This window comes from Saccostrea echinata, unplaced genomic scaffold (genome assembly GCF_033153115.1).
Source record: "Saccostrea echinata isolate AGI-Se365-2 ecotype Australia unplaced genomic scaffold, CSIRO_AGI_Sech_v1 ptg000015l, whole genome shotgun sequence".
NCBI lineage: Eukaryota > Metazoa > Mollusca > Bivalvia > Ostreida > Ostreidae > Saccostrea > Saccostrea echinata.
This window is the reverse complement of record NW_026889764.1, coordinates 16,023,496-16,095,584: the sequence shown is the minus strand read 5'-3', so window position 1 is coordinate 16,095,584 and position 72,089 is coordinate 16,023,496. Positions and strand designations below refer to the sequence as shown.

At 32.6% G+C, this 72,089-nt stretch overlaps 4 protein-coding genes across 5 annotated transcripts; 2 read left to right on the top strand and 2 right to left on the bottom strand.

The window, feature by feature from the left end:
* The first annotated feature begins 20,241 nt into the window (after window positions 1–20,241).
* On the top strand, window positions 20,242–21,417 carry LOC133187671 (putative ankyrin repeat protein RF_0381). The gene has a single exon (XM_061323086.1). The coding sequence runs from the start codon at window positions 20,242–20,244 to the stop codon at window positions 21,415–21,417; it is 1,176 nt and encodes a 391-aa protein (XP_061179070.1).
* Window positions 21,418–30,989: 9,572 nt separating this feature from the next.
* LOC133187576 (ankyrin-3-like) lies at window positions 30,990–45,789 on the top strand. 2 transcript variants are annotated; one of them, XM_061322996.1, is made up of 9 exons: window positions 30,990–31,026; window positions 32,658–32,739; window positions 34,785–34,852; window positions 36,856–37,057; window positions 37,209–37,313; window positions 37,397–37,481; window positions 40,537–40,688; window positions 40,989–41,102; window positions 43,894–45,789. In XM_061322996.1, the coding sequence occupies exons 3-9, from the start codon at window positions 34,799–34,801 to the stop codon at window positions 45,267–45,269; spliced, it is 2,088 nt and encodes a 695-aa protein (XP_061178980.1). In that variant the 5' UTR covers window positions 30,990–31,026; window positions 32,658–32,739; window positions 34,785–34,798; the 3' UTR covers window positions 45,270–45,789. The 2 variants fall into 2 exon arrangements, with proteins under 2 accessions (XP_061178980.1, XP_061178981.1); XM_061322997.1 differs by lacking the exons at window positions 30,990–31,026; window positions 32,658–32,739; window positions 34,785–34,852; ... (1 more) ...; window positions 37,209–37,313; window positions 37,397–37,481 and adding an exon at window positions 39,711–39,803.
* Window positions 45,790–48,356: 2,567 nt separating this feature from the next.
* LOC133187593 (uncharacterized) lies at window positions 48,357–51,403 on the bottom strand. Its single transcript, XM_061323017.1, has 4 exons — window positions 51,312–51,403; window positions 50,549–50,627; window positions 49,282–49,436; window positions 48,357–48,991 (listed from the first exon to the last, which is right to left on the bottom strand). The coding sequence occupies exons 1-4, from the start codon at window positions 51,361–51,363 to the stop codon at window positions 48,771–48,773; spliced, it is 507 nt and encodes a 168-aa protein (XP_061179001.1). The 5' UTR covers window positions 51,364–51,403; the 3' UTR covers window positions 48,357–48,770.
* A 1,626-nt stretch (window positions 51,404–53,029) lies between these two features.
* On the bottom strand, window positions 53,030–60,179 carry LOC133187595 (uncharacterized). The gene is made up of 4 exons (XM_061323019.1): window positions 60,118–60,179; window positions 57,976–58,042; window positions 56,538–56,662; window positions 53,030–53,255 (listed from the first exon to the last, which is right to left on the bottom strand). The coding sequence occupies exons 1-4, from the start codon at window positions 60,167–60,169 to the stop codon at window positions 53,056–53,058; spliced, it is 444 nt and encodes a 147-aa protein (XP_061179003.1). The 5' UTR covers window positions 60,170–60,179; the 3' UTR covers window positions 53,030–53,055.
* Between the last annotated feature and the right edge of the window lie 11,910 nt (window positions 60,180–72,089).

Genomic DNA, 72,089 nt, shown 5'->3' with positions numbered 1-72,089 from the left:
TTGATACATTTTTAAATTCAAAAAAAAGGAGCCTCGAGATGGCTGATTTTAAAGATTATTTTCCTTACGAAAATATTATCTGCAGTTGTCACCCTTTTTAACTTCCCGATATGTTTTGTAAAATGCTTTGAAGAAAAATCACACTTTAAATCTTTATAGGTAATGCATGTGGTCTTTATTGTCTGAAAGAAAATTTCAATGAAAATTGATGCATGTTTTTTCTTTTTAAACAAAAACCTCAGGAAAATGCACATATTCATGACATCAAAATTACATTCAAGAAGGTTATATGTGAGAAAAAAATGTGTACGAGCTTTGCGAAAATTGAATCATTCAGAAAGTTCAAGTTCTCAAAACAATATCTTAGTTTTCAAAAATACAGGATCATATTTTAGATAGCCAGACAAATAATAGCCCATTACATACATGTAGAACTTTTGAAAAAGGTAAACGATCTGTATCTCGTATTCTCTGGAAAGAAAAAAAGAGAGATGGTGCTATTATAAGCCTTCATTTGAAACAATTTGTGCAGTCTCTCTGTACACCATAAATTTTGATTTTTTGGGGTATATTTTTTTTTATATTTTGTTCCCATTACTCTCCGAAAAAAATATTGAAAATTAAAATGATTCCTTGTAAAATTTAATTTTTATTGTTTCAGAGGATGACCCATTACTCAACAAAGATACAACGAGGCCTAGGCATACAGAGGGTTAGTGAAAAAGAGTACACAAACACATTATGTCATAATATTGAAATCATATGTTCATAAAATTTGATACAATAGAATCTTATATATCTTGCAACAAAAATATGCTAAAGCTTGCGACACGAAAAGACTGACATACATGTATAATATATTAAGTTGTAGATGTCTGCTTTGTCGTAAAGATTCCTGTCATATCCTCAAGGGGTTTGTTTTAATACCATCCAAACACTTTTTTTAAAATTAATATATGTATATTGTTAAAGCTCGTAGATGTATTCAGAGAAAATTTAACCCATTGAAAATTATCGATGATAACAAAATATTCATTGTAATGCATTGCATATGGTTGAACTCAAAGACTGGAATTTTTTCACTCTCGCCTGAGGACAAATTACCTCTATAGGTAAGTCGAAGGCTTGGTCTGATCTGAGCGGTCAATCTTAAAATGTTACAAATGGGAGACTAAGCGAGTTATTCACTTGTATAGCAAATTTTGATATGGCCAGCACGATAACTGTTTATTACAATACTTGAGAAAATTTAAAATATCTTCCCGAATTCCATGATACGAAATCAAAAAGATAATGCAAAGTAAACTGTAATTAAAAACATTTTATAGAATCGCCCTGCGTCATAAGCAATTTTAATTTATTTTTTTACATTTTACATTCTGTTTTCTATCAATTATTTCTCGACGTAGTTTTAATTAAGAAATAAGATATCATTTTGCTTTCTATCCGCAAGAAAGTCTGACCACATGACCAACTGCATGTTATTTAAAATTGAATATTCAAAATCATTCAACCGTGAAATGTATTATGACGTCACGTAAAGAAAGTGGTAAAAAGCCAAAAACACGTGCATATTGATGTTAACAAGTTTGTAAACACATTTTGTAGTACGACTTTAGGTTCTGGAGGTAGACGCATAGTTTTTCCATATTTACAGTTAATCTGAATTTCTTGCTATCATGGCACGGCTGACGGAAGTTCCATTGGGTCAAGTAACTAAATTGCATAATTGAAGAAAAAGGTAACAACACGTTGCTGTGCAGTTAATTATTAATTTTCCACAATAGAACATTTTATCCCTTGTCAGAGAGGAACTGGAATGGTTTGCAACCGACCTGACGATGATCTTCTTGCGTAACAAGGCCATTTCAAGACGGGGCTTTTCATCCTGTCACCCGTGTATTCGTTTTGGCATTGCCACTGAAATCGTTACATTTACCCTTAATTGAAAGAAACCGACTGTTCTATTTTGGTCCATGAGCTGGTCAACTTTAGGTTGGTATTACTCTCACTTGCACACGTGTTCGTCGTATGTCTTATTTTTTTTAGCATGTTCATCCCCCGAGAAAATGTACAGCCAGTGTTTGTCAAGACTTTCTTGCAAACATTCACATTTACCAAATCAATTGGCTTCCTTAAATTCTCTTTCGAAAAATCAAAAATCTAAAGGACTAACTCGACTGAAGGCTTTGAAGGCGTCATGATGGCCCAGTTACTCTCGTCCAAATAAAGGGCTGCCCTGTCGGAAGGGTTTATTAATATCCCTATGAGAAAGATAAATGCACTGATGAACTCGATGCATAGGAGAATCAAGTCTTTGAGAGATGCGCAAGGGAGATACAGTCCCTGAAACGTTCTACTTTCCCATTTTTCCGTTCGCTCACCGTTCGTTCACCGTTCGTTCAGCGTGCGTTCACCGTTCGTTCAGCGTGCGTTCACCGTTCGCTCTCCGTTCACAGTTTTGCGTTCACCGTTCACCGTGCGCTCGCGTTCACCGTTCACAAAGCGTTCAGCGTTCGCTCTTCGTTCCGTTCACTTTGCGTTCACCTTGCGTTCAGCGTTCACCTATCGTTCAGTTTTCATTGCCATTCGGAACTCCGAAGTGAAAGGACTTATCTTTTTGTAGTTAAGGAGTTACAGTTTTTTTTTTAATTTATTAACTAACGTATCGTGTTTGAAGAATCATTATTTCATGAGGTAAAATATCTACGCTATATATTTTTATTATTTTAACTTAGCTGTTAGGTTATTTATTAAATTACTCTGGAAAATAAATGTTGTTACAAGCACATTCTGTACCTATGTAGAACGATGCTGAAATATTTAATTTAACTAAGGGCAATGTGCAAATACTTCAAGCACTGCAACATTTTGTTGTTTTGTTAAAAACAACAAATCATTAATGGAGATATAATTATTCAAGTCAAATAATTATGCAGCAAAATTACGAAAATATTTATTTCTAATACGTTTTTTTTCTTCAATTACTACAGAAAATATAATAGAACTAGTACTAGTTCTGAGAGTTATACATAGTACTGCGGATATACTGTTAATTTATTATCTTTAGAACGAATTAAATTGATAGTGTGGTTAAAGGGAATATTTATTTAAAATGTAATTTCTCTACTGTAATATGTAAAGTCTATAGTTATAGAGAAAAAAAAAATTTCTTCATTGTAACTTTTTATGTTTGCTAATCGATATGATTAATACCCCCCCCCTTTCCCCCTAAATCGGTGACTAAGTCAGTACCGTATTTCCAGAATGTTTTATTTAACATTTAAAAAAAAAGTACTGTCTTTTTTAGAACAAAAATTTCAGTCTCAAAACAAACATACATCTAAAAAAAAGTCACAAAACAATAGTAGATCAAAATGTACACGTGTCGGCGGTGGTATTTGAAATTGGCAGAGAGTATGTTTCACATTCAAGTGTTAATGCCTAATGTATTTTACTCATTTATTATTCAAATGTTGGAATCAAATCTAGAAATGATAAAAATAAATGTTATAACTTGTTGGAAATACTCGCACTTCGTCTTCGATGTGACGAAACTTTCACACCTGCACAGTGTCGAATGATTTTGATTGACAGGACAAGCACGTGGAACTTCGTGTGAACTTGAAGCAGGAAAATAAAAAAACGAGTTTGACTGTCAAGCAAATGGATATGATTTGTTGATAAAAAAAAAAAGTTACTTTCACTGTCTGATATATTTAGAAAAAAATTTCAGAGTTTTTGTTTGATATAGGTACAAACATTTGGTGAAGCCTGAAAGGAGGGGGGGGGGGGGGTAAAACTGAATATTTCTCTCTCTCTCTCTCTCTCTCTCTCTCTCTCTCATTTCTCTGTTTAATAAAAACTATAACACCATATTACTTACACATCAAGTTCTGAAAATTGAATTTATAACAAATAATATGAATATGTATTTGTATCATCATGATTTTGTCCGAGTATAATCACGGCCATCTGGAGATGCATGTAGACGTCTGCTCAATAAATCATAATGAAAAAATAGAAATGACACATAATATATTATTGTTTTAAATATTTAAAATACGAGCGTATAAATGTAATTAATTTTTTTTTTCATTACTTTACACGAAATCGCCTTGACACGGAGATATATATATATATGAATATAAGTTACAACCGATTTAATTCATTCTATAAATCATAAGATTTCTCTGATTTGTTATCAACTAAGAATAAACATTTTTATTTTCCAACTAAAAACAATATCTTTTATACTTCAGCGTTCAGCAACAATTGCAATGTTTTAATGCGATAAAAATTGTGTGATTAAAAACTTAATGTGCATGCATCGTCTTTCTGAGGACAATTTTGGAGAATTTATTTTATTGACTTAATTATTCATTCATTTATTTGTTTACTTATTTATTTATTTATTTATTTTTTGGCACCTGACATTATAATACAATAAAATAGTTTCAATGCAAGGAAAAGATCAGAGGCATTCCGAATATATCGTTCATCTTGCGTTCACCGTTCGTTCACCGTTCACTTTGCGTTCGCGTTTGCGCTCCGTTCGCGTTCTGCGTTCGCTCACCGTTCACCGTTCACACATCGTTCACCAAGTTGCGTTCAGCGTTCACACATCGTTCACTCACCGTTCGCTCTGCGTTCGTTCAGCGTTCGTTCACCGTTCGTTCAGCGTTCGCTCACCGTTCAAGTGGGAAAGTAGAACGTTTCAGGAACTGTAACGAGAATTTTTAATTTCACTTCGGGGGGGGGGGGGGGTATCGTCATATGAATTTCAATAACTCATGAATTATCAGTGGAAATCAAATGAGATCTTGGTAACTTGTTAATTAAAGATGAGTTTAAATGTTGGCACCTGATCCCACCTCTGATGTTTTAGAGGGCCGTGTTGCTCGGCTCCAAAATTAGTATTGTTTAATGTAGTCTGGTTCGATTTATAGAAAAAAAAATACTTCTAATGGCAAATAATTATTATTTGGTCCAGCATAAATTTTTAACCTATTTCAAGTATGCTGAATCCGAAAAAATATGCTGGCCTTCATGAATATGGCGTTTAAAAGGTCAAAATGGCGATTCAAAATGGCGGACATGCAATTTTTCTAATTTTCTTTTAATTTCGTTCAAATAGGAGAAAGAATGTGTGAATATCTCACAGAGTGTAATGCAACTATAAAAATGATAAAAGAATGCTAACATTATTACTTTAATTCAGAAAATTTAGTTGTTTCTACACTTAATTCGAATTTTCTCTGCTTTGTTCAGGATTTCACATTTGCAAATATCCATACACTGCAGATTGTTTTTTTTCCCTTTGCATCTCACTATTCTACAACTGAATGATGGTACAGCTGTAAGTTATAATTTGAATTTTAGAAAAATCTCTGTCATGGCCCATTCATAAGTTTGCAGCAAACAACCAAGAACATCCATTCCATCTCATTGGACTTAGTAATGTGAGGTTACCACTACATCTGCCTATCTTTATATCACGTACTGCCTGGCATTGTGCTCGGTTTACATGCATATAAAAAGAATTGGAAGCGTAATTCCTAAATTATTTTTGATGCGCGTTAGTGGACACTGTGTATTTGTTGCGCAACTTAAGGACGATTTGGGGGGGGGGGGGGGTTATCGGTTAATTTTCCTTCTCCTCAACCTTCTAGTGATATGTACTACAATGAGTGAATTGTATTAAACATATTTTTCTGAAGCTCTGGAAAAGACAGATTTATCGCCAAAACAATTTAAAAGGAATAATTGCAGGCTTTCGAAAGGTTCCACTCGCATTCTACAGGTGTCTATTTCTGGAAAGAAGGAGCAATGACACGTCCATATATGATATGCTAGTATGAGAACAGCTAAAGATGCAAGAGGGCACTCAAGAACGGTACTAGAGCACTGCTTGAAGAACTACAGACTGCTTCTTCACTCAGCGCAGAATGCTTTAACCAATATCATTCTCGCATTTCACTCAATCTTCAACCATCCACTCACCCCTTCCCCCTCCCTCCCTCCCACATACATAGCGAGCAGTAACAATGTTTTTCATAATGGGTGGTGGGAGGAGACAGGGTAATATGTTTTTTTCCCAAGGTATAGCAAAGTTAATAGGAAGAGGAATTTCTCTTGGTGTCCCTTTGTTCTGAGTGTTGCTGATTATATTGATTAGTCCATTTAATGATCAAACAAAAAATAATACTAGAAAAGTTTCTTTTTTCTGGAAATAGTTAAAACAAACTCGACTTGTTTTCCTCATATTTGACCGTGTTCCAAAGCTTTGAACCCCTGTCCACCTAAAATCACTGCTGAATCGCTGTCATTATTAACTCGCACTTCCACTTCAACATCCCTCAGCACACCATCAAATATAACTGAAGAAACTCTTGCCCGACTTCATTGAACCCTTTACACTAGCTTTTGAAATAAGCACTTGTCAGAGCTTAGTATTTTCCCCCAACATCCTCTATTCCAGCTTTAAATGCTGTATGTTTAGTCAGTCTTGGAATTTTGGTTTTCTCAACAGCCCAAGGAACAACACATTTATGTTCAAATCTTAAAAGACTATTTTTTTTTACCAAAACCTTATGCAAAATGGAAAAAAAATCTCCGATAAAACATGTAGCTTTCTCTTTTGTGACCATATAGATTTATTGTCTTTTTGGGTAGAAAGGTCATTCTATTAGCAAGAAAATTCTCAAAATCTATCATTTGGAATCACATTGTGTGCATCTTTTGGTGAGAAAAGTTGTATAATTGTGCGATCTAAGAGCACTTGCAGATTCCTTGTGATTTCTATCACGTACAAGCTTTCATACCAACAGGCTGAAGCTATTCTTGACTTTGATTTAGTCAACACTTCTCTTGACAACAAAATTTTCTTGAATACTCCAAGAACTTTACAAGGCAACTTGATCCACACTACTTTGTTAGGATAGTGTATGGTTGTATCAAGAATCGAGGGGGGATTAAACACAAACATTTTCCTCTTTCCGATTTTGTAAATTTCAAAACAATAGGCACCGAATTCCATCAGAGTATGACAAAAAAGTATGTTTGGATTATCGATTTTGATCATATACAATATTCCTTTAAAAAAAGGAATTTTGTAGCCGCTTAAATTTATATCTAACAATACAAGATTATATGTTCACAACATTAAATATTTGTGAATATAGTTGATTTTTGTTGGCTATGAATAACAAAATGCAAATGCAGGGACGCAGAATCAGAGCTAGACAATCAAGAATATTTCTGGTTTACTTATATTATACTGGTTTTGATAATTCTTAATAAATATGTTGATATATAGTATATTACATTCAAATTTATATGATTTAATAATTCTTAGCTCTCTGATTGGTTGTGGTTCATCATTTTAAAAATCATATACTAAGTTATATTGCACTAGACCTTTCACATGAACATAAACATTTATTTTTTTCTACACTGTATGGACTAAAAGTAGATCAAAAATTTCCAACTGGGATAATTTAGCAACCCTCGATCTACAATGTTCACTCGCCTTTGGACTCGGGGAATACTGTTCTTGGGGTAGCTTAATTGTCATATTGTCCTCCAAACAGCAATTATTGTGTGATATTATTAACTTTTTTATATTAAGAAGCATGGTTAGATAGGTAATAGGTAAAAGTTCTTCATAGATGTAGTCAAAAGCTTATCTTAATAGTAGAAGTAATAAAACAAAGATCAGTGTCATAAAAATTATAAGTCATTAACAACAATATCCTCAAAGTTTTATTGAATATTTAAACATTATTTTATTAATTTAAAATGCAAGCTGTTATTAATTTCCTTTTATTTTCTGCAAAACGACTCAGAACTAAGCAGTTTGAGTATTTTGTGTAATTCTATTTTTGAGCACAGCTTTCAAATTTAAACGACTAAATTTTCCGAATTAAAATGATAATATTAGTGTTCTATTATCATTTTCATAATTGCATTACGCTCAATAAGATATTAACACATCCATTCTTCTATTTGAACGACATTAAAAAAATAATTAGAAAAAATGGAAATCCACCATTTTAAATCGCCATTTTGACTTATAAGTTACAGCTGCACCATCATTCAGTTGTAGAATAGTGTGATGCGGAGGAAAAAATACCAATCTGCAGTGTATGGATATTTGCAAATGTAAAATTCTGAACAAAGCAAATTATAGAAACAAAAGACAAATAAATCAGAGAAAATTCAAATTAAGTGTAGAAACGACTAAATTTTCTGAATTAAAGTAATAATGTTAGCATTCTTTTATCATTTTTATAGTTGCATTACACTCTGTGAGATATTCACACATTCTTTCTCCTATTTGAACGACATTAAAAGAAAATTAGAAAAATTGCATGTCCGCCATTTTGAATCGCCATTTTGACCTTTTTAACACCATTTTCATGAAGGCCAGCATATTTTTTCGGATTCAGCATACTCGAAATAGGTAAAAAAAAAAAAAAAAAAAAACTATGCAAAACCAAATAATAATTATTTGCCGTTAAAACTTATTTCTAGCCTTCTTTTTAAAAATCAGGACCAGACTAATGGACTTTTGAGCTTGAATACTGTTCGTTATCTCTATATATTTCATGTTAGATAACAATACTGGAAAATAATTTGGAAAAATCAGCATTAATTCTCTTCAAAAGTTTATCCTGCATTTCTTTTTCCTTTCAGTACATCATAAATTAATTGTTAGAATGGAGATCATTAATTTACGTCGGCCCTGTTTTAAGCAGCATCAAATCAGCCAGTTACGGAAGCGGTCTCTACACTTTATATGTTATAACTTGTGTATGGTCTGATTTGTTATTGTCTTATCAACATATAAAGTTTTGTTAATCCTTATCTATACACAAATTTTGAATTGTATCTAGATGTTTGAACGTAATTTAAGGCACAATCTTTTAATAGATTTATTTTATTCCAATAAGTTATATCAACTTAAAAATATATTGATATGAAAAAAAAATATCACAGCAAGAGATTTAATCAAATTGATATAGTAAAGTCGATATGTACCAATAAATATATAGTAATATCGATATAAATATATATTAATTATTCTTGGAATAAATGAGAAAAATTTGTTATTGATTTAACTTGGCGGGAGCGGGAATTCTAATGAAATGTCACTTCACTCGGGACTCAGAAACAGCACCTGTATCAGGTATTTGCTATCTCATACTATTATAGTGTTTTACATATATTATTTATGAGATTTGAAGAAGGAGGATGGGAAAACATCAGCAATTACACTGTACATGTTGATCGTACGCGTAGTCATAGGTACTTTTCAAGAGGGGGAGGTGCAAAAGTATATGTGCCCCCTCTTCCAGCTCTTTCTTTTATCTGAGTAGTAAATGTATCCCGAAAATAAAAGAGAATACTTTTAGTTGGATTATCATGTTTTTTATCGTTTTTCTTGACTTTTATTTGATTGACACCCCCTCCATTTTTAACTATATGACTAAGCTTATGCAGACTGTCATCCATGAGGCAGAAATGATATTAAATCATTCTAGATATTGAGAAGGTATATCTGATCTGCTGATATTTACATTTTACGTAATATTCTGTAATGATTCACTTTTTTTTGGGGGGGGGGGGAGGGGGTAGTCAAAAGTGTACATGTAGATTCTATGTTTATCACATGGTTACAATTCGCTTCATCTTGGGACAATCTAAATGCTCATGAATCTCCCAACTCCTTTTTTCAAAACCTTTTTTAATCTCTATAATGAAGCAAATATTTGACACCACAAGCATGCGATTATGTACATTTATCAGGCCCATAGGAGGCAATTTCAAATTGGGGGTGGGGTGGGTGGGTACAGCCATATATTTTTAGTTGGGGAGGGGGGCACTATCAACTTTCAAAAATTCCTTGACAAAAAAAAAAGGTTTTGAGACGTTATTACTGAGAGGGCACAAGCATATAGTAGCTATGCTTTCTGTAGTATTCTATATATCGGCAAAATTACTGGGGGAGCACACCACCTCGCCCTCCCGATTCCTACGGCCATGCATTTGCCGTCACGAAATCCTGAGTGACGTGACGTTTCATTAGAGTTTCCTGCAAAGTTAGTTCGAGAACAATTCTTACACACTTTTCCCTAGCTAGAAATACTAGCATATTTATATCGATATACATGTAACTTTTAAGCTTGTATTTTTATTGTTGCATGTCGAGGTTACTACAAAGCATTTTTAAGTCGATATAATTTATTGCAATAAAATCAGTCAAATATATGAAAGTGCCTGAAAGCTATGTAAAAACACCTATTTACAATGCAAAATAAGTGTATAAATACAAAATCATAACAATATATGTTGACAAGATATGTTGACAAAAAAACAAGACAATGTACAAGTTAAGGATACTTAACAAAAACAAAAATTTGATGCATGGATTGACATACGTATATGTATATTTTTTGAGTGATTTTGATTAGAAATGACATAAATAATAAATCCCTAAAATATAAAGATATCATAAGTTTTCTTTGGTGCCTTGATATGTGACTGTGTGGAGCTTTCTAATTAATTCTATACAAAATTTTGAACATATTTTTAATCTTATGACAAAATTTTACAAGATTCTTCCACTTTACCTGGCAAACATTATTCTAATTACCAATTTAAATATAAATCTATGAGAAATATTGATGATTTATGAAAAAAGTCTGTGTTATTTATCCTTAAAACACAACAAGTGTAGAGACCTTTACGCTTCCGTAGTCAGCATATCACAGTAATGCAGATAACACAAACTTTAAATAAATACGAGGGTTGATCTAAAAGTAATATCACAACTGCTCTAAAACATTTAACAATCGAATTTAATGAACAAAATTTAATATACCTCTGTCTATTTTGACTTTCGCCGTAAAATTTTAGATATATGTAGTACTTTTCAAAGTATGATAATAAACATAACGTTGGGTGTCATCTATCGCCGCATAGCAAGAATGAACCGACGCTGTATGACGTTTATCTTCGGTACTCATTTTCAGTTCACCCACAGCTAAGATCTACACAAAAAGGAATGACTTTAGAGATATAATTTGGTCAAAGATCAAATAAGTTTAATACAACAACTCAAAACACAATGCTTTATAGCAGTTTAAAATGGTAGTTAATATTATTGAAAAGAAGCACATGAGAGGTTTAATAAGATATGAGAATGAATTGAAAATGAGTGCCGAAACGTAAAGTCTTAACGACGTTGGTATATCCATGTTGTGCGGAGCGAGACAAAACATAACGTTGTGTTTATCTTAATATTTCAAGAAAGTATTTTACAAACCTGAATGAAATTTTAAGACAAAAGTCAAAATAGATAGGCGTATTAGTATGTTTGTTTGTTGTTAAAGGTCCCTCTCAAGAATTTTTCACTCATATGGAGATGCCACCACTTGCCGGTGGAGAGCTGCAAATTTTGACCTATACTCGGCACTTAGGGCCATTGAGCAGTGAGGGATCTTTTTCGTGCCAGCACCTACTGCGACACGGGACCTCGGTTTATACGGTCTCATCCGAAGGACCGGTCTCCACGTCCCACAGTGGGATTCGAACCCGCGATGTAAGGATTAACGCCTTACTCCGCCACTGTAAAGCGAATGCTCTAACCACTGCACAACGCGGGCGACGGATATTAATATGTAAAATTTGTTAATAGAATTGATTTATTAAAGATTATATGACAGTTGTAAACTAACTTTTGAAACAACCTTTGTTACTTTAAAAAGCTTAAGTTAAGAAGAAAAAAATAAAGCATTAAGATTTCCTTGTTTAATTGTAAACATATTTTAAAGGAATGGTTGGAGAAAATGAAGAAAATCACACTGGTGAGTACAATAACCAACTCAAGTCGACAAAAGACGACAAAGCTGTTTAGATGATGAAACAATATATTGCAAATCTTAACAGAAATGATAAATACCCTTTGATAGAAAATTCGATTAAAATTTCCTTAAGCTTAAATATAATTTAAGTTAAATTGATGTGTAATTGAAATATATGTTTTTTTTAAAATCATTTTACTAAATTATTAAAAACAAGAAAACATTACAAGAAGATAAAACACAAACGAATCCTTGATTTTATCGAAATGTTTTGAATAATAGCTTTCATTAAAAAAAATACCAACAATTTATCAAAAAACAAACCGATATCTCCATGCAGTAAGCACGCTTATCAGCGCCAGGGAAGGATGCTTCATTATATTCGTAATTCGTTACGTCCGTTAGGTTAACAATATACAAGTCAAACCTCGTTATCTCGAACATCATGGAATCAAGAAAAAAAGTGTTAGATATATAATCGAGATATCAAGTGAAAATTCTGAAGGAAATGTGGTTGGGACTTTCAAATCACTTCGACATATCCATGGTATTCGAGATATGGGTGATCGAGATACCGAAGTTCAACTGTATCTTAAAGTCACAGGGAATTAAAATCACATCACTGTAATCGTCAATTCATTATACGCGTGTTCGCTATGCGTGTTTAAGGTATATTATCTTCAGCTTACACTAGCACCAATTTCATATAGCAAATTCACTAAAATGTCACTAAAATAAAACTAAGTTCCAGAAACTTTTAAAACGTTCTAGAAAAAAATGTGATTTGAAAAACTTGAAAATTTATTTTATTTTATTTTAAAATCGATTTTTTAAGTAGAGGAATAAACTTGAGAAATATTGAGAAAAATAATACAGGAATGAAAAAAACACAAATTATTTAATTTAGTGGATAATAAGCCCTAATTTTACATGTATCAAGAATATGATATTGCTAGCCCTCATTGATTGATTGTATGTTATTCTACGTTCAATTCGAAAAATTTTCATTCATATGTTGACGAAATAATATATAAAAAATCCTTATCTCTTTAAAATAACTGTAAATTAACAAATACACATAAATCAAAATATATAGAAATGGTTTGAAACTAATAAATTAAAAGTTGATTTTTAAAACAATGAATTGAAAAAAAACAATCTCTGTTATTCGCGTAGAATGTGAAAGAAGTGATATGTGTATAATAATAATTAACTGTAAAGTGTTTTAATGTAAATATTGCATTAGATAGTAGCTTTTTTCTTTTAAAAATTCGGTTTTGAAAAACAATTTAGCTCTCAAATTCAAAATGTACAATATCGCTTTTTTTTAAATTAAGATTTTTCCATGAAAAAATAAGAACAAGCAGGGAGCATTTTTGATATATTTACTCAGGAGAAGGATAATACAAATGAAATTCTTTAGTAATATTCACTCAGAGAATCAACGTAATACTATATATGTCAAAATTCGAGGGTTGTCCATAAGGTTCGTAAACAAATGCTATAATTTTCATAATAATGACCACTCTGCCAAATGTTGACGACATTGTTTTGATATAGACAATGATTAAGTAAATGTATAAAATTAAAAAAAATTCACTCAATTTTACGAAAGTTATAGATGTAAATAGATTGTATATGCAAGCTGCACGGCCCAGTCTGACGTTAAGGTAGTTTCATGATACCGTCAGAAATATGGATTTTGAGTTTTTCGCACATATTCGTGGACACACGCCATTTTTCTTCTTTTTTATGCCACACTGCTACATGTAAGTGTGTGGGATAAAATTTACATTTAGACCGTAATTGAGCATTTTTTTTTAAATTCAAAACAATACATGATCATTATATTAACGAGCTTCATCGGTATAAACACTTCACATACACAGGCTTCAGATCCCAGTCCGACGTTGTGTTGCTCTATCACAACGTTATGAATTTATGAATAGAAATATCCTATTTTCATCAAATAACAGTAGTTTTCCACTTCTTGTAGTGTCTCTCACATTGTACACACTGTTGAAGCATCGTAGAGATAATCCTTAATTTTGAAATAAATTTCAAATTTTACCACGGCAATTAAATATATATCCGTAGTTTCAAGCTCGTACCGAAGTACTTAGATGTAGCTACTGGGCTGTAGCATCTTCGCTAGCCAAGGGTTTCTAATACGCTACTCTCCTTTACGGTGCTGACAAAAGACGGGATTGTTTTTGTTACGTGATCACGATTCTAGGTACGCACAGATTGCGTTATCGACAGAAATAAAAAGCGTATTTTAAAAAATAATTTTTCTAAGAATAATTAACAAGAAGGTATTGAGTTATGTCAATTTTTTATTTAAACATGTTTAAATGCAAATCTACATCTTCAGTATAGATTCTTAATCACATATTTTGCACGTAGCTTAAGATATTGGATGACACCATACAGCTATTCATAGAATGGCATGTTATCTTATGGATCGTTGTTTACTTGCGTTTTTCATTCCCGATATTAAAGAGTCAAGATATATCCCGAACGCAAATATCGTCATTTACAAAAAACAATTGCTGATTGGTCGAACGATGTCGATCAACTCCCATCACAACTTGAGAAAACAAGAGGCCCATGGGCCACATCGCTCACCTGAGCACATTGGCTAGGAGAAAAAAGCAAAAATCAGTTCAGTATTGAAAAGTTTACAGGGAGGATTTTAAACTACCTGATGATGTTTTCATATCAATAAAACAAATAGCTTTGCTGTTCTTGAGCAGAAGATTTTTTCCCATACATTCATTTGTAAAAATTTGATCCTCCATTGTGGCCCTACCCGACCCCCGGGGGCCCTGATTTGAACAAACTTGAATCTACACTACCTGATAATGCTTCCATATAAATATGATCAGTCATGGCTTTGCTGATCATGAGAGGAAGATTTTTTAAAGTTTTTTCTATATACTCTTATGGAAAACTTTGATCCCCCATTGTGGCCCCATACTATCCCCAGTGCGGGGGGGGGGGGGGGTCATGACTTGAACAAACTTGAATCTACACTACCTGAGGATGCTTCCATATAAATATGACCAATCATGGCTTTGCTGTTCTTAAGAAGAAGATTTTTAAGGATATTTTCCTATATATTTCTATGTAAAATTATTATCCCCATTGTGGCCCCACCCTACCCCTGGGGGTCATGATTTGAACAAATTTGAATCTACACTACCTTAGGATGCTTCCATATAAATATGACTAGTCATGGCTTTGCTGATCTTGAGAGGAAGATTTTTAAAGATATTTTCCTATATATTTCTATGTCAAACTTTGTTCCCCAATGTGGCCCCACCCTACCCCCGGGGGTCATGATTTGAAAAAATTTGAATCTACACCACCTGAGGATGCTTCCATATAAATATGACCAATCATGGCTTTGCTGTTCTTAAGAAGAAGACTTTTAAAGATATTTTCCTATATATATATCTATGTAGAAATTTGATCCCCCATTGTGGCCCCACCCTACCCCCGGGAATCATGATTTGAACAAACTTGAATCTACACCACCTGAGGATGTTTCCACATAAGTTTCATCTTTCCTGGCCCAGTGGTTCTTGAAAAGAAGATTTTTAAATAATGTCATTGTTTTTTCACTAATTCCTAATTATCTCCCCTTGAAAGAGGGCGTGACCCTTCATTTGAACAAACTTGAATCCCCTTTACCCAAGGATACTTTGTGGCAAGTTTGGTTGAATTTGGCCCGGTGGTTCTTGAGAAGAAGTCGGAAATGTGAAAAGTTTACAGACAGACAGACAGAAAGACGGACGACGGACAAAAAGTGATCAGAAAAGCTCACTTGAGCCTTCGGCTCAGGTGAGCTAAAAATCCCAACTTTTTTAACACCGTATGCCAAGGGCTTATGAGGAGAGTAGCGTATCAGAAACCCTTGGCTAGCGAAGATGGGGCTGTAGAGACTTTCGGATGATACAAGTGATTTCGGCACCTGGTGAATTCGGCAACTAACGAAAAAGGTAATTAGGCACTCAGTGAATCTGGCACCTGGTGAATTCGGCACCTATTTGTGTTAATTCGGTAACGGTTTAATTTTTGTGAGTGTTTTGGTAATATTTTTCGTGTGATTAATTGGTTGATTGCTCTTACAGGGAAAAAGGTGTTTCGATTGTTTTTCTCAGAAAAATACTCTTTGTAAAGTATAGATCTAATAAGTTAAAGTTCATATGTGGAAAACTCAATTAGGATTACTGTAAGTTTAAGACCTTTTCTTTAAAGAAAATTTCGAATAATTCTATAATTCGTACCGAAACGTACAGCATTTAATTATCAGTGCATAAATATAAATTTTTGCGGGTATAGAAAAGTTAAAACTAAAGAACGAAGCACATAATAATTATCTTAAGTAGAGAATTTTATAATTCTAGTTGTTGTCTTTATATTTGATCGTTTTGTATTAAATAATATGCATCTGAATAAACACCGATCTTAATTTTTGTAGCATATTTTAGTGGAAAATAGAAGAAAATTTAATGGAAGTTTATTTTCAGAATTACCCGTTGTCCTTTGCTTTACCAAACAATGTACGCATATAACCAAGATTTGAAAAAAAAGCTTGTCCACAATAATTGTACTGTTCAAAATTGTAATTTTTTTATGCCAGCGTGTTGAAATGCATAAAGCGAAAAATTGGATTTTTAGGCAACGAATTTTTTACCAGGGAAGGCAAAATATTGTTTTTCAAGTAGATAATTTTAGCAAATGTCCTTTTAATATAGAATCACAGCCCATAATTCACAGTTTATTTACGGACACCATACCAACAAAATTGTCTCACTCAAAAAAATAACTCTCCTTACTATAATCTGGGAATGTATTTGCATTAAAGAAATATTTTGAACTTTGGGACAACGTTAATAAACATTTATATTAATCCTTAGACGAGAATTACAAATTTTATATTGTTGAAAATTTAGAACTGTTCCAAAATTTAAACTAAATACCAAATTCCTGCCATACCAAAAATCATAGTATAATTATTTTACTTCATAAACTTAAAATGTACTAATTTATTTCTTTAAATTACCACTGCAACAATTAGTTGGCGTAAAAGAGTTTTATTTTATTACAATGTTCAACATTCAGTAATAAAATATCGATGGTTATTTAACACGTGTGTTGCATCATATTTACAACCTTAATTACACGACCTCCTGTAGATTCCTAACAAGCCTGCTGCTTTGAAAAGAATGTTTTATTGTACTGGAGACGTTATATCAATTTCTATTCATATAGACCTATCAAGTAAAATTATAGAGCATGATGCTGTACAAACAAATCATTAAAAAATAAATAAATAAATAAAAATCAATGGTAACTTTTTCATCTCCGTAGCAGTCATTTCCGTAACATGTACACAAATTTATTTTGTACGTTTATAACATTTCAGACAAACATAACAAAATTTAAGACAAAAACATATTTTCAGTATTGCGACTTAGAATGTTTTAGCCATGTACAGCTTTAAGATCTAAAACAAAAACGCTCAGAGAATATCACGAAAACGGAAATTTACTCGGAGCTATGTATATATTTGCTGTAATTAGATCCTCATTTGAACGATTTAACTTTTTCCTTAATATTGAATTAAATTCAATAAAGATCGAATAAAACAATTTTTTTTAATTATGGACTACAAATTTACTACTCTATACCTATTAATACTGATTTACCGTTACGTTGTCATTTCCGTGCACAAAATTTGAAAATTTGAAAATAAGTTGAGATTAATTTAAATATCTGTAATATTTTAGTGAATTATCTTTAAGCAGCTTTTCTTTCATGAACAATTCAAAATAGCACTAAAAAATCTAGATAAAAAAATCTAAATTGAAATACATGTACTTGCATTAAGGGAGAAAGGGGTAAGGTTTTGCCGTACGACATTGATTCAAAAAATAATACGCGCATTGTTAGATTGTTCGTTCAAACTTGCTATGTTTATTTAAAACTGTCCTGCTTCAAATATATTCATAGAGCATGTAAAAAAAAAAAGGGGGAGGGGCTGCTCTCTCCCGGCCTTCCCATTTCTTCAAAGAAGAGTCTATTGCTGTAAATTTTGATTGATTTTTTTTAAATTCAATTTTTGATGTACAGTATGGTCAAACACTCCTAATGTCCAAATAATATACATGTATTGAAAATTAGAACGAAAGTGAAATTGATCATAATTACACCCCCCCCCCCTTTTTTCTATTTCGGAAAAGATTACATATTATGTATCTCAAGAACAGCAAAGCCATGATTGATCATATTTATAAGGAAGCTTCCTCAAGTAGTGTAGATTCAAGTTTGTTCAAATCATGATTCCCCGGGGGTAGGGTGGGGCCATAACGGGTAATCAGAGTTTTACATATGAATATATAGGGAACATTTTTAAAAATCTTCTCAAGAACAGCAAAGCCATGATAAGTCATATTTTAATGGAGGCATCATCAGGTAATGTAGATTCAAATTTGTACAAATCATGATCCCCAGGAGAATAGAGGGGCCATAACAGGGGATCATACAAAGGAATACAACGGATATACATGTATCAATCAGAATTTTCTTCTTAAGAACAGCAAAGCCATTATTTGTCATATTAATTCAAAAGCATCCCTATGAAGTTTAGATTCAAGTTAGTTCAAAGCCCCCCCCCCCCCGAACCAGTTTTGTATTTAAGCTTTTAAAGAATGAACTCATTTCTGCTTTTTCCCAGCCAGAGTGCTCAGTTGAGCGATTGTGGCCCCTGGGACTCTTGCCGGTGAATACATACCAACTCTGATAGCAACCGAAACTTAAGAAGATCTGGTTTCGTTCAGAAATCTCTTTCAATATACATTTTTTAAAATATTTTTTATCATATTTACGTATATTACAGACTTACACATCTTCACATACCGAAATAAGCACGATCTAACTTGTAAATAATTAGAAGAATCCTGAAAACTTGCAATTTGATTAAAATCAGATCTTTGTTACGCTCCAAAATTCTTATGGCCGTAACACCGCGTCCGTCAGAATTTCGGAGCGTAACAAAGATCTGATTTTAACTAGATTGGAAAACTTGGAGTACCGATATACTGACTTGACAACGCGTACAGTCTTCGGAAATTTTTACTTCATCTAATTTCTAAAAGATTATTCCGCAAAAAACATGTAGCATGAAATCACATAAATTACTTGTTCCGTGCATGCACAAGGATTAATCAGAGACTTAAACGAATTGGGGTCACTTTTTGACAGTTTTACAACTTGTTTCAAGTGTCTCCAATATATTTATTTCAGCTAGCAGCCGTTCCTTTTTCGAATAGAAACATTGATCGCATTTTTGTTTAAATAGCAACCATTAGGAATGAAAGAAAACTGTTTGATGACGATGATTATCTAAAACATCTTCAAAGAATTATAGTATTTATTATATTCTTAATAATTCAAAAAACGGGTGCCGAATTAACTAGATGCCGAGTGCACCAGGTGCCGAATTAACTAGGTACCGAATATACTAGGTGCCGAATTCACTTTACTTGGTGCCGAATTAACTAGGTGCCGAGTTTACCAGGTGCCGAATTGACTAGAATTTCTTTCGGGGACTAACAATCCACCAGCAGAGGCCTCGACCCAGGGGTCATGATATAAATCTTATACGGTACCAATTTTGAGACACCAGATGCGCATTTCAACAAATTTGTCTCTTCGGTGATGCTCATGCCGAAAGGTTGGAAATTTCTAGCGCTTTTTTCTTAATATTTTCACTATTTGTCCAATAAGCGATACTAAAGGTATCAGAAAATGATGACAACCCCTTTATTTGAGACACATTTAATGTTTATTAAATTTTTGGGTTTTTTAAAAGAAAATAATCATTTAAATCCGAAAATTTTATTTCAAAGCATAAGGCATTTTAACCTTTTGTCGTGCGCACGTTCTGCGACTTTTAAAGACCGCGATTTTTACACAAAAATATTTAGTTCAAACAACCAAAATAAACCATTCTGGCTTTGATAATCATAACACATATTTTGGTATACAATTAGTATGACCAATCAGGTTGACAAAAACGCCATTGTCTACGAACTTTATGGACAACCCTCGTGTTTGATTTTCTTTCCTTGTTTGATCTCAAAGTAAAATCTTTGAATTTTTAGTCGAGATAACGAGTGAAATATTATCTGACTACTCCATTGAAAACGCTCAATTATTCAGCCTTCTAAAACGACAATGCATAATTGGAGCATACAATGGGTTTCATCACTTACTCTATTCACGGGTTATAAAAGAGACTTACAGAAAGGACATTTTACATCAAAAAGACAAGGATGGCCTAGCACTACTCCATTATGCTGCAATGGGTGGGTCAATACAAATATTTGATGACATTTTGAAAGCTGATCAAAACCTGAAGGTTGATGTTAAATGCAATAGAGGCCAAACGGCTCTGCACTACGCAATAAGAGAACGTAAAGTGGATATGAGTATTTATCTAATTTCACATTTTGCGGAACTGCTGAGTAGCATCAAAATTGATACAGGACAGAGACCTGAAATTCACAGAGATACTAAAAAGCAAATTACTCCAAGGTTTGAACCAATCCATTGGATTGCGTGGATAGGAAATTTACAAATTCTGGAAACTTTGAAAAGGAAAAATGGGAAGACAAGTTTTGATATGGCAAAAACAACAATAAATGAGCTGAATATTTTACATATAGCTTGTTTGGCAAATGAAAATGATTTTTGTAAACATGTGATGAAAAATGAAACTCAAATTGACATTGATATAACAGATAACTGTGGATGGAATGTGGCTCATTATGCTGCAAGAGCAAATAACTCAGCTTTCTTCAAAATACTAAAACAATTTAAAAAAGAAAACCTTATTGAAATCCGAACCAAATGTAAAAAAACAACTTTACATATTGCTTGTGAATATGCAAGTGAAAAAGTCGTTGATTATTTGCTGGAAAATCATAAAACACTCTTAGATAAAACAGATGAACTGAAATGGAATGCCTTGCATTATGCCACAAAAGGGGGAAATCTAAGTATTTTGAAAAAAATAATCCATAACGGACTGAATGTTGGCTCTCTCACTAATGAAGAGAAAACTTTACTACATGTCGCATGTATTCATAAACAAGTGGACATTTGTCGATATGTTGCTGAAAAATTTGTTAAAACAAATCAAAGTGCTCTAATTAATAAAAAGACAACAAATTATGGGTGGCTGGCTGCTCACTATCTTGGTGTTGAAAGAAAAGGGAATGGCAGAGAAGAAGCTATTCTTGATATTCTATATGATTATAAAATGGATTTAAAGGATGAGACGGATGATGGACACAGCATACTTGACATTGCTTTGGAGCATTTTAATGAAGGACTTGTTAACTATATTCTTTCAGCAAAATACATAGAAGCTATGGATATTAGCAAGCAAAAGCTACAAAAGGCAGAAAGAGATGCACGAAATGAAGAAATTAAAGCGTCTCTTAGGAGAGCTCTGGAAACCTTCAAATGGCATTGACAAATTAAATTATTATAGAGCATGACAAATCCGACTTCTGCAGTAACGTATATTAAAGACAAACAAGAAAGCCGCTCGTTATAGCGTGTATTATCTTGATGAAGAGAATATTTTGTTTTTGGATGTAATATCTTAGTCTGAGCTTGAAAAATTGTATGAAATTCTTTGTTACAAATGTACCAGCTATATTTCTCATTTTAAGATTTTACTTTAATTCTATTGACTTTAATTCATTAATAGTCGATTCAATTGTATATATTTCATATTGTAAAACTTTTATACCATATTGTTGCCTACTTTGCCACCTCGGCAATGACATGACTAAAACTAGGACATTCAATGTATGAAAATTACTGTTGTTGGCACTGGAGATCTTATGATTATGATTCTCCTTCATGGCACCTGATCCCACCTCAGATGTTTTGGAGGTCCGTGTTTGCTCTGCTCCTATTTTGCATTGTTTAATGGACTTTCGAGCTTGAATACTGTTCGTTATCTCCATATATTTCATCTTTTGATATATTTTTATGGATTAATGTGATGCAAAAATCATCTATTTATATTTTTTCTTAAAAAATTAGACATCTTTTTACAGTTAAAGTAAATTCTTATTTCTTGAGTATCTAAAGATTTAAAGATTATATACATGTATCTTAGATTATGCTATGCAATTGCATCAGTGGCCAATAAAGGCTAAATACATTTTGCGCAGAAACAATGTAGCGCAAACGGTTTAACTCGGTTTTATGTCTAAATGTTAAACAAATGCAAGTAGTTATTGTGGCATATACATATATATCATATGAAAACAAATAACAGTTAATAAATATTGAGCGAAAACCTGCACAAAATTGCAATTTTTAAATTCTAATTCAAATCATTGTTCTATGAAAACATAAAAATTTACAGATGGTTTAAATCTTTGTTTAATTATTTAAAAACAAAAATTAGAGATCAATTTCTACTCAATTATTATTTTAATAGAGTCTTAAGAGAAAATTAGGCAGAATTCACTCTCGATGATATTGTATAGTCTACTTATATTGCTTGAAGTGATTTTACAGAGGTCATGTAACACGTAGCTACTCCATTTAGACTACAGTGTGTAAGGACACACATAACATAGGAAACGGTGTGGTTATCAGCCGAGTACTTACATATGACCTGTCTTCATTTCAATGATATCTTTGCGTTTGAAAAAAAATATGTATATAAAAATATTTATTATATATATATAATATATATATATATATATATATATATATATATATATATATATATATATATATATATATATATATATGACCATACAAATACAACTTGTCAACTTTTCATTTGATAATAGAATTTATACACAATACTGATATTTATTCTTTAATTTGTACATAAGATGGAATAGTCAGACTGAAGAAGTATATGCTTTGTGTGATAAAGGTAAAGATAATCTTGTGTTATATTTATATTGTTTGATTATGCATGAAGGAAATCTACACATGTGCATCTTTTTTTTTTCTTTTACACAGAAATTACAATTATTTCCACATTCCATGAGCATTCCACCACATGAATGAACTTGAATACTTCAATGCTTTTTGACAAAAATGGATGTCTCTCCAATTCACATATTTCAAAAAACTGGCAATAAATTACAATAAGACAGTGGTTTATAAGATTGAGATATATGACTTTCAATTATGGTCTTAATACCTTTTTTTTAAAATCATCAGCAAAAATATACTCTAGTTCGAATTGATTCCAATCCCGGGTTTACTGGTAATTGGTACTGACATTTTCTAAAAAAAAAAAAAAAAAAAAAACACATACACTACACAGTGATCTTGACTTTTAACATATAAACAGAGCTCAAGATCATAACATAATTATGGGTCAAGATCAGGACATAGGTGTTTGACAACAACATACTAAAATATCAAGGGAGTCAAGAGATATATGTCCAAAGATATGATTTCATGAAAGACGAACAGAAAATAATAACGCCCAAATCTCTATGCTTAATAACGAGATAAGAAAATCATACTCACGTAGAAAGGTCTAAATTTCTAATTGTCATTCAGTTGGTATTTCAATAAACTTGATCGAGTTGTGATCATAAAAACGCAGTTTAGAGTGCATGTAAAACAAAACTTTGTATTTTATATAACTAGGGCTGTGAAGTTGTTTTCCTGGCTTACTTTTTTAGCTCACCTGAGCTGAATACTCAAGTGAGCTTAACTGATCAAAATTTGTGCATTGTTTGTCGTTGTTGTCGTAAATATTTTACAATTTCATCTTCTTCTCCAGAACTACTGGGCCAGTTTCAACAAACTTGACACAGAGTATCCTTGGGTAAAAAGGATTCAAGATTGTTCAAGTGTGGAGCCACACTCTCTTCTAAGGGAGATAATTAAGAAAAAGTATAAATTGGACGGGGTCATTTTAAACTCTTCTTCTCAAGAACCACTGGGCCAGAAAAGATGAAACTTATATAAAAGCTTTCTGACAAAGTGTAGATTCAAGATTGTTCAAATCATTACCTCTGGGGGTACAGTAAAGAACAGTAAAGCCATGATTGGTGATATTTTTATGAAAGCATCCTTAGGTAGTGTAGATTCAAGTTTGTACAAATCATGACACCCGGGGCTAGTTTTACATTGGTATACATAGAAAAAACATTTAAAAATCTTCTTATCAAAAAGAGCAAAGTCATGATTGGTCATACTTTTATGGAAGCATCCTCAGGTACAGTAATGTAAATTCAAGGTTTCTTTTTAATTATGAACCCTGGGCGTTGTGAGGGGCCACAAAGGGTGATCAATGTTTTACAGATAGATATGCATAGGAAAAAACTTTAAAAATCTTCTCAAGAACAGCAAAGCCTTGATTAGATGTATTTATATGGACGCATCTCGGGTGGTTAACATTGAAGTTTGTTCAAATCATGATCCCAATGGTGGAGGGAGGAGCCACAATTGATGATCAAAGTTTTACATGGAAATACACAGGATAAATCGTTAAAAATCTTCTTCCCAAGAATAGCAAATCCCTGATTAGTCAAATTAATGTAGAAGCATTCTCGTGTAGCGAGATTCAAGTTTGTTGAAATCGTGTTCCTACCGGGTGCAGGGCGGGGCCATAATAGAAGATTAAACATATAGAAAAAATTCTTCTAAAGCCATGATTAGTCAAATAAATATGGGAGCATCCTCAGTTAGTGTAGAATTAAGTGTGAATAAATCAAGCTCCCCCTTTCCCCTGATAGGGGAGGTTATTTGCGATCAATTACTACTAGTATATATCTAATTAATCTTTTCAATACTAAATTTATTTCTGCTTTTTCCTAGCTAATGTGCTCCGGTGAACAATGTGGTCTATGGACCTCTTGTTCTGATTTTTATCTCATGTCTGTTAAAAAAAAACATTGTAATATTCTTAATGTGAGAAACTTTCACTCAAAAGTAGCTTATAAGATGTACACTTGTGAATTAATAATTCTTTTTGACGAGGCATTGCTGATTCAAGCATCACATATGGTGATCATTAGGTTTTATTGCATGATAATTGTCCAATCAAATCTATGATAAAGTCTTCAACCGAAAGTAAAAAATACAGTGTTTTTTCTCATTTAAAAGAATTCTTTTGAAAAGTACACTTCAACTTCTTATATTGCGATTTTTATTCAGAATTTTGGAAAATAAAGAATGATAATGGAAATAGCTAACTTTGATAACACTTTCATAAATTTCTGGTCGCCTGCTTGGTGCAGTGCTTGGGACGATGCCCTCTATAGTCGCGGAGTAAGGAGTTCTTTACTCCACGACTTCGAAACCCACTGGAGGACGTGAAGACCAGTCCTTTGGATGAGACGATATAAATCAAGGTCTCAAATTGAAATTTGTATATGATCTCCATGCAGTACAGAGTATATATGCATTTATCACGTGAATGTCAAGTCAGTTGACCAAATTAAATTCTATACAGAATGGCATATAGTATGTTATTTCAATTAAAATTAGATTCATGTGATAATGTAACAGCTTTACAAAAATAAATGTATTTGTGCGCACCTATATTCCGTTCCAAACGGTTCCTTTTCAGCTGTCAAAATTCAATCGAGTTCAGCTCTCAATACCACAATAAAAGTTGTGTTTGTGAAGCACGAGTGCTCTGGAATCTTGGGAATTGTCCATGGGTCAAAGTGAATTCACTATTTATTGACTAAACAGATGGATCACATGTACTACAATCCAATGAACAAGAAACCTAATTTGTGTTTCATCTCATCTTTTCCATTGCATCATTAAGACCCTTCCAGAAATTGTTTAGTTCTTTTTATCATCTTATCCTTTGGTCAACTACAAACTACCCTTTTGAAGACTAAAATTTCTTTCGCTTGTTCTTGGCCTTACTTGAATGCTTCTTTGATCCTATTTGCAACTTTTGATGCAGTCAGATTAAACACAATTTGAATTTTATATAAACCGACATTAAATTCGGCTTCTTTCAGAACTTTCAACACTTTGCATACAGAGCTTTAGATGATGAATGAATAGATATGAGCGGGTTCTATTCCTGCAGATAGAGCGACAGTTATAGATACAACTTTGCCAGGCATCGGTCTGTCTGCCTGTCTGCCCGTCACACCTTACATCTTGAGAAGTATTAGAGATATGGATTTGATATTTTGCTCATGTATTGCTTGCAGCTTTCGTAAAATACCATGGTTACCAATTCCGTTACCTTCGAACTTATCCTTTGACATACTATTCATATACACCATAATGTTGATATACAAGTGTATATATTTTTTTTTACCTTTGAGAAGCAGATGCACAAGGGAGTCTTATTTTCAGCATGTGCACTGCTTGTCTTTAGAAACTTTGAAAACCAGCACCGTTACATTCCACCAGATCACAGTTGAAAGGGAGAGGACAGACGCTGGATGGTGATCATGGAATTCAGCAAGAACAACAGTGGCCAATATAAATGAGTGGAGAGGCTCTGTGTATGCCGTATTTGCTAAAAGGCACAAGGGGGTATGAATAAAAAAAATTATCGTTCTCATTTATTTACTATATGAATAAATTTAAGATTTTATAAGTGGGTTTTACAAGAAATACTCCCCAGCATAGGAATATGTAAGATATGTTCACATTCGTTTCCAGAGTCTGGGTAATAATTAATTATATTAAATAAAAATTAGACCATTGAAATTTCTTTTGAATATGTTACAGCTGTGAATGACACAACAGTATTTTTGTCAACACTTCACATTTATTGTGGTGCAAACCACAGGATATGGGCATCATCATGTGACAAAGATCTAGGAAATAAGCACCTGAAGAGTTTGTCAGAGACCATTAGTATATATAAGTTTTGGGTTTAAGGATATAACATTTGACTTCTTCGTTTGATGATAAAGCATTATCCTTTATCTCTGATTTTTATATACATGAAATGTAAAGATAACGAAGAGTGGTCAATCTCAAAAGTCCATTAAAGTAATACAATATATGAACGGAGCCAACACGGACCTTTGAAAAACAGAGGTGGGATCATGTGTCATGGAGAAGTAATCATCCCCTGCCGACCGGTCACACCCGCCATGTGCTCCTTTTCATGATCGGGTAGACGGAAAATCCGTAAAAATTTCAGTGTGAAAATAATGGCCTAACAATTAGTATGAAAAACGTCGGTCGACATTCGACATAACGACAGATTGTACTTGCAAACAAGGTCATTGTATCGACAATAGAATTTGCGAAATGTTGACGTTAAATGAGATTATTGATATACTTATATCATCAATTTATTTGTCAATAGCCTGTTTCGTTTTAGAAATTGTTCGAACGAAGAACATGCTTTTGCGTATCGAATACTGGGACTGTCTGGGAGACATAAACTCCATATGCTGGTAATAATGGTAAATTGCTACATTTACGATATAAAAGTTGAAGTTATCACATCTATCATAAAGTTTAGTGATCATGATCAGTTTGCCATTAATATATCTTTCTCTAGTAAAAGATTCAAATATGACATAGATCTGTCAAAAGACTGTGTGATGTCTTTTATTTCGTGTTCGAAAACAGCCCGAGAATTTGAAATTAAAGAATTTGACATTTTTTGCTATTAACATGGGAAGAAATTCTCTTGATTTTCTCCGGTGTAGCTTTAGACTGAATTCCATCAAAGCGCAATTACCCATGAGAGTGACAAATGATGTCAGCACTGTTGAGGGGAGGATCCAACATTTTTTCAGATTTAAAATTAAAGCTTTAAAACTTTATTTCCAGAGAACAATATATTAAGGCTTTTTATTGCGGGGGGGGGGGGGGGGTAATCAATAAACAAATTAAAATAAAAAGGAAATTAAAATAAATATTTGAATTTGTAACCCTCATTTTGATGTTAGAAAGTATAAGTATATCATAGGTTACTAATTTTACCCCATTTCATTGACCACACAAGTAGTGCCATAAAAAAACACAGTTTTTTTTTCATAAATATGTCTTCGGATGTATACAGGGTGGAATGGGCTGATTTTAGGGCATAGATAAGAAGGAGAGTGTCTGGGGAAAAGAATTAAAATTTCAAATATTGAGAAATGTTGCCTTTGAATGCGTAGTAGGAAGGGTAAATAAGCCTATGTTTACCTTCTTCTCAAGAGGTAAGTTAAAAATGCAGGGTATGGGGTAACTCGTGGTGTCTTAGAGGGACTTGTACACTATGGATTCTCCTTAGATTTAAAAATATATTAAGACTATAAGAAAAAAGAAATCGCTAAATTTCAAGACTAATTTAATTAATTCTAAATAAAATTGAAATAAATTCCACATGCAAAAAAGAAGAAGAACGCGTGGAAGCAAAATAATTGAGCATATTAAAGGAAATAAATGCTATAATTATCAATGACACCCGAAGAAAATATTTGTAAAAGTAACTTTTTTTCTTAGATCCACCTCTCCAAGACTCTGCCATAAATTGTCTCGAATCACTCTTAGGGGAATATCGGTGATAAGCGGTAATAGCACTTGTATTGAGTTCAGCTCAAAGCTAAATCGGACGGGATTTCTTGGGATGATTTTGCTACTGACAAACAAGTTGATGAAACAAGAATATCAGCAGTCTCGTTTAAAGTCATCATTTCATATTCTACGGTCGATACAATGACCTTGTCAGCAAATACAATTTATCATCGAGTCAAAATGCTGAATGACGCTTTTCATACTTATTGTTAGTCCATTATTTACACACTAAATTGTCGACGGATTTTTCCGTTATTCCTGACAAGGAGCACACGGCGGGTGTGATCGGTCGGCAGGGAATGCTCACTCCTCCATGGCACTTGATCCCACCTCTGATGTTTTGGAGGTCCGTGTTTGCTCTGCACCTATTTTGTAATGTTTAATGGACTTTTGAGCTTGAATACTGTTCGTTATCTCCATATCTTTCATTTAAGTAATTAAATATAACTAAGAATTGTTGTTAAGTCGAAAATATTTTCACTTGTCTGCATTGGCTTTATGGTGATCGAAATTCATGTAATCTGATTCAGCACGAATAGTTAATTTGTGTCACCTTTCAGAAGTTACCAATGAACTCGTACATTGACAGTCGTTTGTTTGTTTGCTTGTTTAACATATCGTCGAGAATTTTTTTCACTCATACTGAGACGCCACCACTTGTCGGCAGAGAACTGCAAATTTAGACCTGTAGTCGGCACTTACGGCCTTTGAGCAGTGAGGAATCCTTTTCGTGCCAGCACCTACTGCGACACAGGACCTCGGATTATACGGTCCCATCCGAAGGACCTGTCTCCACCTCACACAGTGGATTCAACCCCGCAGTTTCACTTTTCCCGACTCGACACAGCTTTTCCGCGACGAATCATACTACTATTCCAAGATTATATTTTTTGCATTTCCTCGACTTCTTTTAATATGTACCTCCTTTATTAGCAAGGTACATGTAAATATCTTACCTCAGCATATTAATCCTTTTGTATCAGATGTAATATTTTTCAATGCATGCTGCATCGCCATCATTTAAGAAAATTCAGTTTTCTATATGTATATTCACAATATACACTGCATAATATACTTTGGTTACCTCGATTTGTTTCGGTATGAACAATTCCTGTGACTTCTGAAACCTATCACTGACTAGTATGAACTGCAAAATTCTTCTATAATTATTTTTTTTTTTATCGCTCTGCTATACTTATAATGACTGACTAGAATTCTATGATGAAATACAGGTACATGTACCTGTATATATCGACAACAGTTTGATGCCAAGCACTATACCCATGGACATTAAAAAATCGCAGATAAGGAGGTATCAAATAAAGGAGGTAACGCACAACTTACACAAATTATAGTATAACCAATCACGGAAAAGCTATGTGAAAAAAATGAAAAACAGACAGGGGACTGAAATAAAACCGCGGAAAAACAGGACGGCCAAACCCGCGATGTAAGGATCAACTCCTTTCTTCGCGACTGTAGAGCAAACGCTCTAACCCACTGCACCAAGCGGGCGACATTGGCGGTCGTGGGAAAACTTTCCTGAAATTCCTCGCCCAAATTCAGTTAAGTTTTTAAAAATTTCCACCACATTTCATACCTAATAAAGAAGAGAAAATTTTCAGTAGTTTACTGTATGTCAATTTTTGATGGAAAAAATATCTGGATGAAAGATACTAAACATTAACCGCTAACAGAAAAATTAGGCCCTAAATATATATCACGAACAAATGTAAATTAGACTACTTGAACGTATTTCACAAGACAAATGATTATTTGACCCTTTTAAAAAAAATACAGCATTCTGAAATTGTTTTGATAAATTAAATTTATGGCATTTTTGATAGTTTCAAATGAATAATTTGAATTCCATACAGATAATGTAGGTGCTGTATTAAAACTAGACAGATTTTGATTTCTATAGACTGGACTGGAATTTTCCATGTTTTTGCATTGGATGTCCTTAAAAATCGAAAAGCGCGAAATCTCTGAACAGATACCGTTGCGGAGTATCATTCATTATTCCTCAGTCGTAAAATATATTCCAGCTATTTTAAAACACTCAATATCTTTGAATGTACAGACATTTTGAATGTAAGCAGCGTTTTTTTCTCTGGATATATGTTTTTATTTACCTAATCAATATAGTTTCGAGTATTTAAATCAAGTAAATCCACAGGCGCCTGAAATGTGGATCGATAGCCCCTCTTTCCCAACCCCACTTTAATTTAAAAATAAATTGTAAGAGGTTATAATTTGTATTTTTATTATACCGGACAAGACCATTCTCTAAATGTAAGAAATTAAAGATACGATCTGCTTTCATGATATGACATGGATGTGATTAACGGGGAAATTTTATATAAGCTCTTTCATTTTTTTAATTAAGGGGGATGGGGCTATCGATCCACACTTCAGGCGCCTGTGGTAAATCGCTGATCTAGCGTCGTTTTAGATCTAGAATACTTGTATATAACGTTCGGGTGTGGTATACAATATACTACCAAGCCTTAAAATAAAAAAAAAAGAAAAAAAAATCATAATGAAATGCTGTCGATTTCGTCTGACTGTGTTGATGGTAAGGGTAAGTATGAGCTATAAATTTTATGTTTCTAACATACTAATGAATTTCCTTAATTATCTAACCCTCGTATTTGTTATTCAATCTTTTCATTCGGTTATTTCGCTAATTGGTGGTTATTTCGCTAATTCGGTACGCTTGCAATCCTTTGACAGTTTGAATCTTGTACTAGACCTAGGCTTAAGTTGTTGTGCTGCAAGAATCGTGAATGGTGTTGACATAAGCCTTTTTAAGCGCTTGTTATCACAGGTTCCCTTCTTTGCTTTTAACAGTTTAATTGATCTCTCTGAGTGAGGGCGCCTTATTATTTGTGCAGAACAAGGCCTACACTGCATAAGCATCATCATTAGTACACATAGTTTTACTCTAGAGTACGCGAGAATGTATTCGTTATTTGGGGCATTCAAATTATTTAATTTATATTCATACTAGGGCCTACTTAGACAAAAATATTGCAATTTGCCTCAGGTATTTATGGCATTTGACTGCTTCGTGACCTCTCGACCGGAAAGTTGTTATGAATTGATGGTATCTTGATCCCGATTAATAGACGATGCCTACATATGCTGTACTGCTCTCTTGCAGGGCGAGTTTATAATTTTTGGTGAAGTTTTTCTTTTACAGAAAATAAAATGACGTTTATTTAACAATTATTGTTATATTTCACCAAACTATACCATTTAGCCTGCAAAATAACAGTACTGCAATTGTCCTGAATCAGTTAATAACCTCAGTGTAATAATTTATTTATACTTAGTTACTGTCTACACATGATCAAAAACTTAATAAATAAATAAAAGGTTATTTTCAAGGCAGATAATTGGATTGATACATATTGAACCAAATTTCACTATGAAAACTGAAAACATCTATTAAATGAATTTAAAGTTAACCCAAATATACATCTACTTCAATTTATGTGTGTATTTGATGTATAATAAATCTGTTATATTCAGCAAAGAATAGTCTTTATATAGAGAAACAGTAAACATAATTGATATTAGCTCCTCGAAAAAATATTGCCGGTCACTTAATTTTTACTATTGCGTGGCAAAAGAGCGACGTTTTACATTGTTGTTGAATTTAATTCTTATTAGTTAGATTGATTTATTGTAACGTAATGATACCATCGTGAATTCCAATAGAATGTCAGACTCCTCAGCCCAACGATACTTCAGCCCATTGACATTTTAGCCCAATGACATCTCGGCTCAGACGGGTCGGCCCAAGATTTAAGACAGGTCGGCCCTTAATTACATAAGACACCTCGGTCCAACTTAACGTCACAAAAAAAAAACCAAGTAACACAATCATGCAACTTGAAGATTCACTATAACAAAACAATTATTGACTGTGTTATTGGTCAACATTAATTATGTTAACCCCCTCAGCTCTGCTTCGGGCAATTCCAGATATTTCATCCCTTGGGGGCTAATATAATGTTTCCCTGAGCCCCATGCAGTCAATATTTGTGTAATATAAAATTTTAATAATTGTTGACATGGGACTTTAAAGTTTAAGTTCTATATACCATCAAATGAAGACAAATGTTTTTTGTTTAGGATGCATGCAAATAAACTCAACATTGAATATAATAAAGATTTCTTTTTTTTCATTTTGTCGATCATCAATAGGAAGACTATTCCTTTCATTTTGGAGTTCTGAATATCTGTAAGAGTGAATGATGAGTGAATTCTGAATGGATGGTGAACTGAGGTGAGTATAAACACTGAAAGCTTTTGACTGTGAAGTCAGAGGATGATGGAAACAAGTTATTTTTTAATTTTTAGGTTACTTCACTTATTGATGACTAAACAAAGAATATTCATGATCATTAAGTTAATTCTTAAAATTAACAAGAATTCCTATATTAAATTTTGTCAGAAAACATCAATATTTTGAGTTTGCTGCAGAATTAAGATATTTAGGCTGAGGAAGTTGCAAACATGTGTATTTCAGTTGATAGACTACAGACTTGATTATCCTGAGCAGATAGGATGAAATTTGTATAAATATTGTGGGTTTTTTTTTTTTTTAGGGAAAATATTTATTCTTCAAGATTATTAATTATTACAGTGGTCAGTTGCACAACTTCTGCCAATTTTGCCAACACTTTAAAAAATTTTCCTTAAATCTTTGAATTAAATAATTAATGAACAATTTCTGTGTCAGAAGTTTACTTTACATGTATTTGTGCAAAGCTGTAGATTTTTGTACAAGATTTTAAAAGTGAAGTAGGGTTGAGGATGAAAAACGTAAAATAATTTAAGTTATAAATAATTTTGTTGAATTTCAACTTGTCAAATTTTAAAGATAGATTAATTATTGTACTATTATGAACCTTTTCTATTTAATAGCAAAGGTATAGCATGAAAAAAGCTTTCAGATACCAGAATGTTTTAAAAAATGATTAAGAATAGTAAAGTAGAAATAACCTGAATAAATTACTGAAGAAAAACAAAATCAAGGAGAGATAACCCAATGCATGTATAACCAATAAACAATACAATGCATCTGGATTATCAAATAATATGCTTTCAATATATATAATATTATGTACTGTGACTTTATTTATAAATTGAATATATTGGCACTGTGCACAGGCATTTGGGTTTTAATCTATATAATATATAGATATACGAATATGTACTGGGTATCATATTATACATGTATAAATTAATGCACATATCTACAGTAAAACACCTTATAGTGAACACTCTTATAATGAATTTATGCTTTTATACAGCAAAGTGATTTTCATCCCCTGTGGTTTTTAAAAAGTATTTTGAACTTAACGAACATAATGAATTATATATGTTTATAACAACATCACGTTTTTTTACAACAAGGAACGAAATTTGTGGCCCCAGTGTGAGGGGTTTTGGTGAGGTGGGGGGAGGGGGGTTTCTTAATTATATACCGAAAAATGCATTTTTTCTTTTGAAAATTTTCTCTTCACCTTGGTGTGCCTCTTCCAAACTTTTGAAATTCATGGCCCATGAATCAGGGGTTCTAGCATTAGGATGGAGCTCTGTAGATTAAATAGTGAAATGCATTTATTTTTTGAACATCTTCTCCATTCTGGGTATTAAGCAAACAAAATAAATACCAAAGACCAAGAGAGGCCATTTAATGTGTGAGGGAATGAGATGGGTTTACTGATAGTGTTAAAGCACTATTGTTTTGTTTCGTTTGCATGGTGACTTTGAACTTTGACAAATTAGCCCAGAGGCAACTGTACAGGCAAATAAATAGATCTACCTTAAGATTTGTAACTGAGTTCTAGACTAATTATTTTGATTATTTTGTTGATCCCTGATTATCCTTTGCATAACATACATGTAGCTTCATCTATCAGTCCATTTTAATTTACTTCTGTAGATCGTTTACAGAGACTTAGAATCAAAAATTATGATTATAAGCAGATTTGAAATTGCAATCACTTGCTAGTCCAACACACACATTAACAAAGCATCATTCTATAATAATTATTGTATATACACATGTAGTATCTATCAACTAAATACTGTAATGATATACAATGCATATATATCTCAACTGAAGTGACAGGAAAATACTGATTTGATAAAAATGACTTTTGCTCACAATACAAAAAAAAAAATGATATTTGTATATATACATGTTTTTACTTAGATATCCACATGAACATATATAAATATTAAAATTTATGATTTGTGCATGACAGTTTTTAAACTAACCAATTTAATTAAGTTCACCACATTGTAAGTATTATTTTTCAGAAATATTTAACAGTATGGCTCTGGTTCTGGTACTTCTGGGCCTTGTTGGTCGAGTTTTTGCTGCAAAGGTAAATATTCAGTTTAACATTAAGTTCATTTATACAATATAATATAATATAGCCTTTACTTTTTTGTTTTTAATATTTATATAGCTCATCTGAGCTGAAAGCTCAAGTGAGCTTTACTGATTACATTTTGTCCAACTGTCTTTTTATCCATCTATCTGTAAACTTTTCACATGCATTTTCCATTAACTTGAACATTTTCAGCTTTTTCTGTGGCAAACAGCCAAACAATCTCAACTTATTTTAGTACATAGCATCTAATAAGGGAAAATGAAAACAGAAATGGCCTTTTATAATTTACTTCATGATTACAATAAATCCTTTTAAAAATATGAAATTAATGACCATTGAGTCCATGGTTTAGATTCTAGTGTGGGGCTAAGTTGGTCCTATATTGAAAATGTATTACACCTTTGAAAATCTTCCTAATTTACTCATTGAAATCTAGCAGGCAAACTGTTGAAATGGTTATGATAAGCAATGTGTTTTGGTGAGGTGGGGGGAGGGGGCACTAGTACTCATGGTTCAGTGTAATAAAGGATAATGGCTTACCGGTAATTGACCCTTTTTGGTAATGGGTCCTGTGGCCTTTCAGTTAAGAATTTTAAATTGAAATAAGTACCAAAATTTGGAAATATTGATGACATATGGTGTCTTACTGTAGCATGAGGACAGAATGTCGGCTTATCCTCTATGCAGTCGTTATATAATCTCAAATTTTAAGGTTATTGATGAAAAGCACTAAAAAATTCAAACTGCTTGTCCTTTGGGAATGTTTACCTTTAGTTAATTTTGGGGGAAAAGCCAATTTTTCAGTTACCTGGAACACAGTCCTTTATCTGGAAAAGATGTTAAGTCCTGAGGATAAGGTTTAGTTAGTCATACTTTGAAAATATATGTACATTACATCTTTCAAAACAGCTTCTTTACTCATGGACATCTAGCTTTCAAATTGTTTGCAAGCTGATTACAATATGTGTGCACATACTGTAAACCAACGTTTATTCCCGTGCGAAGAAATGTCTGCAAGTTTTGCGACCTACTTTAACTCGCAAATATTAATCGCCGTGAACCATTTATTTTCCTTTGTATTTGTAGAGAATGTTTCCTTAGTCGCGAAAATTAATCGTCGCAGAATGATTTCAAACTGACGAATCACGAATAAAAGATGATGCGAATAAAAGTTGGTTTACAGTATTATAGCTTTACCAACTGAAAATTGTAAAAGTCATGGGTCCTGCTATAAAAACAAATGGAAACCCAAATATCTGTTAAACTGAAATGTAAAAAAGAGGTGCACAATGGCACTTTGTAAAAAAAAAAAATTGTGTGATTTTACTTCACAATTAAATTTAATTCAGTGGTATAGGAGGAGTGAGTTGCAGATAAGAGAAGGGTACACCCAATATCGTAGAGAGAATGGCAGTGTCCATGCTTTGCTATCGGGAACCCAAAATATTTGTCTGATCTATATGTAAAATATAGATGCACAATGGCATTTTGTAATTAAGATTCATGTGTTTGAAAGTCTTATTGTACATTATTCAGTGGTATAGGATGAGTTGCAGATAAAATATAGGTACCCCCTGTGGATAGAAAGAATCGCAGTGTTTTGCTGTGGAAAACCCCAAAATATTTTGTCTGATCTGAATGTAAACTAGGAGTTTTCATGATGGCACTATGTAAAAAAGATTCTTTGAAAGTATATCTCATTAAATTTTATTTGATGGTGTAGGAGGAGTTGTGGATAAGATATGGGTACCCCCAGGTGTTAGGGAAGGAAAAATCAGGTCTTGATGCTTGAAAAGCTATAATAGTGTGTATATTTGCACATGCTAATCTGAGTACTAATAATGCATAGAGTCGTGTTGTGGATATGAGGACACATGTTTTGACTTAGTTCAGTGAGACGTGAATTGTTTAAGTATATGACATAATGTAATTCAAATTGTAAAATGTAATTCACTGCATTTTTTTTGGTTGATCTTATCCATTTTGGGATGAAGGAAATAGATCAGATGTCCAGAAATGTAGACTTCCCCATACATCCTGTAGAAAGGTGTCCAATGAATGCCCAAGAATGGGATTCTGCCTCACAGAGATTGCACTGCAATGATACCTATGGATATAATTGTCTCCCAGAAGAAACTTTATCATTCTTTGTAGAATTTTGTTATCCACTGGGAAATTGGATTCTTATTCCAAAAGGTAAATGACAAAATTTATTGAATAATCAATTCTGTAAATGACATTTGATACTACATGTACTAATTTGAATACTTCTGCATGACATATTATTCAAAACTTAATATGGAAGCTGTAAATAAACATGTTTCGTATGTTTAATATTGTTTTGCAGGAAATTGTCCTCGACTTTCTTCTAATAGATTGAAACATTACACTTGCCATGATTTTAAATGTGGGTGTCCTGAACAAGACTATTACAACAATGAAATTTACAAATGTAAGAAAATAAGTATATTGTGTATTTGATTTCAAAACTGTATTTTGAATTCTGCTTCAAATTAAATAGTGCTATGTTTACAGATCCAGCTTGCCTAAAAATATTTAAAGACTGCTTCACATCAGATAGTAGCTGCATGCATATGAAAGATGGCAATGCAAACTCGGAGTAAGTATTTCTAGATTCTCTTTTGAGAAGGTACATGTACATTATACATCACTGTAACTGTGTTTTCATTAGCTTATTACCTAAAGACTGTTGTGAATTTTCTGATCAAAGAGTGTTCAATGTCCATCCCTCTGTCATCTGCCTTGTGTCATATGTATACTTTTAAGATATGTTCCTTCTCAAGAACCACTACAGTTTTCAACAATTTCTAACAAAACTTTTCATGATGCATGCTTGGGTGTTGGGGATAAATGTTTTTTTTTTCTAATAAGGATCCACACTTTCTTCCAAGGAGAGTTTGAAATATTTGTGGCATCATGAAAACCTTAAAACCCTTGGGCCAGGAAAAAACATGTTGTGAAAGTTAAAGAGGTATACACCAGAGAGTATTGTAATGTCAGTTTTTCATGAAGTATATTTCTTATATATCTACTATCATAATGATAAAGAATTAATTAAAATAGAAGAGAGAAACAAGGGTGACACATGCCTTGTTCTTAATGAAGTCATTTAAGCTTGACCTTTTTGCACTTAAGAAAGATTTAAATTATTGATTTAAACTAGCTGTAAAAATATTATAAATATGATTATATGTTTTAAAGGTGCTTAGACACAGATTTGAACTAAATATTTTCTCAAATTTTCTGTATAATATCACGACTTACATGTATATATTGCAATAGCATTTCACACGAAAATATAATTAAAAATTTATTTTATCTGGAAATTATTGGAACTACGAATTCCGGGACGCGTTTGATTAACACATCTTTGCATTTACACAAATTTTAACTTTATCCTTAATATTTAAGAAAAGAAGCAATTTTGTTATGTATCAATGAAAAATATTACATCTATAATCCAGAAAATTCAGAGTAGAAATGTTCGAAAGAAAAACCAACACACCCGTATTGTCAGTCCGTGCTCTGTGATGTATACAGAGTTTAACAAATTGAACACACCCTTGAAAAGTAAACTGTGTTTGTAAACAGGGCACGAGCTCTGTTATTGTTAATGTTTACGATTCACCGGGTGTGTTCAATTGTTAAACTCTGCACACACCACTGAGCACGGACTTACAATACTGTGAGTGGGTTTTGCTTTCAAACTTTTCAACTCTGAATTTTCTGGGTTATAGTTTTAATATTTTTTCATTAATACACAACAAGATTGCCACTTTTCTTAAGTATTAAAAATAAAATTAAAATATGTGAAAGCGCAAGGATGTGTCAATCCAACGCGTCCAGAAATTCGAAGTTTTAATAACTTTGAGATGAAATAAGATTTTTATTATATTTTAGTATGAAATGCTATAGCAACATATAATTCATGAAATTAAAGAGAACGTTTGAGAAAATGTTAACTTCAAATCTGTGTCCAAGCACCTTTAAGTAAATAAATTCTCAAGGATAGTATTATAAATTTTGGTCTGAAAAAATATAATCCTTGAAGTCTAAAATATGAAACTGACCTTGGGGTAATATTGGGCCTTATTAGGTTATCAAAGTTTTACATGGGAATATGCAGAAAAAGGTTTATTATTTTTTTAAAAAAAAATAATAACCAGGGTAGGGTGGCACACATCTTTAAAATTTTCTTCTCAAAGACAGCAAAGCCATGATTAGTCTTATAAATATGGAAGCATCCTAAGATAGTTTAGATTCAGATTTTTTCAAAACATGACACCTGGGGGTATGATGGGGCTAGAACAGGCGATCAAAGTTTAATATATATATGGGGGAAATAATCTGCTGACAAAAGGCAGGGCCATATTGACTCAGGTGAGCAGTGTGGCCCGTGGGCCTCTTGTTGAATTATATCATTATTTGTTGTCAAAATCCGTTTAACTTAGATACTTAAAGACCTGGGGTCATCAAACTTCGTCAGTTGATGCATATAGGGACCAAAAAGTGTATCAATGAAATAGAAGGTCACAGTGACTTACTACTAAAAGGCTTGGAATAAAATCCTGTCAGTTGATATGCCTTTGGGCCTCAGAATATGTTTACTCTAAAGTAGATCACAGAAATAATGTTGTGCCATTAATAGAGGAGCAATTCCAGACATTTGGCCTTTTTTTTTCTTTTGTTTGTGTGTTCTGAATTATTTTATATATATACAGTATTTACAATGTAGATGTAGTATATAGAATAGTTTATATACTAATTTTTTAAAGAAATTATGACTAATTCATGTACTTATTTTTCAAGAAAATACATTTTGTGGCTATTGCATGGATTGATGCATCTTCTTTGGAAGTTGAATCTGACCAATATTTTTGGGGATGATTTATCGAAGTTTTTGGAGCAGTTCCATTCTGAAGTAAATACTTAACAGGGAACTAATTTTGTTACAGCACCAGTGCTTTTTTTAATCCTTTGCTTGATGCTTTGAATGCTTCCTTTGCTTATAGCTACATATATTTCATGCTCACCGTGTTAGTTATCCTTATCCTGTTTCTGTATTTGCTGTATCAAAAGTTGTCAGTGCTACCAGAAGTAGGATCATTCTAGTAAAGTAAATTTAGTAAAACATTACAGCAAACACCTTTATAAGCAACACACTTATAATGATGTGATTTTCATTACCTGCAGTTATGACAAGTTATATGTATGATCTTAACTGATGACAAATTACATTTATAATGAATCAGAGTTGTCTGTTCCTGGCACTTCACTATAAGTATGTTTCACTGCACATTTAATTAAAGAGCATATATCAATAAGGATGTTTAAAAAAAAGTTGTTGCTATTGTACAGATCTCTAGTGATATGAATAAGAAGAGTACAATTCTTGTTTGTACATAACTGTGAATCCAAGAGACCTTAGAAGCTCAAACTTGATAAAATCAAACAACGCTAGCATGCCACCAGAGCTCTTGTTGAGCATGTACTAAGGTCATTGGGTACAAAAATATTACTTTATTTAATCCACACCTTGAAATGGGGAAACAAAAAAGCTTATTTTGGGAAGATTTGTTCATGATTTGAGCATATATCCTACCTGAACCTTCACCCAATGTAAACTTGTATTCTTTGAATTTGAACATTAATAGGCAAAGATTGATAACAACATCAGATACAGAGAAGAGAAAAGATGAGGAGTGTAACTGTACCGTTTATATTGGAGTTATTATTGCTACAGTTGTACTGTTATTGGCCTCAGTGGTAGTCAATATTTGGTATTGCTATAACCATCAACTGCAAAGTGAGTACAACTTAATTATGTAATCTGTTACACCTATTCATAGCTTCCATTGTCTGTCATTTAACAGATTTTTCAAATTGATGAGTAATGTCACATATTTTTGAGAAACTCTTAAAATGTAAAAACGGCTGTTAAGTAAGAATTAACAAATTTAAAACAAATTAAAAAGTTATGCTCTTTATAAAATTTTTATGTATTGTGTGCCCTGTCAATGAAATCTATAATATGATTTGTTTATTGTAAGACTTTAAAATAAGACATATCGAATTGCATTTGTGACAGTTTAAATTATCATCATAGGATGTATTCCAAATAGCACATACACAAAAGTACAGACAGATGAAGTTGCTATGGTAGAAGTGGGAGAGAATAAAAATATCCCCTTACATAGAGTTACAGATTGTCCTTTTGTAGGTAAGACATGAGTTAATTGCATGGACATAGACGAGGTAGAGAATGAGCACACAAAATGTTTTTGTTTTCAATGTACACAATTCCGTCAGCATACTTGGAGTCTGTTTTGAGACCAAACAGACATAGGGATGTGACTTAAAGTTCAATAAAATTTACATGCACTACCCCATACCCCAATATCCTCCCCCTTTCCATCTTCCGACAAACTGCTGAAAACAAAACATACCTTTATTACGAGTAATATTTTCATGTAGGATGATTATTTCTAAACATATATGTATATAACAGTAATATAAAAGTAATGATAAAGTGAAGCTTTCTTCTGATATTTGATCTTAAACACTATGTCGCGTCAGTCTTGTTCTGATCCTTGGAGTTGTGTTTAGGTGTTTGATAAAACTGGAAAGTGTACAGTGGATTCATTGATAACCATATACTCTTTAGATAATGCTTTTTTCCGTAGGCATATGCTTTCCGGTGAAATATATCCATAAATTGAGAAATTTGACAAAGACATACCTTGATCGCCTTTCTATTGCTTTGAAATCATACACCCATGCACAACATAGTCCACCCCGCATGTTGGGATATATACGGTGATATAGAATTGTATCAGCAGCGTCAAAGATTTAAGTTGTGATTGTGTGGCTTGTGGAAAATTGTCCATATCTCAAGAACTTCTTGGCCAGCACATGTATTTGTTATATTTTACAAAGTAACATTTGGCAGAGGTTTTTTTATGCAACATAAAAAAGGGAATGCAACCCTTTAGCAACAGGAAGATACTCTGAAAAAAACCCAATAAAACAGCTTGCTGAGAAATAAATCAGATTTCCACAGAACTTGAAATACTGAAAACAGGGTTATTTTCATCACATTTTATTTTCGCCCTTTTTCCTTTGCAATTATTTTTGCCCCATTTTAAAGTGTCACAGACACAGTTTTGTCAATGAGATAATGCTGTCTTCTTTTGAATTCACCCCGTTTCAAATTCAACCACTAGCCTCAAGGGCAAAAGGAGCAAAAATGAAATGGGGACAAAAAAATCATATGTATACAGTATATTGAAGATATTTTCTCTAGGCATCTCCCTAATTTTACTGATGTTGCCTTAAAATCACATCATTTTGTTTCCTGTGTTTGTTAAACGTCCCTTCGAGGCTCACTTCTACTGAGACGCCACTGCTTGTCGGTGGAGGGTTGCAAATGGTGACCTAAATTATAAGTAATCGGCACCTACTGCTTTTGAGCAGTGAGGGACCTTTTACTGTCTCATTTGAAGATCCCCATGTTCAACAGTTTGATTCGAACCCCCGACGTAAGGATCAACCTCTTACTTTGCGACTCTAAAGCAAACGCTCTAACCACTGCGTCAGGCGGCGACCATTATGTTTTGATATAACTCTTTATTCCTACTAAATCTATAATCAGCATACTGTGTCAGTTAGGCGTATTGCTTTTCCGCAATTTTTTTAATTAATCATTTTTATGTTTCCCCAAAAAGTTAAGTACGATATGTAAAAATCAGGTTTACCTATAGGTAATGTGCTTTCCACAATTTACATGTATATGTCGTCCATGAGAGCACCAGCAACTATACGCAATAGTGACAGATACAAACGTGATTTCCTGTATGAAGAATAATATGCAAATATATCAGAAACACCACTTTTCCAGGATTGAAAGGACTGACAGTTACATATTTGATGTCTGGCCAGACAACTACAAGATGTTCTGGCAGAAGCTTTCATACAAGAATAATAGAAGATTTAATGTAATGCTTACTGCTACACTGTAGAGCTATAATCAAAAAGTTAAAAATAAAGATAACTAAGTAACTACATGTACACTGTAGGACCAACATGTGCTTTCAGAATTGTTGAGTTATTTATAGACAAAGCCTACTTATCCTAAATATTAAAAAAATATTATCCGAAACACTCTATGGCTTATAATAATCAAACATTTTTGGTTCATGCATCTGGAGGCCACCAATGTCAAAACTCAAAATGAAATATTTGGAGATAACGAACAGTATTCAAGCTCAAAAGTCCATTAAACATTAAATAAATAGGTGTAGCGCAAACACGGACCTCTAAAACATCAGAGGTGGGATCAGGTACCATGGAGGAGTGAGCATCCCCTGCCAACCGGTCACACCCGCCGTGTGCTCCTTGTCATGATCGGGAAATAACGGAAAAATCCGTCGACAATTCAGTGTGTTAATAATGGCCTAACAATTAGTATGAAAAACGTCAGTCAGCATCTGACTCAATGATAAATTGTATTTGCTGACAAGGTCGTAAGATTTTCTACAGTCGTCATAGTGATTTCATAAGCAGATCACATTCACTACTTTGGAAATGTAGGACTGTTCATTTGCAGATTGAGTTTAAATATGTTAAATACGTAATTAATGACAAGTAGTCTCATACGTTTGTAAGTGGTCTCTGATCTATGGTTTATTCCTTATTTATGCATTTGTTTTTATTTATTTACACGTGTTTATATATTTCAATTCTTTAAAGAATACATATTTTTGATTTCATAACTATTGAATTCTTTGCATTTTTCAATGAAAGAAAAATTTTAAAGACATTTAAGGTCGAACAATCCCCTTTCTTTAAATTAACAACTGAGTACATTAACTAAGATAAAATCTTAAGTAAACAATTGTTTATTTCATATTTATTTAATAGCTTAATTTTGGTACATTTACTTACATGTGAAATTAATATTGAGGTTTAATATTTAAAAATTTTATGTTTTTGTTTTTTTTTTTGAATTTCAGATGACATTGACAAATATATCTTAGTCGACTACACAATTGAGAATGCAGAAATATTTAAACTCTTGAAGATTCAATGTCTGAATGGCGTACATATTGGGTTCCATTATGTTAACAAATCAAGAGTTACACAACTTAACAAAAATGCTATTTTCCATCAACGTGACGAAAACGGTTGTACTTTACTTCATTATGCTGCCCAAGGTGGATCGATAACAATATTCAAAGAAATTCTGAAGACTGACCCAGAGATAAACATCGGAATTAAATGTTTTCGTGGTCAAACTGCTTTGCATTTCGCGGTAAGATACAAACAAAATAAGATGAGTGAATACCTCATCACAGAGCATAGAGAGTGTTTTATGTCAGGAGACAAAGATTTGCTCAGTGTGTCAAGAATTGCAGAAAGGGATGAAACTGCTATCATTCCCAACGTGATTGGCCAATTTGAACCATTCCACTGGATAGCATGGAATGGAGATACATGGCTGCATCATTTATGGAAAGAAGCACATTTTACTGTGACAGGTTTAACGAAAAACGGTTTAAATATTTTAGATATTGCCTGTATGAATAATCAGTATGAGTTTTGTAGGCACATAATAGATAATGAGAAAGAAATCAACATTGAAAAAGTGGACGCCAGTGGGTGGAATATTGCCCATTACGCAACAATGTGGAATAATGTAAAATTACTGGAGCTTTTGGCTGAAAAAACAGAAAGCCAAATGATTTTGGCTGTGACAAAATTAGATAAAACAACTCTGCATATTGCATGTGAACTTGGGCATTTTGAGGTAGCCAAACATTTAGCAAAAGAATACAAGGATCTTCTGTGGTGCACGGATAACCTCGGGTGGAATGCTTTACACTTTGCTGTCAAGGGTGGAAATAAGCAAATTTTTGAATTATTATTAAAGAAGGGTTTAAAAATAGATTCTCTGACAAAGGACAAAAAGACACTCCTACACATTGCGAGTATCTATAAACAAATAGAGATATGCAAGTATGTAGCCAAAACTTTCTCAGAACATCACAAAGAACTTATGAATCAGAAGACGACAAACCAAGGCTGGTCAGCTGCTCACTATGTTGGTGTTGAGAAAAGGGATTTACGGAAACAAAAGGAAGTCATTGATATTTTACGTCAATATGGAATGAATCTAAAAGAGAGAACCAGTCAAGGAGTTTCTGTTCTTGATGTTGCGATTGTTTACCTTGACAAAGAACTAATAAAACTCATCTTATCTCGAGAATACAGAGAAATTCTGGATATGAATAAAGAAGTCATTCTAAAAGGCAAGACACATACTGATGATAAACTGATTTTAAAGATTCTGGATGATGCTGCAGAGAAAATTGAAGCCGAATGTCGATAAAATCTTTTTTTTTCCAGGCCTGTGAATACTCTGTATACATTTTCTAGATCTGAACATTACCTGATGTCAAAATTTTTCAGCGACAATTATCTTTTTGAACTGGACAATAGTTTAGAATGAAAAAAAAATTCGACGAATCTTTTTCAGGGATTGCCTTATTTCGTACAGACAATTAAAAATGAGAATTTCTATCTAAAAATTAGGAATGCATAAATGAATTGCATCTAATGTATCTACAATTTTGCCATTTATAAGGTGCGTTGCACTCATTGCATTCATTCATCTAAGCCTATTCTTAATAAACATCATGGGCAGAGAACCTAACAAATTTTATTCCATTTAAAATAGTGCAATACTTTGCTGAGATAAATACTTGGCTTAGCCAGTGATCTTCAGCTGTTTATTGTTTCATGTCTTCATCGTCGTTCTTTATTTTTTACTTATATGATGTTTTTAATAACTACATTTGTAGTGCTGTTTTAAGATTTATTATTCTTAATTATATTGTTAATGAAATACTCTTATGACTTGTAGTACTTTATAATCTGGTTTCAAGAAATAAAGATGCCAAGTTTAAATTCTTTCTTTTCAGATTCAGACAGTGTGTGTGAATTTCACATTGGCCTCAAAGTATTTATTTAACCAGCAGATTCCAAAAACAATGAACACCTATAATTTTCTGATCGATGTTTCTCCATCGTCTTTAACTTGGAAAGGACTACGTTTTTATGCCCCGCGTTGAATATGTTAATTTGTTATATCTGTCTTCAAATATCCAAATCTGAAACATATGTGTCAGACTCTTTGGTCTTTTATCTCAAGTTTACTGGGATATATTGAATCACCATGCGAATGGAAATACCTATTGCAAGCGTTTTTTTCTTCTCTTGTAGAAGTTTGTGAATACATTATGCTTCATATGAATACAAAAATAGGCCAGTTTATAAAAGTGTACAAGAATTTTTAATACATATAAAACATACAGTACTTTTGTATTTTTAATGGTCAGATATACTTATAAACAAAAAATATTAGACAAAAATACCATATATTTGTACATTGCAAGACCAGGAGAAGCCAACGATATGAAGATCCTTCTGGGTTTACTATGTTAATGCATTGTTTCAAATTAAAGTACTATTGTTAGGTTTTGTGTAGTTATCACTGGCACATACACGCAAGTAAATAGATCTACTTTCTGAGTTGTTGCTGTTTACCAGACTGACTCTTTTGTTTTAAAATCCCTGATTATTCTATTTCCCTTCTTTTGAGCAACATATCTTCATCAGTCAGTTGTTTTATTATTTATTTAATTGCAATCAATTATCCTTTACAGGGTTGTATTATATATATACTCAGGTGATCATTAAGGTCCCTTGTTTAAATCCATACAGGATTACGTCTTACAACTTCATACACTTAAACTCTCTATGAAAACACTATGCTATTATATGGGATGAATCAGCACAACACACTTGTACTATGCTAAAATATAGAATTTCCCATGGTATATGGTTGGATATGATTTTTATTAGCTCACCTGAGCCAAAGGCTCAAGTGAGCTTTTCTGATCAAAATTTGTCCGTTGTCTGTCGTCAGCGTCGTTGTTGTCGTAAACTTTTCACATTTTCATCTTCTTCTCCAGAACTACTGGGCCGATTTCAATCAAACTTGGCACAAAGTATCCTTGGGTGAAGGGGTTTCAAGTTTGTTCAAATGAAGGGCCACGCCCTCCTCCAAGGGGAGATAATTACAAAATAGCAAAAAATTAATGGCATTATTGAAAAATCCTCTTCTCAAGAACCAGTGGGCCAAGAAAGATGAAACTCACGTGGAATTACTGTCAGGTAGTGTAGATTCAAGTTTGTTCAAATCATGACCCCCGGGGATAGGGTGGGGCCACAATGGACGATCAAAGTTTTACATAGGAATATATAGGAAAAATCTTCAAAAATCTTCTTCTCAAGAACAGCAAAGCTATGATTGGTCATATTTATATGGAAGCATCCTCAGGTGGTGTAGATTCAAGTTTGTTCAAATCATGAGTTTTACATAGGAATATATAGAAAAAAATCTCCTTCTAACATGCAAAAATACAAACAACGACAACAAAGACACGTAACACAATTTACCCCGCAATTCCTCAAACCACGGCCTCTACGATTGTTCCAGTGGATTGACAACATTTATGTTCTAGGAAAGTAGGCGTTGTGCATAATTGCATGGAATACTTCGACTTAAAAAGTACATTGTACAAAGTTACAACAAAAACAGTTAACCTGTACTGTCTTAAAATCGCTTAACAAAGAATCACTCGGCAATTTTATTATAAAAATCATTTTAAATATAAAGATGAGATAAGGAATGACATTTGTACTGAGTTATACATAAAATGACACCTATAAAATACATGTAGATCATATAAAGTATTATTTTTTTTAATAGCATATACTTTAAAAGATTTAACAAGTACTACAACTTTACATTTGCATAGGGTATTCGAACAACTTAACGAATCATCAGACTTTGCCATTCTGCAGTAAAATCTCATTTTTTTTAGAATTTCAAATTTTTGACAAGTATTTTGCCGTAAAATAGTGGAAATTAAAAAAACAGATCATTATTAAGATTATGATAATGGACCTGTGTATACGTTAAAGCACGCTATCTTATCGGGAATGTTAGTGATGTAAGTAAAGGTGATCTTTTACCGACGAAACAGATTGATGCTACAATGTGATTTCTCTCAAATGTAATCCACAAAGAGTGTATTTTTGCAATAATTACAAATTAAACTTGTATCAGATTATACAGACAATCTTTATAAGGAAGATTACTATCCGTTGAAGAACATATAATATGGAGATAACGAACAGTATTCAAGCTCAAAGTCATATATTTGCAAGAGAACTTTGTCCTGTATAACCATTAAGCCGAAACGATTGGTTTAAATCCACAACGCGGACTTTTGCTATCGCGATGTTTTTCATATATGTGCATTGGTAAGCTTAAGGCATGAGCACAACATATTAATCGTATTTCAGAGCTTCAGTATTAATCAAAATTATTCCAAAATTATTGCTTTTATTATTCTTTTTTCATAAAATTTTATGATTTAAAAAAAAAATGTTCAAATGATTTCAAAATTTGTCTATCCTTGAACATTGATTAAGACAACATGTTACATATGAAGTAATATTACGAGTCAGTAGATTTATGCACCATTAACAACAATATAAACGTTTATCCTAATTGATTAAAGCGACTTCAGTCAGATCGTCTTATAAGCAGAACTATAGCTGAGGAAAGGATAATTTTTGATAAATTAATCGTGATGATTACATGGTTCTTGTAAATGGCTTTTTCATTTAAAATGAAATGCATACACACTGTCTTCCATGAAATCACAGACACTTCATGTTGAAATGCAACAGAATTACAGTAGAATCAAAAGAACTGACTGTATTTTCTTGTGAAATTTAAGGGCAATTAGCACATAAATTAATTGGTATTTTGTGGTGGTTGTCCCTGAATCACATTTTCAGCATAGGTGGGTGGGGGCATTGGCTGGGATACCGGGTCTGGAGGAGGATGTTGTCCATGCCCAGGATAGGCGGGACCACTAACATGTACACCCCATACTTGTGGCTGTGCTCCCCATACGTGTTGCTGTACACCCCATCCATGTTGTTGAGGATAGCTGGGATATGAGTTGTATGTTGCTAAAATATCAAAATCGAAAGAAAGTAATCAAGAATTTATTCTAAAATGTAGTGATGAAATTATAAAGAAGTAGCTAATTGATGTTCTTAAGGTGAAATGACTGAAAAGTTATCTATGATTATATCGTGATACTGTATACAGGGAAATTTTCGCCCCCGTTTTATTTTCGCCCCTTTTGACCTCGTCGCAATGGGGCGAATTCAAAACGGGGCAAAATCGTCTGCAGATATAAACGGGCGAAAATAACCTTGTATACAGTACTATTTTGCATTAAAGAAAATTAGTGAACCTGTTGTACTTATGGCTGAGACATTTGAGGGTTGAATAACCCGTCCTGTTGTTTTCTTCTTGCAGACAACAACACAGATAATAGCAACGATGACACACAAGATGATTAATCCAATAATTCCTCCAATAACGGCTCCGATGATTGTTCCAACAGGTCTGTAATATTTATGTTTTAAAATGAAATGCATAGATAACTTGGAGGATTATAAAGAGGGGCTTTTATCTAACTTAGGTATGTTAAGTATTGATTATTATACATAAATTTGAAGAAAACACTGCACTACTATATGTGTTTAATCAAGACAATATAGAAAAGCGATGCAATCTGTAGTTCTTCCTACAATATATGTTCAAAAGATGATAGCTTTAACAAGCATTCATGATCGAATGAATGAGTAAATTAGTTTAAATTGATTCTAAATTGCATATTTACTTATATTTACATTTGCAATTGTTTTTACTTAATATATAACACTATCTCAAAAAACGCGTTTTTAATCCAGTATAAAAACAGTTTTGTCACATGTCCTTAAAAATTCATTGTTCAGTTAAATTCATAGTGATCGATGTCTTATGTGCTAGACGTGTTCAACACATTCAGTTCATAACCATGAGGTTTGAAAAAATCAAATCATTTGATGAGTTTAAAACTTTAGTACACAAATATTTGTTGTAAATCAGTCTCAAATCTAAATATGTAATAACTAAAGGTATTATTTTAAAACTTTTATCAGGATGTAAATACGGGTTGGTACTGATCAAATCTACCATAAAGCCTGGATTGTATGGGATTTGATCACATGATCAACCCAAATCCCGATAAAACTTAAAAAATGAAACATTATTTCTGAAGAGAAGCAAATTAGGTTTGCTTCTGTCTGCCAATTCTGTTATCTCTAACCTCTAACAATTTCTTTTAAAAAAAACTCCCGACTACTACTGTATTATATTTGACAAGACTGTTGGTAACTTTTTTATCAGTAAAGCTCAAATAAAAATAGGCAGTCGTTTATCTGAAAGAAAGTGTACTACCAGCATGAAAAAGTTTATTTATTTAGCTTCAGCTTTTGTGTCAAGAAAGCCAAATATTCCACATAATTTACACTTATTTCAATTATGAAAACCTTGATTAAGACCATAGCTCTGATGAGCTGATTATTGGAATGGGTATAATATTTGGATTTATTAATTGGGAATATTACACATGTATATTCTGTCACTATTTCTTAAGCAACTTTGCTCTTAAACATCAAGTTGAAAATACTTACACTTCATAATAACAGTGGTAGTAGGAGGAATAGATAGAGTTGTAGTAGTTATAGTAAATACATTCACTCCCCACTGACGCTGAAAAAAAACCCATATCCTTATATACGAAACGAAAAAATATACAATATTTTCAGAGAAAAGGCTTAGTTTGTGCTCTTGTTAGTAAACAAGTGCTCAAAGCATCTCAATAAAAACATATTACCTTCAACAAAATAATTTCTTGCCAAACATTATAAAATAATTATAGGATGGAATGCAGGATCAGATATATGCTAATCATGATTCTTGAATCTAGAAAACTTATTTTTCCTCGATCCTCAATTAACAAAATCTTCATCATTACACTCATTGAAAAGCAAATACAATGTAAGAGCATTATTCCTCCACAGTCATTGGTATATCATCCAAGTTTGTCAAATTCCTGAAAATTCTATCAAAAAGTGATCATAATATACAATTCCATTCTTTGAAAATAAACATGGGAATTTGACATGTTTTGATAAACAATATTGCTGCATTCTGCTTCCTAAATCATTGATTAAATTATTCAAATATATACATGTATTACGAAACACAATTGTTGCCAAATCTGAGATGAATTCTGTACTTCATACTACTACTAATGGGTTATTTCAAAGTTATTGAAAAAATAAATTGCAAAACTCTCTCCAACCGATCAATATACGTTCTAGCAAAAATATTGAATGGGAAAGAAATCTGTTTTATACTGAAGTGCAGAAAACTTTAATTACTTTTTCTTACCTATTAGTACGGAAGGTAAAATGAGGCACATCAAAAGTATTGAAACGGTCATGTTGATTTCCGAATCAAATCACTACTTCTGTTTCGTTTTTATTGAGTAACGTCTTATCTATTTAAACTGTACTGTTCTGTGGTTATTTATTTGCATAGACTTTTGATAAAATTGAAAACCGTTAATCGATATGTAGAGAAACTAGGTCTAATTTTGAAGCAGACGGATATTTCCGGATTGGACGGGGAAATGAATGATGAATATGCAGTGTAGCAGAAAATAATAATTTTTTGTTTTAAAATAATTTAAAAATGACAAATAGATCGATGTAAAAATCTGTAACGTGTTTACTTTTATTAAACTTCAATACCCATAGAAAGAAAGTTTTGTAAGGAAGAGTAAAACAAAAGCTATTGAGGGTAAGTAGATAGTTATATGCATGTACTTGCAACCCTTGGACAATGAATACAACTGGGTTTTTTTTAATCATTGAAAGGGTCAAGTGTACTAAAGGTTAAAGTATCGTATAGTCGATCAAAATATGGATCCTCGCCTCAGTTTATGAGATCGTTTTGCTCTTGCAATGAGACAATATGTTAATTTTTTTTTCTTAGTGAAAGAGTTTTTTTTTCAATTCAGTATATGCTAATTTAAACTGAAACAAGGCTTAAAATCTAGGGAAAAAATGTTAAGGTGGATGACCTCAAACTTATAGGTTGCAAGAATATAGTGTGAGTAATTAACATACAAAATATTGCATTCTTATAAGTTGGTAGGAAAGGATGGGAATTGAAATGAGCATAATTGCGATTATTTCTGGAATTTTTTTTTTCAGAAAATGACTACTTTAGGTTATTTTTTTCGCATTATATATTGTTTGTAACTTGAAAATAAAAAAAAAAATCTCTCGCATTAGAAGCATAACCGCTTTTCTTAGGGTTAAGATATTTATACTTAGGCTCATATATACTGTTAATCATGCTAACACTTGTACTTAAAGAATGAGTGGTCTCTTTGCATTTATCTACAAAGCAGTTTATACATATACATGAAAATATGAAGTACAGTAGAACATTTCTACAATAGCAATGTCTTGTTGTCATGTGTCATGAATCAAAATTGGAGCAAAGATACGTTATTGTCGCCATTTGAATTTTGGCATCAAACTTGAGTGAATTTTAGATTACATAATCAATATTAATAGTAGGCGGGGCTATCGATCAGGTCCTCTCGATCGATCGATCGATCGGTCGGTCGATTGAAAGTCGAATAGGCTAAAACAATTACAGTGTTGTCAATACGAAATTAAAAGATTTCCTTAGTAAATATTGTAAGGACAAACACAATTTTAACAATTTGCTCAATTCTGCCAATGGCAAACCAACCAAACACGCTATCAGGATCACGTTTTAGAATAATTGTGTTCACAATTTCTCTTGCAGTTAGTATCATTGATTTATATTATGGAAAGAAATTAACATTTTATGTAACTCGATTTACGACTTTCTTTTCAGAAGTCTTAAGTCCACTCATTCTTTACAGTCATATCTAAAATAAAACAAGTCAAAGATAACTATTTTATACAAATACAAATTCATTAATTACCTGCATCTACAAAAACAGTTCATAAGAAACAACAGAGAGGTTGAGATAACAAAATTTTATCAATAATATAACGTATTTACAGATAAAACACAGAATTTCTTTTTTAAATTTATGCTCTAAATTCACAAAATTTAACTGAAGATGTTCTTAATATTTTGGACTACTATAGGAAAACTGATTTTCAACTGGTTGTCCGAAACCGTTTTGTTGTCCGTACTGCGTTGTTTGTCCGTACTGAGTTGCTTGTCCGTACTGAGTCGCTTGTCCGTACGTCGGTGGCAATCCGCTCTGAGGTTGGCCATACATAGATGCTCCTGGCTGTCCAAATTGCTGCCCAGGTGGGACCACTAAAATATGAGAATTTCTTTTCATTATTTTCATATATCCCCCATTTTATTCTGATACTATTAATACTGGTTTCTATATTTTTTTCCAGTTTAAGTTACCATATGATAAATGTTATATATATATATATATATATATATATATATATATATATATATATATATATATATATATATATATATATATATATATATATATATATATATATATATATATATAAGAATATATAAGAAAGGAAATTTTTATGACCAGAAATTGGTACTTAACTAGGAAATATAAATCAACATGGGTGGAAAGTGTTAAAATTCTAAGAGAGTTTATAATAATAGTACGGAATATTTTTGAAAGTTTTCTTTGGCTTCAATCATGTAAATAAAGAAAAGACAGTCATACCAACTAAATCTGATGGTGTATAAATAAAAAAATACGCTCATGAAAACGCCCGAGCTACATGTAATTATATTTATCATCGTAAAAATATGGTTTATTGTTTCAAATGACTTTCATTATGCCCCTTATCTGATAAATTTATATAGACATTTTAACATCATAAATAGAAGAAAAGTAGTTTATAAAAATTTTCCTAAATCATTATTCTTAGGCCAAGTACAAAATACAGTATTAAAATCTCTTTAACTTTTTTTTATATGTCAATGATTTCAAAGGAGTCCTTTTAAACAAAACATATATATATATATATATATATATATATATATATATATATATATATATATATATATATATATATATATATATATATATATATATATATATATAATTAGCTGCACTTATTTTCTATTCTGAAGAAAAAGCAAAGATCGTTATTTTATGCTCAGTCAGTGTTGAGAACCAACTTTTTTTTATGGAAATTATCGTTATCGCTACGAAAGCGTATTGCAGTCGATTGAAATTATATTTTTCTATTTTTTTATGTCCTATGTACAAGATACTAAGTCGTACGAACGAGATATTAAGTCGTGAGTACGAGATAATATTGTACATATACGATAATTAGTCGTACGAGCGGCATAAGTCGTAAATACGAAAATATGCCGTACGAACAACATATACTAATAATGAATAAGTGAGTACGACATAATAACTTGTATTATTACGTCATAATAAGTAGTGCATATGAGAACTGCTAAGTTGTAATAAGGAGATACATGTACTAAGTCGCTGGTACGAAATAACAAGTTGTAATTATTAGAAAATAACTTGTAATAACGAAATGGTAGGTCGCACTTACGAGATACTAAGGCAGCCTACTGACAGATAAGTTGACGTAACAGAGATTTCAACAATCTCGTTTAACGTCAGCATTTCGTGTGGTTGTTATAATGACCTTGTTAGCATATATAAATTTCATTTGGTCGTGACGTGTTTCATACCAATTGTTATGACTTTGTTTTTAATAAAATTCGGAATATTTTGTCTACCTGATCAATACGTAGGGTTCACGGCGGAACTGACCGATCGCCATGAGATGGTAACTCCTCCTAGGCACCAGATCTACCTCTGGAATTTTCGATGGTCCGTGTTTTATGCCCTGTTTACAGTTTTGTATTGTTTGTAGATTTTATTTTAGATCGATCACTGTTCGTTATCTTCTTATCTTCACTTTTTAAATTGTAATTTTGAGATGATAAGTCTTAATAACAAGATACTAAGTCGAAGATACAAGATACAAAGTCGTAATTATATAATATGCCGTAGGTACTAAGTCCTGATACAGAGAATACCCTTGCAAAAATTTACTATAGTTAACTATAGTTCACTATAGTTAACTATAGTAAAAACTATATAGTTAACTATAGTGAAAACTTTCATACTTTGATTTACTATGAAACTTTACTCTGGAACTTTTTTTGAGATTTCCAAGCTTAGCTTGGAAATAATATGTGAATATAAAATTAATATTTCAATTTAATATAAAAAAAATGTGCATAGTAAAAATACTTTGATTTACTATAGTGAAAAAAACTTTGATACTATAGTAAACTATAGTGTTACTTATAATAGTACTTTTCTGTTAGGGTAGTCGTAATTACGAAATATTTAGTCGTACTATCGAGATATTAAGTCGTAATTACGAGAACATAGGTCGTACGAACGACATATTTCAAGTCGAGTATTCGAAGGCCTAGTAAGTTGTAATTACGAGACATTAGGTAATACGAGCCGCAGAAAGCGATGTTTTGAGAAGTGCTAATATTCCAATCATGTTTTTTTTCCACAGGATTCAGTTCTGTGGGTGAATGTTTAATCCCCTTCAGTTGTCCATGTTTCTCTTTGATTCCGTGCCGCGCTCTACTGAGGATCAATAAAAAATAAAGTACACAATGTATTTCAATTTTTTCACTCATTTAAGCATTGTTTCATTTCAGATTAAAAATAATTTAATTTTTTTTTCTTTCAACTCATCATACCAGCAAACCTTATCGAACGGCGAGTTGTCAATAAATAATAGTATTCACAGGATATAATTGGCACGCTATTCAAGAAATTATCAAATAGAACTTTTACTAAAGATACTTGTTACCTGGTTATCCGATTGAAGAAAAGTTATTCTAAAAAATCAGTATTTAAACCTTCAAAATATATATTTATAATATTTATTGATTTAACAATGTTTAAATATGGACTTACCTTGTTATTTTGACATATTATGTCGTACCTAGCTTATGTCGTTCGTACAACTTAAAATCTCGTAATATCAACTTATGTCGCTCGTACTACGGAGTATTTTGTAGGTACTAATTTTGATTCGTAATACTGTTAAAATAACTCAATTTATCAATTTTCTTGATAAAATATACAATTGTCTTTTAATTTACGTTGTTAGGTATTATTACTAAGTACTATTATGTGCATAGGCCGAGTCTGCAATGGGCCGACCTAGTAATAGTCCGACATTGTTATAGTCCGACTCTGTTCTAGTACCCGGTACTACATGTACAGTGTACATATCTCGTAATCACAGCTTATTATCTCGTACGTACGACATAGTATCTCGTTCGTGCGACCTTGTACAGTGTATCTAGTATATACATAGAAAAATATAATTTCAAGTAGCACTTATAAGCTTCTGTATCAACACAGCTACTTGAACATATATAAATATAAATTGGATTGTGATATGTTTAACCGGAATATGAGGGATTATTGATACAGCAGAAAATGACAAATTACCACAGCCTGGGTTGGAAAAAATGTTCTGAGGAATTATTTTGTTTAATGTTACATAAAAATGAGATGTAATTATGTATCCGACTTTTACTTACTTTGACCAGGATATGTTCTTTGTTTTACTTTACAACATCCACATTTTATACAGATTATTATTACCACTGGAACGGCTAGCATTGACAAGCAAGAGACAACAATTATAACAATCGTCAATGCATCTCTGTAAACGAAGAAAAAAAAACTTCAAATGCTTATATGGGACTCGGTGCATACTTTTTTGAATTAGAGGTAATTTTAATTTTCTACTATAATGGCATTTGTTTTTACATCAATGATATACATGTAGCAACAATTTCGAAAAGATCCATCAAATTAATGGAGTATTTGAACAGAAAAGTGTATGAATGAACACCAAAAGTTGGTGCCGTTGCACTTGATAAAAAAAGTGTAAAAGAGTGTACACAATATATACTCTTACAGAAAGCAAATTTTTCTGGCGTCTTGATTGTGGAATCTTTAGACTGACAGATAAGTTGATGTTACTGGGATTTCAACAACCTTGTTTAGAATCAGTATTTCGTAAATTCTATAGTCGATATAATGACCTTGTTCGCAAATTGAACCTTTCATTTTGGTCGTATTTTTGCTGATGTTTTTCATACCAATTGTTATACTTTTGTTTTTATACTAAATTTGACTATGGAATAAAGCGTCTACCTGATCAATACATTGGGCTCAAGGCGGATTTTTACTCCTCCTAGCCACCTGATTCCATCTCTGGAATTTCCAGGGGTCCGTGTTTTATGCCCTCTTCACCGATTTGTGTTCTTTGTGGAACATTTTTATTTAGATCGATCACTGTTCGTTATCTTCTCCTTTTTCATATGTTACACAAAGGGTAGGGCATTGCTTTTTATATATATAAAGAATGTTCTGATATGCAGTTATTCATAATGACGGAGATCAAATCCGTCGCGTGATCGGGAGGCCCGGGTTCGATTCTCGTTCGTAAACCCGCGTCAAATCTAAGACAGAAACATAGGTAATGACTGTTCCTTCGCCAAACGCCAGGCACTAGAAGTGAAAGTCACGAGTCTTTCGGACGAGACCTTAAACACTGAGGTCCCGTGTCACGGTAGGCGTTTGGCACGATAAGGAACCCTCATGGTCAATGAGTGCCGAGTGTAGGTCTAAATTTGAAGCCCTTCACCGGCAAACAGTGACGTCTGGGTATGGGACGTTAAATTACATACAATCAACCAATCACATCCGTCATCTTACATATCTGAACCCCGTTTTACAAAAGAACTTAAGACTAAGACCAAAATTTAATTTTCGAATAATTTTCTGTCTCACAATAATTTTTAAATAGTTTTAATCTTTCTCAAGAAGTAGAAAGGTGTTTCTATGCAAGATTTTTAAATCAATTAAAGTTTTTTGGTCTTGGTCGTTAGTTCTTTTGTAAAAAGGTCCCCAGGGTAATAAAATAAAGAATGATATTAATTAATAATGAAACGTAAAACACTCTCTCACAGCCCTGTGGAGACGTAGGATCTTCGAGATCTGTAGGCTCCTGACGCAAAATCCACCACCTCTGTAACTGTTAAAAATAAAATTGAAAAGAACACATCAGTCAGAATGTAAAATTATTATTTTTAATTCTAATTAATAATCTGTATATATCTTTTAAAGTGCGACATTACATATAGAACGGTCTGTGTTTGGGATAAATTACACACAGTGAACTTCTTTAGTCGAATATGTGAAGTATGCAAAACGCGTTCAAATAAAAACAAAACAAACTGAAATGTCAAGTTGTGCAAATCATTATTGCATGCTGGAGATTTGTTTTCCGTACCTTGCTGTGAATCCCTTTAACTCTTTTGAAACATCTATTTAACAAAAGGCCTATGGGCCACATCGCTCACCTGAGCACTTTGGCTAGGAAAAAGCAGAAATCAGTTCAGTATTGAAAAGTTTAAAGGGGGATGATTTGAACAAACTTGAATCTACACTCCCTGAGGATGCTTCATAATTAATATGACTAATAATGGCTTTGCTGTTCTTAAGAAGAATTTTTTTATTGATATATCCTTAAAGTGACACCGTGACGGAAAAACGCGAAAATCGGCAAAAGTAGAATTTATGCATGACATGCAAATTTTGTTCAGTTCTTGAAAGCATTAGGATTCAGAAAATTACAGTTTCAGAACCTAAAAATCTACTTTAATGGAGAAAAATAAAAGTAAAAAAATCTTTGTATAACCCAACACAAAAATATTGCTTCACTTCCCCCTCTTTATTGTACGCATGCGCTTCAAGTTGAAGAATATACTATGTTTTTAATTCCATAAATATATATGTCGGATGACCGAGAATTTTTATACAATCTTCAAAAAAGATGATCAGAACTTATTTCTCAATTTAATGTTGTTTACAAGTTTCACGCTAAAAATAAAGGACGCGTGACCTTGACATGGTGGACATTTACGATAAAAACCAAACGATAGATACAACATTTGTTTTTCCGGCACTTACATTTTGCAGCTTTTTTCTTGCTTTACAGTGCAGTTGATTTGCCAAAACTTTGCTATATTCATATTTCACATAAATCTTTTGTTTTCTGATACAACTTTCTTAAAAGAAACACATGATTTTGACATTTATATAATTATGTTCCCCTGGTATGGCCCCTTGATACTCCTTGGGGGGGGGGGGTGTCATGATTTGAACAAATTTGAATCTACATTACCTGAGGATGCTTTATATTCTTAAGACCAATCATGGCTTCACTGTTCTTGAGAATAAGATTTTTAAAGATTTTTCCTATGTAAAACTTTGATCATCCAATGTGGCTTCACCCTACCCCCGGGGGTCATGATTTGAACAAACTTGAATCTACACTACCTGAGGATGTTTCCATATAAATACGACCAAACATGGCTTTGATGTTCTTGGAAAGAAGATTTTTGAAGATTTTTAAAGATTTTTCCTTTGTATTCCTATCTAAAACTTTGATCGCCCACTGTGGCCCCACCCTACCCTCGGGGTCATGATTTGAATAAATTTGAATCTACACTACCTCACAATGATTCCACATAAGTTTCATATTTTCTAGCACAGTGGATTTGAGAAGAAGATTTTTAAATGATGCCATTAATTTTTCACGAATTCCTAATTACTAGTATCTCCCCATGGAAGTAGCATGGCCCTTCATTGGAACAAACTTGAATCCCCTTTATCCAAGAATACTCTCTGCCAACAGTGATTGAAATTGGCCCAGTGGATCTTGAGAAGAAGATAGAAATGTGAAAAGTTTACAACGACAACGACGATCACAGACAACGGACAAATTTCGATCAGAAAAGCTCACGTGAGCCTTGGGCTTAGGTGAGCTATATATAAAAGAGATTTGGACATCGTGTTGTAAAATACTAGTAGGTATTATTGAATACTCTCTCTATGGTTTTCTAAAAAAACTCTTAAAATGTCAAAAAAAGGTAAAAAGGTATGAACTGGAACTCTTTAAAAGGAGGTTACATTTTTTATGTTATCCATCATTAAACTGAGTGTAATATAGCTGTGTGTACACACAACCAACACTCCTTATTTAAGAAATTTTCTGGACATTATATAGTAAAAAAACGAATTAGAAATGTAAAGTAACATACTTACATATAAAGATTATTAGAATAAGGATCCGTAAAATCATTTTTCCGCTTGTCATGTTGATACCTTTATTAAACCCTTCGTACCGAACTCGCAGGTTTCGAAATACTTATGACCTAAAAAATAAATTCCTCGTGGGAATATCATGTTACTATTGTATTAAGTTATGATTTTATCTGTGCAGTTGAATATAAATGCAAGACCATTGTTGCATTTATTATGGTATCGAATTTTTTTCATTTCTAGATAGGACTAAAATCAATAGGTAGATATTGTTTACGTTTGCTGTCTTTATATTTCATCTGCCTAGCTGACTGCATCATTTCTAACACGGTAAAGAAATAACAATTGTTATTGAAGATATCTCCATTCTATGGTTTTTCGTTTTTGTAAATAGATTAAAAAAAACCTTATCTATTGATAATATTTACAAAATGTTGAAATTTCTTTGTACCAAATGGATTAACTTAACCTGAAAATTGTAAACACATTCTCAGTACTATGTAAATCCTTGATTCATATGTGAAAGGGATCTTCCTATATAGAACCTTGTTTATTTTATAGATATGAGGAACTTTCAATAATGAATCAAGGTACATGAATATTTTATTATGCAATATCTGTTCTTGACAATCAGTAATAAGACTAAAGAGATTGTTTTCCTGGTGATTCTGAGATTATTGATTTCCTGAGTCAATATCGAATAAAAATCATCAACATGAAAAATCATGAAAACAGGAAAAGTTTAAATGTTGGGTTAAACTAATAAATACATTTCAGCTGTCCTTACATGTACCCTACTCTGTTTGTTTAGCTTTTGTGTTTCACTGATCGAGGAGTTCGACCCGTGATTTATACCACAATTAAATTCCTTTCTTTAATAGTGCAGAAGGTTCACATCTAGGTCAAATCCGAACTAAACTAAAAAAGTTTTAAAACACCATGGGTAGATCGATGTCGTGACGTCTATGGTAAAAATAGTTTATGTCTGCATTTATGCCACCGAGGATCGAAGGAGTGTAATGTTTTATTCCTGTCGATCCTTATGCCTGCGAAACTTTTAAACTTGGTTTTAACTTTTGAAATGTAGTAGGTACACTCTCCAAGATTAGCTCCCATAATTCTTGTAATGTCCTTTCAAAAATCGTGCTTGTCTGTTTGTTTGCAAGAGTTTATATATACTAACCTGACTGGTATCGCTTAATATATAATATAATCTGTGCGTTTACCCCTAAGAGAAAGGAACTAAAGTAAACTATAAATAACTATAGTTTACAATAGTATCAAAGTTTTCACTAAAGTAAATCAATGTTTTTTACTAATGTTAATCAAAGTATAGTATTTTTACTGTGAATTTCAGATCGTTATTTTTTTTTAATTCTTAGAATCAATTTCCTTAAATTAAAAGAAAATGTTACTTGTAAATTTACATATAATTGCAAAAATTTACATCATTGAAATATATTTCAAAAAATATTAAGGCTCTAAAATTTCAAAAAAGTTCTAGAATAAAGTTTTATAGTTAATCAAAGTATTAAAGTATTTACCATAGTTAGCTATAGTAAACTATAGTTAATTATAGTAATTTTTTGTTAGGGCCGGAAGTATTTCCGGGGGAGGGGGGTTGAGTTTGAATTCATTGGGATTTTCAGTGTTATTAAAGGGGCTGGGACACAGTCAGCGGCACTAAAGGGCGGACAGTCAGATGTCCATTTGGAAAAGGGGGTTGGCCTGGGGTACCTCAAGGTCACACTTAAATGAATATCGCAGATACAGCTCAATTTCCGGGTTTAATTCCTCCTGGTACTCTGAGCAGCGTGAACCGCAAAATTCCAGCTATTGAGTGGATCAAGTACAACAGGGATTTAGAGTTGGGAACATTCTACTCAAAGTTCTCCACAATCGCTGAGTACCATCAGTGGAATGACCCTGATCGCCTGTTTTCTGTAAGTCTAACATTTTTAAGTTTCCGGGAGGTCGTTCTCCTGATGGAGGAGAAATTTAGGAAAACTTCCCTCAGGGCAGCCTCACAGCTGGAATTCAGCTCGATAGCCCAGAAGCCAGAGAAAACAATAGAGCAGTGGAGGATAGAGTCATGGACACTGCCCAGAAGGCGTTTGATGGCGGAATATCGCCAAAGATATTGCAAGAACAGCTTATTGTGATGTTTGCTCTTGGTTAAAGTGATGGTAAAACGGGTGACAGTTAATTAAAACACCCCTTGTACTCTGACAGAGTTCGATAAGAGGATTGAAAACTTTCCAGTTAAGTCGCCTAGCAATGGTTTGTCATCTATGTGCTGTTACGTCTGCTTCTTCAGAGCGGGAAGTGATGGGCGGAGAGATTCTCGCTCGCCCCTTGCTCATTGGCGTAAGCTCTCGGACTTCGAGCTCCGAGATAAGTCAGTGGAGCGAAAAAATAGTTATCCTTGTGATTCCAGAGAGAGAGAGAGAGTAGTAATAGGGGCCGCAGCCCAATGCGTAGGCCTGTGAGGGAGCAATCAGCGAGTCGAGGGCGCTCAAAAAATTCAGGGTCAGTAGTGTGTCATGACTGTAAGGGACCGGGACATATACGGCGGAATGGTCCACGTTGGAGCAACCCGAAGTCCCTATGCTCTTGTATTAAAAATGTGATGAAGAGACCAAGCCTAGGAGGCGTTCGTCTAATTCTGCTAATAGAGTGACCTTTTCTCACACTCCAAATGTCAAGGCCACTTATATTATTCCTTCTGTACGGTCTGGGAGACATGGTTCTAGCCCCAGTTCTTGGCGTGTAGGAAGCCAGTAAATTTAATGCCACTATTTATACAACCGCTAGAATTGCAACTCGGGAGAAGTTTACAAGTCGCTGAGGCCCCGGTCGAGATGGTCAGATATACCAATAACAGATTAGTGAGGGGCAGGTATGACTGCTCAATACTTTAGGAGTCTTCATTAGCGAATCGGGGATCATCATTTGATTGAATGTGACTTGAGCGCAGATATGACAGAATTCATACTAGAACCTGCAAGTATTTTCAGCCTGGCATAGTAGCTTCTCGGATATATAATGCCGCAGGAAGCAGACTTAACCTGACTGACAGAAATTATATAATTCAAACAGGTACCAAAATAGGGGAAGCAGTCCCTGCTTTGTCGGTGGAGGTACCGACCCCAAAATGCACCGTGTGTCGGTTAAGGTGAAAAACAGTTTAAAGCATATAGTCACCACTTGAAGAAAATTAAGGGGGGGGGGCGCATTTGGAGATTAAGTTTTAGGCTGTAGATTTGGTTAAGTGGTCAAGGATTTTATGTTAAAACCCCATTTCCTTGACCTTGAAGATTGGCCAAATTTTCAAAAATTTTAACATTTTTTAACATTTGTTTTAACTTCTGAATGACCAGTCACGAGAGGTGAAAGTCACGGGTCTTTCGGATGAGACCATAAAAACCAAGGTCCCGTGTCACGGTAGGCGTTGGCACGATAAAGAATTCTCACTGCTAAATGGCCCTGAGTGCCGAGTATAGGTCTAAATTTGAAGCCCTTCACTGGCAAACAGTTATGTCTCTATATAAGTAAAAAAGATTCTTGAATGGGACGTGACGTTAAACAATTTACAATCAATTAAAAACTTCTGAATGAGAGAAGATTAAATTTTATATTTGACATGTGCATTACCTCTTTCAAGACCCTTCAGAATGTACTTTGGTTTTTGACCTTGTGATTTTGACCTTAATGTTTAACCTAAGTCCTTCTCAAATTTCTGTACATTGGTATTAATATTTGACCTTGAAAGAGAGAAGGTAGGGCTTTCATGCTTTACATGTACATTATATTGTACCCTGACAACATCTTTCAGAAAGAAATATCATTATTGACGTCTTGACCTTGATCTAGAAGTTTGATCTACTTCCAAAACTTTAACTTTGATCATTACTTTTGCTCTAGAGGAGCATGTGCATTACACGTGACAAGAACTTTCAGATTACTAATATATTATTATATTTGACCACATGACCTTGCTCTTGAACGTTGATGCAGTTTTGAGAAATTTTAATCTTTGCGGTAACTTTTATTAATTCAAAAAATTACAATTTTTTTTTTTTTTGCACAGACAAGACAGAGTTCACAAGCAAAACAGTTACGATATGCCATAAATAATTGCATCCCAACCGCTAATATACGGATAGGGGGGAGGGCACAATTCTTTGAATTTGTTTGTTTCGACTAGACTGTGAGTATAGAAGGAAATGAGGATTTTAAATAATATTTTACTTTCTTTTGATTCATGGAAAATGTATGTGACAAGAGGCATTTGTTTTGTGAAATTAATAAGAATATAAACTTGTAAAACTGTTTACCTATATTGTTCCTATATTGTAGTTTTCTTACAATTGTGAATATGCAATTTTACTTTTTACTTTATATTTGTTGTGTTATATGTAATCGTGAAATAAAACTCTGTCAATAAACATCTAATTCATTCTGGGTTTTTTTAAATATATTTATTCTTTAAAACGAACAACTAGACAAGAGCTTTGCATTGCTGTCTGTGCAATTCTGTCTAATGATTTCCTTACATGTTAATTTAACGGCTTGGCCAAGATCAGGTGCCCATTTCCAACTTAATGATGTTATATAGATGTAACTCTTTATAGTTACATATAATCTAAATGTCTTTTGTTGCATTGCAAAGATCAGAATGAGAGCTTTCCATTGGTATATAATATAATATATATAGTATCTGCATTTTTGAAAAAAAAAACAATAGAATACAGTCAAATATTCATAATTTTTGAAGCGTTATGCTGTTGCACTTGATTTTTTACATTTTAAAGAATGGTTAATTAAAATTATTTTGAATTAAGCATTCCAAAATAAATGTACATTATTATTAATAGAGAAGTCATTCTGGTTAAGTTTATTTTTTACAGAAAAGAAAAAGGATAGAAATTGTGGAAATTATGAATGAATGTGTGCAGATATACCTTTGTTATATAATTTAAGATTTATCAATGTTTGAATAAATGCATAAATTTCTATCAAAAAAGAGCAAATATAATTTGTTTAAAAAATTTTATTTAACTTAATAAAAAACGTACTATGAGAAAAATATAGTGGTTATATTGTAAAATGTGTGCGCATTTTGTATTTTTTTTTTCCATACTGGTCTAATATTTTGTATAGTCCGTAGCCCCATATTTCATTATAGTTTGTTTTCAACAAAAGAATGTACAATTAATCATGCTCTTGTTTAATATTTTCACAGTTTCCAGTAAAGTAAAATACAGTAATAAATAACTTTTGCGCTAACACCAAAAGAAGTTATAGAAGAATAATTGGTGTCCGTAGCCCTGTATAGTCCGTAGCCCCAATATAATAACTTCCAGAAAAAGTCATATACATTATTGATACAATAACTACAATACAAAAATATGTTTATTCGAACAAATGCAATGTTTTTAAATACAAATACCACTGTAATTAAAAATAAAATATCTGAAAATTAACATTTTTCAACTAAAGGCTTGCTTTTGTAGTCTGTCCTGTTATGTTTGTGGTCACAACATATTTCTAAATATACATGATAAAGTTTTCCTTCTTGTTATACATACTATCAATCCATTTACAATGATTAGCATTGGAATATTTTTAAAAGAATATTTAGCCACACAAATCCTACTTACAAAAGGGCTACGGACTCTACAAATAAATTTAGCAAATTTACAGTCCATATAACCGTACTTCTGTATTAGCAAGAGATTTTTTTCCTACTTGTATCCACAGCAAAATGGGGATTCAATGGTTTATCAGTTCTCATCAACCAGTCTTAACATCCCATTGTAGGATTTAATTGTGGGATTTTATCCCAAAACACAAGGATCAACTCCTTTCTTTGCAATTTAGTACAACTTGAGGCCTTCACTCTTATAATTGCGCCACCCTATCTATTGTTTATTTCAAAAAAAGCATGGATTCTTTATGGGTAAATATTGTACTATAATTATGTTTTTTACTTCAAATGGTCAATCATGTTTTGCAATTTTTTTTTTTTCATTTTTAATTACACCATATGATTATGATAAATTATATACTGATACACCTTTTGAATGACCATCTTGAGTTATATGCATTACATTAAATCAAAAAAAAAAATGAAGCAATAATAAATATAGTCCGTAACCCCTCCCCCTACACATAAATCATGCCTTAAATTGATTTAATTTCAGCTCCTGTTGCTTTTATACACTATAGTTTGAACACCAATTATGCTTTAATTAGTTGAACTGGAATTTCATTTGGCATTGAAAGTATATAGTACATTAGACAATTGATTTTTAAGTATGGTGTTATAAATACTCAAACTAAGTGGTGTGAACTATTATAGAAAACCAATTAATAAAAAAAATTGCCCAAAATTTAATTAAACAATTATATTTTCTTTAAGTTGATTGTCCACAGTAGAAATGTTTAACGGTATAGTCCATAGCCCCCATGCTTACATGAAATTTATCCTTCTTAGATGCTAAATTAAAGCTCATTCTTGGTCTTTAGAAGGTTTTAAACAATATTTTATTATCAAACACCAATTACATGTAATTCTGACATGTATTATTTTGTTCTGACTATTTATATTTTACTCTTATTGTGAATTTATATAAAGTTTTTGTTTTATTTTGTTAAATTTCACAGGATATTGTATAAATTGATTTAATATCCAAATGAAAGGATTTATTTAACCCATGTGAACTCCAAGATGATAATTTTAACAAATATTTACATAAAAAAGCAACTATTTTTCTATGGTCTCTCATTAAATGAAAATACTATATGTATAGTCCGTAGCCCAAGGTCTCAAAATAGTCAATCAAAAAATATCTGACAGTTTTTCTCTGAGTATTACCAAATAAGTTTGAAATTTTCATCCCCATATACAGTATCTTTAGAAAAATTGAAAGCACTTAAATGTATTTTTATTTCAAATGTCCAAATATTAAGAGTAGAAAAACTCTCAAAGATTAACAAATTTACCCATGTCTTGTATATACGGTAACATTTAAAAGGAAATGAATTATGTGATTTGTTTTGCTCAGACAATATTTTGTGAAGAGTTTGTATTTGAATTATACTTTTTTGTTAAGTTGAATATGATAAAGATGAATGTTATGCCTGAATATGTATAGTCCGTAGCCCACTTGGGTCTCTGCTATAGTAAGAGTGAAATCTTTTTAACCGCTTGACAGAAATGGACAGAAATTTCAGACAATCTGCCAAAAGGATGTAGTGTTACATAGAACATACTTGTAATACATTTCATTTGACTTCATTTTTTTGTTAATCTGCAACCAACATGGGCACCTGATCTTGGCCAAGCCGTTAAGGATAAACCAAAGGTGTCCTATTGTTAGAATTTATATGGCTGGTAATTTCTTTGTTTTCAGATATATAATACAACTATATATCATTTGAAATGAAATATGGAGATATCGAACAGTATTCAAGCTCAAAGTCTATTAAAACAATACAAATCGGGAGCAGAGCAAACACGGACCTCCAAAACAGAGATGGGAACAGGTGCCATGGAGGAGTGAGCATCCCCTGCAAACCGGTCACAACCGCCGTATGTCCCATGTTATGATCGGCAAATAACGGAAAATCCGTCTACAAATCAGTGTGTAAATAATGGCCTAAAAATTAGCATAAAAAACGTCAGTCAGCATATTTGAGCATTGAATCATTACTTTTTGAAAGGCATATTCCCATAATTGCAACGGTGTGTGCAAACAAATTGAGTAACGCGCGTTAGCGCGTTATAAAAATTTGTTTGCACACACCGTTGCAGTTATGAGACTATATCTTTTAAAAAATAATGATTCATTGCTTATATTTACATTTTCTAACTCCTTGCCTTGACTGTTAATTTGATTTATATTTCAAAATTCCCTGTATTATCCTTCGGGTAAGTTTCAATTCATGGAAGAGCCGTTGCAACAGCTTTTGTTCAATGTGAGCATGAATTTTTATTTTTGCTTATGACGTTGCACGTTCAATGTGAGCGTGAATTTTTATTTTTGCTTATGACGTTGCACTTGCACGGCGTTCAACGTTTGTGACGTCAAAATAAAACACATACTTTAACCTTTTGACACCCTGTCCGTGTTATAGTGTTTTGAATGCCGTAGTTTTCCTCGCACTTTATAAGCAAAATACATGTTGAATGTAAATATGACTTAATGATAGGTTGTATTTGCTGACAAGGTCATTGTATCGACCATAGAAGTTACGAAATTATTACTTTAATCGAGACTGTTGATATTCCTGTTTCATCAACTTGTTTGTCAGTAACTTACCTCGTTTTAGAAATTGTTGTTGTTGAAAGCTTGTTAAATTTACTATCTTGTCTAAAATTTATATTGGTTGCTTTTAAAACAATGAAAACTTTAAGGTGAATCAGAAAATACTAATAATTCAGGTATCATTTTTTGTATTTCATTCCTTAGTCTTTTTCTATCAGTGTAAAGTAAAGTTTGAATTTAAAAACAGTATCTAAGATTTTTTTAATAGATTTTGAGAAATAATACCATCAACTGCCTGATCTTATTTTTCCCATCACACAATGAAATCTGCCAAAGCACATTGAAGATTCAGCTTTGGATCCCTGTCACTTAACCATATTTCCTATGCATTTTCACAAGAATGGGAAGTTTAATTCTGTATTGAAATAATTTTAATTAAAAAACAGGTTAAAACAAAATCAGAGAGAATGATTTCCCCGCAAAATGGTAAGAGCTAAGCTCGTCTCCTATTTTACGGTCATCAGTGATCTGTTAGATATCCTTCCATAAACCCAGATTACATGTAGCTAACTGATATTATCTGTATCTAAGTGTAGAAAAACAGATTAAACGTTATTCAGTAAAAGTACAAAGTTATTAATTATCCGCTAAAGAAAACAGGTAATAACAAACAATAACGAATATAACAGCACTGATGAGGAAATAAAGCATACATGTAAAATGGTAAATATTAATTTATGTTCGAAATACACAAAATTAAAGTTAACATATCCTTAGTATTGCTATGTTGGACAACTATGGCAAAGCTGTTTTTCATCTGGTTGCCCAAATGCATTTTGATGTCCAAAACCGTTTGGTTGTCCGTATGGAGTTGGTTGTCCGTATTGAGTTGACTGTCCGTACTGGGTATATTGTCCGTACTGCGGTGGCATTCCGCTCTGAGTTTGGTTATACATTGATGCCCCTGGCTGTCCATATTGCTGTCCAGGCGGTACCACTGCAAATGTGTGGATTTCTCTTTTTTATAAATGTCTTTCCTACCCCTTTTAACATTTTTTAAATAAACTATTAATATTGCTTATTTTACTTTCGTTAAAGTTTAAGAAACTATATTAAAATAGATATTCTCAAATTCGATTGTTTTTTAACTAAGGCAAGCTAGTAACAAATAAGTTGATATTACAAGGATTTTAACAACCCCATTTGAAGTCAGCTTTTGGCAAACTCTATGGTCGCTATAATGACCTTGTTTGTTAATACAGTCTACTGTTGGGTCGTATTTTGTCTGACATGTTTCATACTATTTGTAAGGTTATTGCTTTTATACATTATTTGACCACGAAGTACTCCGTATACCGGATCAATACGTATACAGAGGGCTCATGGCGGGAGTGGCTGGTCAACAGGGGATTCCTACTCCTTGATCACATCTCTGACATTTCCAGAGTCCGTGTTTTACCCTATTTATGGTTTGCATTTTTTACTGGGTTTATGAGATTAATCACTTATTATTTTTATCATTTACATAGTCTGGGATGTCCATGACTTGACAATATTGCTACTATAATGTTGCAAAGAACATTGATCAATCACCATGGATAGTGAAACAATTAAAGTGCAAAATATTATTTGAAAATACATGTAGATTATTAAAAAATAATTAAGATCCTTATCAATACTTTAATTCAAATCAATTTTTCAGCGTGTCTTTTAAATGTGGTAGTTGATATATTTACTCACCTTATCTGATAAAATTCATAAAGAAATTTTAATTTTAGATGTAAAGCAAAAATAAGTCATATAATTTATCCACAATTATTATCAATTATGAAGAATTACTAGACCAGGCACAAAATAAATGTTTCCGTCTCATGATGTTTCTGTAAATGTTAAAACTTGTTTCAAGGTTCATTAACCCTCTGTTAAGAGAGGTAACTCTCACTGGAATAAATTACTATCATACCTTTATAAAATTTTTAAGAAAAAAAAAATTTTCTGAAAGTTTGCCTCGCTATATATATGTATGCTGAAATTGTGTGCATTTTGACTATGCATTAGATCTCTTTAGGAAGATCATACGTGAAAACAAAATTTAAGGAACGTAGGTATGTTAAGGCAACACCCAGATATTCTACTTGCCCATGCAGTATGACGTTAGAGTAAGCTTTATGACGTGAACTTTAGAGATAGCGGCTTCTTAATATCTGCACTGAAAGATTTATTTCAAGTCCTAAAAATGAATGGAAACATGATATTAACTAAATGGTATTTTGGTATGGTATAAATAACAAAGTTTTTGAAATATCTAACCCATGTCGTCATATCTGTTGATCAAATATTTGCTGAATGAAACTTCATGTAAATAAATAATTGATAAATGAATTGGTAGTTAAAAAGCATATACGGTAAATATCCTGCGTGATTCATAAGGAATTAAAGTTCATAAGAAATTAAGATTTAGAGAATCAGGTACGTCGATTTATTTTCGTCATTTTTTTTTAAATCCAGATAAGTCCTTCTTTGTCCGTCCTAACAACAAAATTGCAAAATTACAACACTACTCAGCATACTTTGAAGCACAATTTTTGTTCACCTCGATAGCTTGTGTCCTATAGTGCTTGGAACGTGCCACTAGAATCGTGTTGATAACATGAATTGATGAAAATTCTTTTATCGTATGCACAAAATGTAAAAAAAAAAAAAAATATTTGGTAAGGTACCATGCGAAAGGTGAAATAATTATTTCTGTGGCAGAAAATTATGATTCTAGCAGCACTTCTCATGGACCATAGATTATTTCAGCATGCTAATTTTTACTAACAAAAACGAATGATCCCCGGGGTAGTGTTGAACTTTATTTTTTTTAATTAAGGTATATATTTCTATTTATAGACGTCAAATGATGACGTCGTAGTTGCGTGCAACTCATTAACGTCTATACTGTGGATAATAATAGTAAATGTTTTATCCGTGTCTTGTTTGATTTATCAGGGTTGCAGATAACAAAAAAGGTATAAATAATTATGTGGAATTATGATCTGGGTGCTGTCTTAACATACCTGCGTACTTTTCGATTTATTACTCAAAAAAAAGGTAGGATTATGATATCGTTGTTCAATCGTTCCTGAGAATCATTTTTTGATTGGAAATAATTGTTACTGCAGCTAACTGAACATGTAAATATCTGTTAGGTTGTGATTTATAAATTTATAAAAAAAATTACATTAGATTATACATATTTAGACTACAGTCGAAAAAAATAGTGTTTTTGAAATATTCTATAATATTATAGTTATAAACTGGAGTTACAATACGACTGAATCTTATCTTTTGTATATTTGAGTCCGTCTTTTACTTACTTTGACCGTGGAAGGTTCTTTGCTTTACTTTACAACATCCACATTTTATGCAAATGATTATTACCACTGGAACGGCAAGTATTGACAAACAAGCGACAACAATCAAAACAATCATCCATGCGTCTCTGTAACATAAAGAACTTTAGTTACATATATAAGGCGTTTCCGTTATTTTATTTTTCAATAGGACGATCTAGACAAAATCTGATATTTTGATTATTCTGATAGATTACCTGTTACTCTACTTTGATACCTTGTTTTACTTTGAAACTTTAGAATTTATTTTTTTTTTAATTTAGAAAATAGATATCTTTTAGATTTCATATCTGTATTAATTATGTCA

Excerpts from the sequence above, each read along its gene's own strand:
- LOC133187671 (XM_061323086.1), top strand. The coding sequence starts at position 20,242 with ATGGGTGGGTCAATACAAATATTTGATGACATTTTGAAAGCTGATCAA.
- LOC133187576 (XM_061322996.1), top strand. The coding sequence starts at position 34,799 with ATGGCTCTGGTTCTGGTACTTCTGGGCCTTGTTGGTCGAGTTTTTGCT. Across the intron at positions 37,482-40,536 it reads GATGGCAATGCAAACTCGGA|GCAAAGATTGATAACAACAT; the intron begins GTAAGTATTTCT and ends GAACATTAATAG. Across the intron at positions 40,689-40,988 it reads CTATAACCATCAACTGCAAA|GATGTATTCCAAATAGCACA; the intron begins GTGAGTACAACT and ends TTATCATCATAG.
- LOC133187593 (XM_061323017.1), bottom strand. The coding sequence starts at position 51,363 with ATGACCGTTTCAATACTTTTGATGTGCCTCATTTTACCTTCCGTACTA. Across the intron at positions 50,628-51,311 it reads TTTACCTTCCGTACTAATAG|CGTCAGTGGGGAGTGAATGT; the intron begins GTAAGAAAAAGT and ends GTTTTTTTTCAG. Across the intron at positions 49,437-50,548 it reads TACCACTGTTATTATGAAGT|ACCTGTTGGAACAATCATCG; the intron begins GTAAGTATTTTC and ends TAAATATTACAG.
- LOC133187595 (XM_061323019.1), bottom strand. The coding sequence starts at position 60,169 with ATGACAAGCGGAAAAATGATTTTACGGATCCTTATTCTAATAATCTTT. Across the intron at positions 58,043-60,117 it reads TATTCTAATAATCTTTATAT|TTACAGAGGTGGTGGATTTT; the intron begins GTAAGTATGTTA and ends TATTTTTAACAG. Across the intron at positions 53,256-56,537 it reads AAGAACATATCCTGGTCAAA|TGGTCCCACCTGGGCAGCAA; the intron begins GTAAGTAAAAGT and ends CTCATATTTTAG.